The sequence below is a fragment of the Triticum aestivum genome, chromosome 4A (genome assembly GCF_018294505.1).
Source record: "Triticum aestivum cultivar Chinese Spring chromosome 4A, IWGSC CS RefSeq v2.1, whole genome shotgun sequence".
Lineage (NCBI taxonomy): Eukaryota > Viridiplantae > Streptophyta > Magnoliopsida > Poales > Poaceae > Triticum > Triticum aestivum.
In genome coordinates, this window is record NC_057803.1 from 45,830,116 (window position 1) to 45,902,204 (window position 72,089).

At 46.8% G+C, this 72,089-nt stretch overlaps 1 protein-coding gene and 1 pseudogene across 9 annotated transcripts; one reads left to right on the forward strand and one right to left on the reverse strand.

Annotated features, from left to right (window-relative positions):
* Window positions 1-14,361: 14,361 nt before the first annotated feature.
* LOC123083722 (probable cytokinin riboside 5'-monophosphate phosphoribohydrolase LOGL3) lies at window positions 14,362-31,984 on the forward strand (annotated as a pseudogene).
* Window positions 31,985-44,795: 12,811 nt separating this feature from the next.
* LOC123085049 (uncharacterized) lies at window positions 44,796-48,690 on the reverse strand. 9 transcript variants are annotated; one of them, XM_044506614.1, is made up of 8 exons: window positions 48,343-48,690; window positions 47,979-48,133; window positions 47,771-47,883; window positions 47,444-47,519; window positions 46,957-46,985; window positions 46,679-46,772; window positions 46,018-46,447; window positions 44,796-45,244 (listed from the first exon to the last, which is right to left on the reverse strand). In XM_044506614.1, exons 2-7 carry the CDS (start codon window positions 48,129-48,131, stop codon window positions 46,319-46,321), a joined length of 594 nt encoding a protein of 197 aa, XP_044362549.1. In that variant the 5' UTR covers window positions 48,132-48,133; window positions 48,343-48,690; the 3' UTR covers window positions 44,796-45,244; window positions 46,018-46,318. The 9 variants fall into 9 exon arrangements, with proteins under 9 accessions (XP_044362549.1, XP_044362553.1, XP_044362547.1 ...); XM_044506618.1 differs by having other exon boundaries at window positions 47,979-48,124; window positions 48,310-48,690; XM_044506612.1 differs by having other exon boundaries at window positions 48,310-48,690.
* Between the last annotated feature and the right edge of the window lie 23,399 nt (window positions 48,691-72,089).

Below are 72,089 nucleotides of genomic sequence, written 5' to 3' on the forward strand. Positions count from 1 at the left end.
CACATGTATATAAACATACCCAAGGGCTAATTCCTTCAGAAGGTTCTTTGCTTCCTCGTATGATTTTGGGAGTGTATTAGGTTCAGGGAATGCTTCAGCAAATATCTTCAATATATCAGTAAATGAACTATTTGTGATCCTATGGTATGACTTCAAATGAAGAAGCTTTACCACAAAGGAGAACCTCGAAAACTTGGTACAACCATGATAAAGTTGCTGCTTCGCCTCTTTCATCGCGTTCTTCAAAAACGACTCATGCTCAGAAGGATTTTCAGTTTCACTTTCAGCTTGTTCTACTGTTGTGCGTAGGTCTCCAAACATCTCCTCAAATCGATCAGCACCATTGTTACCATCGGCGGTGTCATGCACATGAACAGGTTCTTCAATCACATCAACATCAAAGTCTTCTCCATGATATATCCAGCGAGTGTATGTACTTTCCATGCCATACGTCAATATGTGTGTGTTCACAACGGTCTGATGCTGGTGTTTATGATTAAGGCAATTTCTACATGGGCGGAGTATTTTCTCATCCTAGCTAAAATTATCTTGAATGAAGTTCATAAATTCTTTGACACCTTCGATGTACTCACGGGAAAACAATGTACGATGAATCCAACGTCTATCCATCTGCATTGCAGAAAAAGAATCAAAGATATATCATCACTGAAGAGACATGACTAGAACAACTTACAAGTAATCCCAATATTACAAGGGGCATATGGAACAGAATTATCACTCTAGATAGGCAACATGTTTACTAGCAAAGACGGAAATAACATACAACCATAAGTGAAGACTTTTAATCGCCAGATAAATAAAATAGCAACAAGTTATAATAGAGGGAGCTGCCTGTAGCCAATCTCTTCTGCACAACAGAACAAACAAAATAACGATAACCAGGTAGTCACAAGTATTAAGGATTTAAAGCAGGATCAGATTTTGGGCATTTTGTACCAATAGAAGTAGCATGTCTTGTACTTAGGGCAGGATCAGATTCTGGGCAAATTCTGCCAACAAAACACCAAGCTTAAGCATGCATAAATCACTTGCAGATTACGCAAGGTAACTGGGATTTCGGATCACGTGGTATACAAGATCCGGATATTAAAACACAACATAACCCCAGCTTCTAATCTATGCGTACATTTAAATCATTTGGCCAAGCACTGTTATACTAGATCCCCTATCCAAAAAGAAAAAATCACCTCAATCCATACAACTATACTGGAATAGCAATATTAAGGATGGGAAATCCATCTTAAATTATCTCTGTATATGCATACTTGCTTCACCTCCGCTTGCAAATCACAATATTTAATCAACAAATTCAGTAGGAGAGAGATGATTTCTGTAGAAGACATACCACTCGCTCCTGGTTGACGTTGATGTGGGGAAGAACGGGGGAGTGTCCGGTGCAGCAATGGTGGGCGGCGGCTGCTCGTCAGTGCGGCAATGGCGGGCGGCGGCTAGATCGTGGCGCGATAATGCCTCGCGGAGGCTGGCTTGTCGGTGCAGCAAGGGCGGGCGACGGCGAGGCGAGAGGCCTACAGGATCCTGAAGATGACACCGAGACAGACCACCCCACCGGACCACACCTCACCTGAGCAGCCGTCGGTGGCACTGGCAGCGCCGCGGCGACGACCCTCGATCTAGACGGCGACACACTAAATTGATAACTTGTTTTTTTACTGTCATGTGGGGCATACAATGGCACCCACGCATCCTCACTTTTTTGTTTTTTGGAAAAAACACGTATGGTCCAACCGACATGTGGGCCAAAGAAGGGGCATCTACGCCACATCAGCATGGGCACAATCCATGACGGTCTGGATGGTGTATATGGAAAAAATGGTAGGCTCGACAAAGCCCACTTGTTCGATCCGTGAAAGTTTCCGTGACGGTAGCCCGACATCCGTCTTCAAGGGCCTGCTGTTTTCCAGCCCACACGCGGCTTACTAGTCGGTGACGGTATGGGTGACGGATGGGTGTAAACTGTCATAATCGGTGACGGATATAGGATCGTCAAAAAAATCCGTCATGGATTAACTAATTTCTTGTAGTGCAAGGAAGTAGAGAAAATAGGGAGGATGGAGCCGCGGGATCGGGGAAGGGTTTTGGGTGGGCCTGGGAGTAGGATTCGTACGTTTCGCGTGTCCGGACTCCCGCAAAGCTCCCCCGCTATTGTCTTCGTTTTGCGGGAGAAATCACGTTCGGACCGCCCCACGGACCGATACAAGACTGCGTTGAATTGCTTCTACGGTCCGGACAGCGCGGTTCAAATAATTGCGGGAGGTTTACCGATCCACCTTGGAGATGCCCTAACTAACTACATTAACATTTGGAGTGCGGTTTTTCTTAATATATTTGGAGATTCTCAAAAGATGCGAAACAACTCACAGTGTGATGAACTCTATAAAGTAACGACAAAATATGTTGTCTGCCAGTATGATCATCTTTTTCCATACATAAAACAGAAAATATAAATGTGTTCCCTTGTCTTTTTCTCCACGGATGACATAAAGAGTCATACAATATTTATGAAACTAGATTATACCCCGCACGCTGTTGTGGAGATCTCTTGCAAAAAATGATGAAATTTGAAATAGATATGATAACTTGTATTCGATTGTTATATATGTTGGAAATATGCCCTAGAGGCAATAATAAAATGGTTATTATTATATTTCTTTGTTCATGATAATTGTCTATTGTTCATGCTATAATTGTGTTATCCGGAAATCGTAATACATGTGTGAATACATAGACCACAACACGTCCCTAGTGAGCCTCTAGTTGACTAGCTCGTTGATCAAAAGATAGTCATGGTTTCCTGACTATGGACATTGGATGTCATTGATAACGGGATCACATCATTAGGAGAATGATGTGATGGACAAGACCCAACCCTAAGCATAGCTGAAAGATCGTGTAGTTCGTTCGCTATAGCTTTTCCGAATGTCAAGTATCATTTCCTTAGACCATGAGATTGTGCAACTCCCGGATACCGTAGGAGTGCTTTGGGTGTGCCAAACGTCACAACGTAACTGGGTGACTATAAAGGTACACTACAGGTATCTCCGAAAGTGTCTGTTGGGTTGGCACGAATCGAGACTGGGATTTGTCACTCCGTATGACGGAGAGGTATCTCTGGCCCACTCGGTAATGCATCATCATAATGAGCTCAATGTAACCAAGTGGTTGATCATAGGATCATGCATTATGGTACGAGTAAAGTGACTTGCCGGTAACGAGATTGAACGAGGTATTGGGATATCGACGATCGAGTCTCGGGCAAGTAACGTACCGATTGACAAAGGGAATTGTATACGGGATTGATTAAATCCTCGACATCGTGGTTCATACAATGAGATCATCGAGGAGCATGTGGGAGCCAACAGGGGTATCCAGATCCCGCTGTTGGTTATTGACCGGAGAGTCGTCTCGGTCATGTCTGTGTGTCTCTCGAACCCGTAGGGTCTACACACTTAAGGTTCGGTGACGCTAGGGTTGTTGAGATATTAGCGTACGGTAACCCAAAAGTTGTTCGGAGTCCCGGATGAGATCCCAGACGTCACGAGGAGTTTCGGAATGGTCCGGAGGTGAAGATTTATATATAGGAAGTCAAGTTTCGGCCATCGGGAAGGTTTCGGGGGTAATCGGTATTGTACCGGGACCACCGGAAGGGTCCCGGGGGTCCACCGGGTGGGGCCACCTATCCCGGAGGGCCCCATGGGCTGAAGTGGGAGGGGAACCAGCCCCTAGTAGGCTGGTGTGCCCCCCCCATGGGCCTCCCCTGCGCCTAGGGTTGGAAACCCTAGGGGTGGGGGCGCCCCACTTGGCTTGGGGGGCACTCCACCCCCCTTGGCCGCCCCCCCTTGGAGATTCAATCTCCTAGGGCCGGCGCCCCCTCGGGGTCCTATATATAGTGGGGGGAGGGAGGGCAGCCGCACCCTAGCCCCTGGCGCCTCCCTCTCCCTCCCGTGACACTCCTCCCTCTCCTTGAGCTTGGCGAAGCCCTGCCGAGATCACCGTTGCTTCCACCACCATGCTGTCGTGCTGCTGGATCTTCATCAACCTCTCCTTCCCCCTTGCTGGATCAAGCTCGAGGAGACGTCTTCCCAACCGTACGTGTGTTGAACGCGGAGGTGCCGTCCGTTCGGCGCTAGGTCATCGGTGATTTGGATTACGACGAGTACGACTCCATCAACCCCGTTCTCTTGAACGCTTTCGCGCACGATCTACAATGGTATGTAGATGCACTCCTCTCTCCCTCGTTGCTAGATGACTCCATAGATTGATCTTGGTGATGCGTAGAAAATTTAAAATTCTGCTACGTTCCCCAACAGTGGCATCATGAGCTAGGTCTATGCGTAGTTTCTATGCACGAGTAGAACACAAAGCAGTTGTGGGCGTCGATATTGTCAATTTACTTGCCATTACTAGTCTTATCTTGATTCGGCGGTATTGTGGGATGAAGCGGCCCAGACTGACCTTACACGTACGCTTACGTGAGACTGATTCCACCGACTGACATGCACTAGTTGCATAAGGTGGCTAGCGGGTATCTGTCTCTCCCACTTTAGTCGGATCGGATTCGATGAAAGGGGTCCTTATGAAGGGTAAATAGAAATTGGCATATCACGTTGTGGTTTTGGCGTAGGTAAGAAACGTTCTTGCTAGAAACCTATAGCAGCCACGTAAAAACTTGCAACAAACAATTAGAGGACGTCTAACTTGTTTTTGCAGCAAGTGTTTTGTGATGTGATATGGCCAAAGGTTGTGATGAATGATGAATGATATATGTGATGTATGAGATTGATCATGTTCTTGTAATAGGAATCACGACTTGCAGGTCGATGAGTATGACAACCGGCAGGAGCCATAAGAGTTGTCTTAATTTATTTATGACCTGCGTGTCAACATAAACGTCATGTAATTACTTTACTTTATTGCTAAAGCGTTAGCCATAGTAGTAGAAGTAATAGATGACGAGACAACTTCAAGAAGACACGATGATGGAGATCATGGTGTCATGCCGGTGACAACGATGATCATGAAGCCCCGAAGATGGAGATCAAAAGGAGCAAATGATATTGGCCATATCATGTCACTATTTGATTGCATGTGATGTTTATCATGTTTTACATCTTATTTGCTTAGAACGACGGTAGCTTAAATAAGATGATCCCTCGTAATAATTTCAAGAAAGTGTTCCCCCTAACTGTGCACCGTTGCGAAGGTTCATTGTTTCGAAGCACCACGTGATGATCGGATGTGATAGATTCTGACGTTCGAATACAACGGGTGTAAGCCAGATTTACACACGCAATACACTTAGGTTGACTTGACGAGCCTAGCATGTACAGACATGGCCTCGAAACACGGAAGACCGAAAGGTCAAGCATGAGTCGTATAGAAGATACGATCAACATGAAGATGTTCACCGATGTTGACTAGTCCGTCTCACGTGATGATCGGACATGGCCTAGTTGACTCGGATCATGTTTCACTTAGATGACTAGAGGGATGTCTATCTAAGTGGGAGTTCATTGAATAATTTGATTAGATGAACTTAATTATCATGAACTTAGTCTAAAATCTTTACACTATGTCTTGTAGATCAAATGGCCCATGCTAATGTTGCCCTCAACTTCAACGCGTTCCTAGAGAAAACCAAGCTGAAAGATGATGGTAGCAACTATATGGACTGGGTCCGGAACCTGAGGATCATCCTCATAGCTGCCAAGCAAGATTATGTCCTAGAAGCACCGCTAGGTGACGCACCCATCCCAGAGAACCAAGACGTTATGAACGCTTGGCAGTCACGTGCTGATGATTACTCCCTCGTTCAGTGTGGCATGCTTTACAGCTTAGAACCGGGGCTCCAAAAGCGTTTTGAGCGACATGGAGCATATGAGATGTTCGAAGAGCTGAAAATGGTTTTCCAAGCTCATGCCCGGGTCGAGAGATATGAAGTCTCCGACAAGTTCTTCAGTTGTTAGATGGAGGAAAATAGTTCTGTCAGTGAGCACATACTCAAAATGTCTGAGTTGCATAACCGCTTGACTCAGCTGGGAGTTAATCTCCCGGATGACGCGGTCATTGACAGAATCCTTCAGTCGCTTCCACCGAGCTACAAGAGCTTTGTGATGAACTTCAATATGCAGGGGATGGAAAAGACCATTCCTGAGGTATATTCAATGCTGAAATCAGCGGAGGTGGAAATCAAAAAGGAACATCAAGTGTTGATGGTGAATAAAACCACTAAGTTCAAGAAATGCAAGGGCAAAAAGAACTTCAAGAAGGACGGCAAGGGAGTTGCCGCGCCCGGTAAGCAAGCTGCCGGGAAGAAGTCAAAGAATGGACCCAAGCCTGAGACTGAGTGTTTTTATTGCAAGGGAAGTGGTCACTGGAAGCGGAACTGCCCCAAATACTTAGCGGACAAGAAGGCCGGCAACACTAAAGGTATATGTGATATACATGTAATTGATGTGTACCTTACCAGTACTCGTAGTAGCTCCTGGGTATTTGATACCGGTGCGGTTGCTCACATTTGTAACTCAAAGCAGGAGCTGGGGAATAAGCGGAGACTGGCGAAGGACGAGGTGACGATGCGCGTCGGGAATGGTTCCAAGGTCGATGTGATCGCTGTCGGCACGCTGCCTCTACATTTACCTACGGGATTAGTTTGAAACCTCAATAATTGTTATTTAGTGCCAGCTTTGAGCATGAACATTGTATTAGGATCTCGTTTAATTCGAGATGGCTACTCATTTAAATCCGAGAATAATGGTTGTTCTATTTATATGAGAGATATGTTTTATGGTCATGCTCCGCTGGTGAATGGTTTATTCTTAATGAATCTCGAGCGTAATGTTACACATATTTATGGTCATGCTCCGTCGGGAATGAACATATTCATAGTGTGAATATCAAAAGATGTAAGGTTGATAATGATAGTCCTACATACTTGTGGCACTGCCGCCTTGGTCACATAGGTGTCAAACGCATGAAGAAGCTCCATGCAGATGGGCTTTTAAAGTCTCTTGATTACGAATCATTTGACACGTGCGAACCATGCCTCATGGGTAAAATGACCAAGACTCCGTTCTCAGGAACAATGGAGCGAGCAACCAACTTATTGGAAATCATACATACTGATGTGTGCGGTCCAATGAGTGTTGAGGCTCGCAGTGGCTATCGTTATGTTCTCACCCTCACTGATGACTTGAGTAGATATGGGTATGTCTGAAGGAAATATGCCCTAGAGGCAATGATAAAGTTATTATTTATTTCCTTATATCATGATAAATGTTTATTATTCATGCTAGAATTGTATTAATCGGAAACATAATACTTGTGTGAATACATAGACAAACAAAGTGTCACTAGTATGCCTCTACTTGACTAGCTCGTTAATCGAAGATGGTTATGTTTCTTAAACCATAAACAAAAGAGTTGTTATTTGATTAACGGGATCACATCATTAGGAGAATGATGTGATTGACATGACCCGTTCCATTAGCTTAGCACCCGATCGTTTAGTATGTTGCTATTGCTTTCTTCATGACTTATACATGTTCCTATGACTATGAGATTATGCAACTCCCATTTGCCGGAGGAACTCTTTGTGTGCTACCAAACGTCACAACGTAACTGGGTGATTATACAGGAGCTCTACAGGTGTCTCCAAAGGTACATGTTGGGTTGGCGTATTTCGAGATTAGGATTTGTCACTCCGATTGTCGGAGAGGTATCTCTGGGCCCTCTCGGTAATGCACATCACATAAGCCTTGCAAGCATTGCAACTAATGAGTTAGTTGTGAGATGATGTATTACGGAACGAGTAAAGAGACTTGCCGGTAACGAGGTTGAACTAGGTATTAAGATACCGATGATCGAATCTCGGGCAAGTAACATACCGATGACAAAGGGAACAACGTATGTTGTTATGCGGTCTGACCGATAAAGATCTTCGTAGAATATGTAGGAGCCAATATGGGCATCCAGGTCCCGCTATTGGTTATTGACCGGAGACGTGTCTCGGTCATGTCTACATTGTTTTCGAACCGTAGGGTCCGCACGCTTAAGGTTTCGATGACAGTTATATTATGAGTTTATGAGTTTTGATGTACCGAAGGAGTTCGGAGTCCCGGATGAGATCAGGGACATGACGAGGAGTCTCGAAATGGTCGAGACGTAAAGATCGATATATTGGATGACTATATTCGGACATCGTAAAGGTTCCGAGTGATTCGGGTATTTTTTGGAATACCGGGTAGTTACGGGAGAAGCAATGGGCCTTGATGGGCTTTAGTGGGAAGAGGAAAAAGGGCCAAGGGGCTGCTGCGCCCCCCCCCCCCCCCCCCCTCTAGTCCGAATTGGACTAGGGAAAAGGGGGCCGGCCACCTTTCCTTCTCCTCTACTTCCTTCTCCCTTCCTCCCCTCTTGGTGGACTCCTACTAGGACTTGGATTCCTAGTAGAACTCCACATCCTGGCCGCACCAATTGCCTTGGCCGGCCTCCTCCTCCTCCATCCTTTATATACTGAGGCAAGGGGCACCCCATGAACACAAGTTGATCTTCGTGATCGTTCCTTAGCCGTGTGCGGTGCCCCCCTCCACCATATTCCACCTCGGTCATATTGTAGCGATGCTTGGGCGAAGCCTTGCGACGATAGAACATCAAGATCGTCACCACGCCGTTGTGCTGACGGAACTCCTCCTCGACGCTTTGCTGGATCGGAGCCTGGGGATCATCATCGAGCTGAACGTGTGCCAAGAACTCGGAGGTGCCGGAGTAACGGTGCTTGGATCGGTCGGATCGTGAAGACGTACGACTACATCAACCGCGTTGTCACAACGCTTCCGCTGTCGGTCTACAAGGGTACGTAGATCACACTCTCCCCCCTCGTTGCTATGCATCACCATGGTCTTGCGTGTGCGTAGGAATTTTTTTGAAATTACTACGTTCCCCAACAATGTCTACTTAATGAAACACAAGTCTGAGACCTTTGAAAAGTTCTAGGAATTTCAGAGTGAGGTTGAGAATCAACGTGACAGAAAAATCAAGTTCTTGCGATCAGATCGTGGGGGAGAATACTTGAGTCACGAATTTGGCACACACTTAAGGAAATGTGGAATAGTTTCACAACTCACGACGCCTGGAACACCTCAGCGTAATGGTGTGTCCGAACGTCGTAATCGCACTCTATTGGATATGGTGCGATCTATGATGTCTCTTACCGATTTACCGCTGTCATTTTGGGGCTATGCTTTAGAGACTGCCGCATTCACTTTAAATAGGGCTCCGTCAAAATCCGTTGAGACGACATCGTAAGAATTATGGTTTGGGAAGAAACCTAAGATGTCGTTTCTAAAAGTTTGGGGATGCGATGCTTATGTCAAGAAACTTCAACCTGAAAAGCTCGAACCCAAGTCGGAAAAATGTGTCTTCATAGGATACCCTAAAGAAACTATTGGGTATACCTTCTGCCTCAGATCCGAAGGCAAGATCTTTGTTGCCAAGAATGGATCCTTTCTAGAGAAAGAGTTTCTCTCGAAAGAAATAAGTGGGAGGAAAGTAGAACTCGGTGAAGTATTACCTCTTGAACCAGTAAGTGGCGCAGCTCAAGAAATTGTTCCTGAGGTGCCTGCACCGACTAGAGAGGAAGTTAATGATGATGATCATGAAACTTCAGATCAAGTTGCTACTGAACTTCGTAGGTCCACAAGGACACGTTTGCACCAGAGTGGTACGGCAACCCTGTCTTGGAAATCATATTGTTAGACAACAGTGAACCTTCGAACTATGAAGAAGCGATGACGGGCCCAGATTCCGACAAATGGCTGGAAGCCATGAAATCCGAGATAGGATCCATGTATGAAAACGAAGTATGGACTTTGACTGACTTGCCCGATGATCGGCGAGCCATAGAAAATAAATGGATCTTTAAGAAGAAGACAGACGCGGATGGTAATATAACCATCTATAAAGCTCGGCTTGTCGCTAAGGTTATCGACAAGTTCAAGGGATTAACTACGATGAGACTTTCTCACCCGTAGCAAAGCTGAAGTCCGTCCGAATCATGTTAGCAATTGCCACATTCTATGATTATGAGATATGGCAAATGGACGTCAAAACGGCATTCATTAATGGTTTCCTTAAGGAAGAATTGTATATGATGCAGCCGGAAGGTTTTGTCGATCCTAAGAATGTTGACAAGGTGTGCAAGCTCCAACGCTCGATTTATGGGCTGGTGCAAGCATCTCGGAGTTGGAACATTCATTTTGATGAGATGATCAAAGCGTTTGGGTTTACGCAAACTTATGGAGAAGTCTGCATTTACAAGAAAGTGAGTGGGAGCTCTGTAGCATTTCTCATATTGTATGTGGATGACATACTGTTGATGGGAAATGATATAGAATTCTTGGAAAGCATAAAGGCCTACTTGAACAAGTGTTTTTCAATGAAGGATCTTGGAGAAGCTGCTATATATTAGGCATCAAGATCTATAGAGATAGATCGAGACGCCTCATTGGTCTTTCACAGAGTACGTACCTTGACAAGATATTGAAGAAGTTCAAAATGGACCAGTCAAAGAAGGGGTTCTTGCCTGTATTGCAAGGTACGAGATTGAGCACGGCTCAATGCCCGACCACGGCAGAAGATAGAGAAAAGATGAGTGTCGTCCCCTATGCCTCGGCCATAGGGTCTATCATGTATGCTATGCTGTGTACCAGACCTGATGTAAACCTTGCCATAAGTTTGGTAGGACGGTACCAAAGTAATCCCGGCATGGAACACTGGACAGCGGTCAAGAATATCCTGAAGTACCTGAAGAGGACTAAGGATATGTTTCTCGTTTATGGAGGTGACGAAGAGCTCGTCGTAAAGGGTTACGTCGATGCTAGCTTCGACACAGATCTGGATGACTCTAAGTCACAAACCGGATACGTGTATATTTTGAATGGTGGGGCAGTAAGCTGGTGCAGTTGCAAGCAAAGCGTTGTGGCGGGATCTACATGTGAAGCGGAGTACATGGCAGCCTCGGAGGCAGCACAAGAGGCAATCTGGGTGAAGGAGTTCATTACCGACCTAGGAGTCATACCCAATGCGTCGGGCCCGATGAATCTCTTCTGTGACAACACTGGAGCTATTGCCCTTGCCAAGGAGCCCAGGTTTCATAGGAAGACCAGGCATATCAAGCGTCGCTTCAACTCCATTCGTGAAAGTGTTCAAAATGGAGACATAGATATTTGTAAAGTACATACGGACCTGAATGTGGCAGATCCGTTGACTAAACCTCTCCCTAGAGCAAAACATGATCAACACCAGAACTGCATGGGTGTTCGATTCATCACAATGTAACTAGACTATTAACTCTAGTGCAAGTGGGAGACTGTTGGAAATATGCCCTAGAGGCAATAATAAAATGGTTATTATTATATTTCTTTGTTCATGATAATTGTCTATTGTTCATGCTATAATTGTGTTATCCGGAAATCGTAATACATGTGTGAATACATAGACCACAACATGTCCCTAGTGAGCCTCTAGTTGACTAGCTTGTTGATCAAAAGATAGTCATGGTTTCCTGACTATGGACATTGGATGTCATTGATAACGGGATCACATCATTAGGAGAATGATGTGATGGACAAGACCCAATCCTAAGCATAGCTCAAAGATCGTGTAGTTCGTTCGCTATAGCTTTTCCGAATGTCAAGTATCATTTCCTTAGACCATGAGATTGTGCAACTCCCGGATACCGTAGGAGTGCTTTGGGTGTGCCAAACGTCACAACGTAACTGGGTGACTATAAAGGTACACTACAGGTATCTCCGAAAGTGTCTGTTGGGTTGGCACGAATCGAGACTGCGATTTGTCACTCCGTATGACGGAGAGGTATTTCTAGGCCCACTCGGTAATGCATCATCATAATGAGCTCAATGTGACCAAGTGGTTGATCACGGGATCATGCATTACGGTACGAGTAAAGTGACTTGCCGGTAACGAGATTTAACGAGGTATTGGGATACCGACGATCGAGTCTCGAGCAAGTAACGTACCGATTGACAAAGGGAATTGTATACGGGATTGATTGAATCCTCGACATCATGGTTCATCCGATGAGATCATCAAGGAGCATGTGGGAGCCAACATGGGTATCCAGATCCCGCTGTTGGTTATTGACCGGAGAGTCGTCTCGGTCATGTCTGCGTGTCTCTCGAACCCGTAGAGTCTACACACTTAAGGTTCGGTGACGCTAGGGTTGTTGAGATATTAGCGTACGGTAACACGAAAGTTGTTCGGAGTCCCGGATGAGATCCCGGACGTCACGAGGAGTTTCAGAATGGTCCGGAGGTGAAGATTTATATATAGGAAGTCAAGTTTCGGCCATCGGGAAGGTTTCGGGGGTAATCGGTATTGTACCGGGACCACCGGAAGGGTCCCGGGGGTCCACCGGGTGTGGCCACCTATCCTGGAGGGCCCCATGGGCTGAAGTGGGAGGGGAACCAGCCCCTAGTGGGCTGGTGTGCCCCCCCCATGGGCCTCCCCTGCGCCTAGGGTTGGAAACCCTAGGGGTGGGGGCGCCCCACTTGGCTTGGGGGGCACTCGACCCCCCTTGTCCGCTGCCCCCCTTGGAGATTCAATCTCCTCGGGCCGGCGCCCCCCTAGGGGTCCTATATATAGTGGGGGGAGGGAGGGCAGCCGCACCCTAGCCCCTGGCGCCTCCATCTCCCTCCCGTGACACTCCTCCCTCTCCCTGAGCTTGGCGAAGCCCTGCCGAGATCACCGTTGCTTCCACCACCACGCCGTCGTGCTGCTGGATCTTCATCAACCTCTCCTTCCCCCTTGCTGGATCAAGTTGGAGGAGACGTCTTCCCAACCGTACGTGTGTTGAACGCGGAGGTGCCGTCCGTTCGGCGCTAGGTCATCGGTGATTTGGATCACGACGAGTACGACTCCATCAACCCCGTTCTCTTGAACGCTTCCGCGCGCGATCTACAAGGGTATGTAGATGCACTCCTCTCTCCCTCGTTGCTAGATGACTCCATAGATTGATCTTGGTGATGCGTAGAAAATTTTAAAATTCTGCTACGTTCCCCAACAATATAGTTGTGGATATATATAGAATATAGGTAGTATTTTTCATGCATGTTGAGAGAAATATAATTAGTGTGCTTGATGAGGTGGCATGTGTGGTGAGTTGAGATATGTGCATATTGGGAGAGAATGTAAATAGCATTTCCCATGCATGTTAAGAGAAACAATTAGTGGGACGATGATGTGACATGTTTGGTGAGGTGGCATGTGTGCATGTTGAGAGAATTGAGATAATAGAGATTAATTATTTAGGTATATAGGATTTTACATGTACTCCCTCTTATTAGTGATCTAAAAGATCTTATATTTCTTTCCTCTTTTCAGAAAAATCGACAAAAAGAGTCATATTTTATATTCTCTCTCTCTTTTTCATTATCTAGTGCGCATAGATTGTGGCTCTTATACCAATGAATGTGCCGGTCGTTGTCCTTTCGACGAGATAGCCCTGCCTCCACCGCATGTGACCCACCCACCACGTGCATGCTGCTGCGAGGGATAACTCCTCCAGCGATTCCATTGGAGGTCAGCTTCGTCCAAATTTGCTTGGCCGGACAAATGTGCACTACAATCTGGAATTGTAGCAGAAAACTTATACGCACTATAAAGAGGAACGGAGGGAGTATGAGATTTGTGTGTTGTCAATTCATAGCACTATTTGCGTTCATTAATGGCTTCTAAGAAGTACAAAGGCCAGAAATCCAAAACAATTTTCTAGAACCGATCCAGAGTAGTCCCTGCTTGCCAAATGATATATATCACATGTATTATTATTTTTGCAAAGTCAAAGTCGGTAAACGCTGCTCAAGTGTATGAAAAATAATATAAACATTTACAACACCGAATGTGTACCATATCAAAATACATTTTTATGATGAATCTAATAGTACTGGTTTGGCATTGTCAACGCTGATACACTTTTCATAGACTTGATCAAAGGTTACATGCTTTGACTTTGAGAAGATGCACTATATAATATGTCAAGGTGAGAGTATATTTTAAATGATTTTAGAAAACAAGCTTTGACATTTTCTCCCGGGAAAAAGAACTTTGACCTTCTCTATTGTTTGCAAAAGACAGCGCAGTACAGCTATACCTAACACCCGTCGGCTCTCTCTCTCTCTCTCTAGCCCGGCTTTATATAAGTGATAGGTGCTCGTTGTGCACACACACAAGCAAAACACATATCAAAGAGAGGAGGAGAGGGAGAGAGAGCAGATCAAAGAGAGAGGGAGAGGGGGAGAGAGCAGGATGGGTCAGGCGAGCAGATTCAAGCGGATGTGCGTCTTCTGCGGCAGCAGCCAGGGCAACAAGAGCAGCTACCACGACGCCGCCATCGACCTCGCCAACCAGCTCGTACGTGCTACTACTCTCTATTCGTGCATGCATCTCATCTTGGTCAGCAGTACGTATCACGATTACGCCAGCCAGCTGCTCTTGATTCTCGTTTCGCAAAGGGGTTGTGGGGACGTTCCTTGTTCGTAATCACGCGGTCTAAAGCGATCGAGCAGGGAGACTTTTTAGCTAATAGCACTAATTGCTGAATGATTAAGCAGTCGGTCGTTGGTCCTTGATGAGATCCAGAATCTGAATACACTTACACTTATGGATGATTAAGGAGGAGGGAAAACACGCGCGCCTGCTGCACATGCATGACCTGGACGGTCTTCTCTCCTCTCGTACGTTGACATGCATTAATCTGCTTATTAGTTTGCACCACGGTTAATCACGAAAGCGGCTGTCAAGTTAGTAGAGCCAAGATTAATGTGTATGTCCGTAGATGCCTAGCTATGTCAAAGCACAAAACTACACACTTTTACAGTGAGATGATTTTACTTGCCAGCGGCACAGAGCACGGCTAACACTGGTAGGACAGGCCGGGCAGAGCTCGTCATCTAGGAGTACTCCGTATCTAGCTCCTCTGAAATAGTACTACGTACGAACACGACTTGAAGGGCATGCATGTGCATGCAAGCCATCAGCATGCGTACGTGCACTCGTCAGCTTCAGTGCTTCTCATGTACTCCCTCCGTTTTTAGTTTGCATATAAAATTTAGTCAAAGTTAAACTTTCTAAAATTTGACTAACTTTATAGAAAAAATATCGACATCTACAATACAAAAGTTATATGTTATGAAACTAATTTCATCATGCATCTAATACTATTGATTTCATAGTCTGAATGTTGATATATTTTTCTACAAAGCTAGTCAAATTTTATAACTTTATAAAATTTGACTTTGATTAAATCTTATATGCGAACTAAAAAGAGAAGGAAGAAGTACTATCGATCGGCTCATCCATCACTTGCTACCGTCCGTACGTAGTACTCCCACCGCATTCATCATGTGCAGTAGTACGGGTTATTTCACTCGCTGTGCAAGTGCAACAAGTATTGTCTACTCCTTCCTTGTCCAGATGCATAAAGTATCTTAGATTGTGCATCCCGACCAAGATAGAGGAAAAAACGAAAAAATTTAATATTTATTTACTAATTAATAGCATTGTATGCAATAAATTAATCATTGCATGTCGTGTTTGCTAGTCCTAAATCATTGAAAGTATGTATTTTTTATTGGTTGATATATCAAGAAATAAAAACAAGATGGGAGTTAATACACCATATCAAAGTGTTTTGAGATTATTTAGTTTTCGTAACGTAACTTATACATCTAGACGGAGGGGTACAAGGAATTCACTCGATCACGTACATACGGTCGGCCGCGTGACTTGAACGTTGCCAGTCAGATCTCAAACGTACTACTTACATGCGTACGTACGGTGGGAGGAGCTAGGTAATTAACGTTGAATGGTGGGTGACAGGTTGGTGGGGGCATCGACCTGGTGTATGGCGGCGGCAGCATCGGGCTGATGGGGCTCGTCTCCCGGGCCGTCTACCACGGCGGCAGGCACGTCATCGGGTAAGGGCATCTCCAGCCGCGCCTTTAAGAAGGTCTTCTTAGACTTTTTTTTGCGCCGGCGCCGAAAAATCGGCCCAGTCGTGTCCTAGGAGCCAGATTTTCATCGGCTTGGGCCGAAAACAGCGTCGACGGACCCAGGCTGAACCCGGCGCGCTGGGGGCGCCCGGGGGCGCCGGGGCGAACTATTTTGGCGCGAAACAGCCGCGGGCCCGCCGCGTCAGCGACTCTACCCTCTTCTCGCTCCTTCGTCGTCCTCATCGTCTCGTTTCCCGTGACGAATCAATGCCAAAGCTGCCGCACTGCCGCGCCGGTCAGTCTGCGCCATTGGTGCCTCACGGGCGGCGCAGTGAAGACCGGATGACGCGCGTCCCTCGCCCTCCCTCGCCCGCCACGCGTACTCACGGCAGCTCCCGCACGGGCGGCGCCTCGGCCTATATAAGACGAGACCCAGTGTGACGCCCGGATAATTAGGCTATAGTAATCACGTGTTAATGATGCCAAGCCATCAAAGTTACTGTCGTTAATCTCGCGTTAGTTCAGAACCGATCCAAATTCAAATTTGAAAGAAAGGCAAACAACAGAACTTTTGAAACATTAAAACCAAAATGTTCGGTTTGTGGCAAATAATCCTTACTAAATATTTGTGAAGGAACCACACTTTTATTATGTGTTTTAATGCACTAAAATGATTTAAATATTAGCAAACCTGATTATTTAAATGCCTTTACAGATTGATAAAATATCAAACCAAATTAATTGGGGTCTAGACTTTTGTGGCGGTGGACTAAATCGAAATGTTCAAATTAGATGCAAAGTATATGTTTTTACAGAACCTAAAATAATAGGAAACAAAAATAAAACAGAAAAGAAAAGAGGAAAATAAAGAAAATACAAAAGAGAAAACAGAAAACAAAAATAAGAGCAAACCCCTCCCCCCCCGGGCCGTGGCCCAACTGGGCCGACACCCCCAGGCCCGGCCGGCCGGCCCACCCCGCTACCCCCCTCCTTATCCACTCCCTCCCCCAAACCCTAACCGACAGCCACCCACTCGCCCCCCCTCCCACTCGCTTTCTCCCTCTCCCCCCGATCCAATCGGGATCGGGCCCGACGCCGACGCCGCCCCTCCCGCACTCCCCTGCGCCCCATGCCGCCTGGACCGCGTCGGCCACCTCAACCGCACGCCGTGCGCCTCGTACCCGCCGTCCCCAGCGCCCGTGGACGGCCCGCCGTCGCCGCTCGACGCCGTCCCGCCGCCAGGAACCTCCCCCGCCGGACCACACCTCGCCGCCTCGACCGCCTCCTCGCCGGAGTCACCACCTCGCGTCCTCGTCCTCCTCCCGGAGCTCCTCCGCCTCGACTCCGTCGACGTCGTCCCCAACCCTCCCCGAGCCCACTGCCTAGTCCCCACGATCGCCGGTGAGGCCCCCGGCCTCTTCTCTTCCTCTGTCCCCGTATGCACGCGCTCGCGACCACCGCCACTGTTGGCATCGCCGTCGGCCACCGCGAGCCCCCTGCCCCTCGCCCTGTGCTGCTCCCCACGGCGCCCGCAGCACCCGTCGGCGCTCCTCCTCGCTGGTCGTGTCCACCCCATCCCCGCGCGCCACTGTCCTCGCCGGCGCCACCCCCCCTCGCCTCCGCCCGCCGTGGCCCCGGCTGGCCGCGCCGGCGTGCCCCATCGTCGGTGCCCCGGCGGCCTCGTCCCACCCTGCGGGCGAGTGCCCGCTCGGGTGCGCCCGCGCCCAGCGCCCACGCCGTTCGGGCGAGCGCCCGCACCCATGCCCGCTAGCCCCTCTAGGCCACAGACACATGGGGCCCACGCCCCAGAACAAAAAAAAGAGGGATTAAAAAAAATTAAAAAAAATTAAAAAAATGTTAAATGAATAAATAGATAATAATTAAAATAATTAAAATGTTAATTAATTAATTAAGTAAGTAATTAATTAAGTTAATTAATCCTGATTAGATTAACCTAATCACTAATTAGATTAACTAATCTGTAATTAAACTAAACAGAGAATGACAGGTGGGTCCCACTGGACCCGCATGTCAGGTTGACCAAGTCAACCCTGTTGACTGCTGACATCAGCATGACATCATGCTGATGTCATAAATCCATTTTCGAATTAAATTAAATAATTAATTAAATTTCAGAAATTAATAAAATCTTTAGAAAATCATATCTTTTAATCCGTAACTCGAATTAAAATATTTTCAACATGAAAGTTGCTCAGAACAACGAGACGATTCCGGATACGCAACCCGTTCGTCCGCCACACCCTCCTAACCTATCAAACTCGCAACTTTCCCCCCTCCGGCTCCTTTGCCCGAAAACGCGAAACACCGGGGATACTTTCCCGGATGTTTCCCCCCTTCACCGGTATCACCTCCTACTGCGTTAGGTCACCTCTAGCACCGCGTATTGCCATGTTACGCTTTGTGATGCTTTGATTGCTCTGTTATTTATTGTGTTCCCCCTCCGTTACTTCTTTCCGGTAGACACCGAGACCGGCGCCGCTGCTGGGTGCCCCGATTGACTACGTTGTTGACGACCCCTCTCTCTTACCAAAGCAACCAGGCAAGCCCCCCCTTGATCACCAGATATCGCCTATTCTCCTCTATACTGCTTGCATTAGAGTAGTGTAGCATGTTACTGCTTTCGTTAATCCTATTCTGATGCATAGCCTGACATTGTCGCTACATCTGTTGATACCTTACCTGCAATCCTAAATGCTTAGTATAGGATGCTAGTTTATCATCATTGGCCCTACATTCTTGTCAGTCTGCCTTGCTATACTATCGGGCCGTGATCACTTGGGAGGTGATCACGGGTATATACTATACATACATACATACTATACAGATGGTGACTAAAGTCGGGTCAGCTCATTGAGTACCGGCAAGTGATTCTGACGAGGGGGCTGAAAGGACAGGTGGCTCCATCCCGGTAGAGGTGGGCCTGGGTTCCCGACGGCCCCCGACTGTTACTTTGTGGCGGAGCGGTAGGGCAGGTTGAGACCACCTAGCAGACAGGTGGGCCTGGCCCTGTTCGGCGTTCGCGGATACTTAACACGCTTAACGAGATCTTGGTATTTGATCTGAGTCTGGCTACGAGCCTATACGCACTAACCATCTACGTGGGAGTAGTTATGGGTATCCCGACGTTGTGGTATCAGCCGAAGCACTTCAGACGTCAGCGACGGAGCGGCGCGCGCCGAATTGGACTGGAACGCCACTAGGCTAGGTCTGCTTTCGGCCGCGTACGCAACGTGCAGGTGTGCTATGGGAGATGGGCCCAGACCCCTGTGCGCTTAGGTTTAGACCGGCGTGCTGGCCTCTCTGTTGAGCCTAGGTGGGGCTGCGACGTGTTGATCTTCCGAGGCCGGGCATGACCCAGGAAAGTGTGTCCGGCCAAATGGGATCGAGCGTGTTGGGTTATGTGGTGCACCCCTGCAGGGAAGTTAATCTATTCGAATAGCCGTGATCTTCGGTAACAGGACGACTTGGAGTTGTACCTTGACCTTATGACAACAAGAACCGGATTCTTAATAAAACACACCCTTCCAAGTGCCAGATACAACCGGTGGTCGCTCTCCCTCAGGGATACAAGGGGAGGATCGCCGGGTAGGATATGCTATGCGATGCTACTTGGAGGACTTCGACCTACCCTCTTCTGCCTGTTGCAAGACGAAGGTGACCAGAAGCGTAGTCTTCGATAAGACTAGCTATCCCCCCTTATTCTGGCATTCTGCAGTTCAGTCCACTGATATGGCCCTTTACACATATACCCATGCATATGTAGTGTAGTTCCTTGCTTGCGAGTACTTTGGATGAGTACTCACGGTTGCTTTCTCCCCCCTTTTTCCCCCTTTCCTTTCTTTCTGGTTGTTGCAACCAGATGCTGGAGTCCAGGAGCCAGACGCCACCGTCGACGACGACCCCTACTACACCGGAGGTGCCTACTACTACGTGCTGCCCGCTGACGACGACCTGGAGTAGTTTAGGAGGATCCCAGGCAGGAGGCCTGCGCCTCTTTCGATCTGTATCCCAGTTTGTGCTAGCCTTCTTAAGGCAAACTTGTTTAACTTATGTCTGTACTCAGATATTGCTGCTTCCGCTGACTCGTCTATGATCGAGCACTTGTATTCGAGCCCTCGAGGCCCCTGGCTTGTATTATGATGCTTGTATGACTTATTTTATTTGTAGAGTTGTGTTGTGATATCTTCCCGTGAGTCCCTGATCTTGATCGTACACATTTGCGTGCATGATTAGTGTACGATTGAATCGGGGGCGTCACAAGTTGGTATCAGAGCCGACTGCCTGTAGGAATCCCCCTTTCCAACTCCTTGGCCGAAGTCGAGTCTAGTCGTTGAAAAACTTTTACTAACATGGCTGTGTGGCCCATGGGCCCACGTCGCCATCGGGAGGTATTAGGATCTTTTACTCCTCGTCTATACTCTGGGACTCTGATCTCTCCTCTATTCGGGTTAAATGAAGTTTACTAAGTCTAACATTATGATCTCGTTATCACTTTCACCCGGAGAGCCCCTTATTACTAATGATCGTCTGCTGCACCAGAAGACCCTGAAGATACTCTCCACTGTTAACCCGAGAACTTGTGTTCATCGCGTTTGCAATTCACCTTCCACCGCAAACCCTTATGGATAACTACTTGCATTTGTTATTCTTACATTCATCCCCAGTGGTCTTGTTATTACAAGATACCCTGAAAAACTCGTCGTTGTTTCAATAATCCCTTGAGCTTACTGCCTTGCTGTTCTTTGTCACTTGAATACCCCTACGGTTAATTCTCGCACTTATCGAGTATCCGCTCATCCCCCAGTTGTTCATGCGTTACACAAAAGTCTTCGAAATACCACCCGATATTCCGAAAATCCTCAGCAACCTATTGCTCTGGAATTTCTTGTTTGCTTTCATTATGATTAATTCCATAAGTATAGAAATCTTATTGACATTCCTTGTCATTATCATTTTGAGTCTGTTGACTCAATATGCTGCGAATACACGCAATCATCATTGATCCTTATAAATTACCTTTCCGGCTGAGCTTCCATTCTTTTAACTGGAATTGGTTCTCGACCAATCCAATTGTCGTTGATTGTACCCTAAGGCTATTCAACTTATCCATCCCTAATCAGAGCATTGCTTCTGACCCCTTGATTTGGAAATCATAATTCCTTTGCATTTGACAATTGAGTTAGTCAATTGTTTCTATAATCTGATCTCCTTGCATTCTTCTTCCTCTAGTTGAGTACCGATACTCGTATCAGATCCTTTGTGGACCATCAAGTCCTTTGTTGGATTGTTATCCGACAGTGTCCTTCACATTTGATCACCTTGTGAGTTCTTCCCCTGATACATAATGCCTTTGTTAAGTTGTATCCTCTGCTTGGTCAACCATGCTCTGCTTTCGGGCTTGTGTTATTTACTCTTGAAACTCGTGGTATATGTTTCTAAGAAGCCCCTATGGGTTGAACATATGCCTTCTCTAAACCGTGTGAACCCGAAAGTTTTCACGAGTCATACTCTTCTGGTGCTTCACCAGATAAAATTTCAACACTGCAACATCATCGAACGTGAGAAGTGAATGAAAGGTTATGCATTGGAGAAGTGGGAGTCGACCTTGAACTTTGTGTTCATGCCCATGGACGCGATGTATATCCTATCATGGAAGCTTCTTGTAATAATAACTATTTCCTTGATAGCTAACATATGGTATCTGTGAATTGATCCCTTGCAACCGTGGTTCCGACCATGATTGTTCTTCTTTGATTCCATTTCTCGGACAAGTTAAAACAATTGTCTTCTATGGATCAATACACCAGTCCGACCTTTACTTTGATCTTGTGTTGAGTATTACCCCCCTGGTATCTCGAGATTATCATGGTACTGCATAACTTCTTATGAGTTCTTCATCAAGTGCTACCTTACCACTGATTCCAATTTTTCACGGGCTCTGAGTTATTAAACACTCAAAGACACCGATAACTGAACCGAGTCCGCTCTACGGTTCAACAACTCTTCAGTAAGCTTCTATAAGTATGAGTTTGTACCCGATCACGCCATTCCTAGCCTGTTTGGCTACATCATTGTCGTGATGATTCTAACTGTGGCTACCTGGTCCTTATTCTCGGAGCACCAATTTGCGACGATAGCTAAGCTTACGTCGATCTTCCTCGTCATATCATTTCGCCTTGAACAACAAGCTAGATTTCAAGTTTGTGTCGTACCTATGGTTCCAATAACCTCTAGCTTCATCATTCTTTTGACTTGATGTCATCACCGATCGATTACATCTTCATGAACTCTCGCGACAAATGTGTCGTGGATATCATCAACATTCTGAGCTCTTCCAAGAGATCTATTGAAATCATGATGAGAAATACCATCCTTGCCCTCGATGATTGGTGTTATCAGCGACAACATTATTGCTTTCCCTCCAACACAAAACTTGTTCCTGTATTGTGTTGTACCTTGAGTTCCTTGCTATCCAACTTATGTTATATTCTACCGCGGAGTATTACCATCTTTGATGTTAAGAATGTTGTGAGGATTGCTCCACCTCTTAAGAATTCTTGCTATAATGATACTTCTCACCATCACCATTCTTTCTTGGTCCTCGTGTTGATTCCAACCGGGGTACCCACAAGTGAACGGTGTTGTTTGGATTATGCACTTCTAGCAACCCTATTGCTTTGAAGTTAATGATCGATAGTTCATTCTAAGTCCTTCGCTAATTGAATCACCATTCTGACATTGGTCGTGCAACCCAATCCACATTTCGGGCGCACCTTTCAACCTATGTTTAATTGTGTATGTTTTCCTCGAGCATACTTCCTTATATCATTTGATCTGACAAATGTCATCTTCTTGTGCACATTATCGTGGAAATCCATCCGTTTGGAATTCTCGATGAATTGTCGCTGAGCCCATCAGCCACCTTCTCATTCCCTCCTTGGTTTAATGATGAACTATTGCTTCAGAAACCCGCTCCCATAGTTCATTTCTCGAAAATCTTGCAATGTCATTTTGTCAGTTTGTGTTGCACCTTTTCCTCTCGGACCCCCTGAGTTGAGGTATCATGACACCAATCGGATCTGAATCTCGGTCAGATATGATGGTTGGGACATTTTCCAAGAGTTATGATGTTGATCCTTTGATGACCCGGTGACATGATGTCATGCCTAGCACCCCCCCCCCCCTCGGCTGGAGGACCTATCACTATAGATTCCTTTTCAGCAAGGTTATCCGTTCATCCATGGGGAAATTGTAAGACTTATTCTACAAGTTATTCCTGATGGATCCTTCGTGTTTCCAAAGTTTGATCTTCACCTGAAGACCATGTCAATTCTATCTCGAAGCATGTCTATGGTACTCCGATGTTTCAACAAGAACATTTGAAGCCCAATGCTAAACGTTTCTTGCTCAATTATCCAAACACCGCTGTATGGATAATGTCATGAAAATTTCTCTCCCCTCACCTAGAGGCTTTTCTACTTAATATCATGTCATGGTTATCATGTTCTGCTTGTCCTTGGGAAGGATATACCCCTGAAATAGGTGTATAAACATATTTTCCATTCCATTGTTCTATTTGATCTGATGATCACCTTTTCCTTTCCATTGTTTTGTTTAACCTTTCTTGTGATTTATATGATCTAAGAAGTAAAGATTCGCTGCTTATATAAACACCTCGGTTGTACGACTCTGTCAATAAGACCCTGTTACTATTGTTGATGACATTCTGGTAGCCACCGATGGACGAGAACCTTGCCTATTGGTCCGCCTCGTTCGACGAGCAGGAAAATGGTTCTCTTCGTCCCTCGCCCTTGGTACCGTCGTTGTTGCCGACATAATCGACAGGCTAGCCTCTGACTTGCCTTGCTTGCATGATCACGCAAGACGTCTCCACCCTTCCAACTTTTAACCCACATGGTGGGCCCATAACCCACAGTTCCACAGGATCAAAACCTGACTCTCCTGTACACCCCCGGTTTCCAAAGTTATTCCCCACGCTTGACTTCGTATGTAATTCACGGGTCACCTTCCTAATGCTCTATTCTGGTATCAGACGCTATACTTACTCTCGTTGCTCTGAACCCCTTTCTCACTCTGGTTCAGACTTCGAGCAACTATCTATCCACTTGGAACCTCTTATTGTACCTTCGTACCTTACTCTTGATGTATTCGATATGTTCAGCTCGAGAGATAATCTTACGCTCATTCATGGGTTAACCCCAGATTGTTTCCCTCATAAACATTCTGTCGTAGCCGAGCTGCCCCTTACCTATTCGCAAGTACGTTGCAGTTCCCGAGAAAAGGACGATATCACCATGATGACCTGAAGCAGAGAAATGAAGACGTCAATCTAATGGATCGACCTCTTCAAGAAGAGCAACCAAGACTGAGAAGATTCGTTAGCATTTCATAACCAGACCTTTCCCCCTTAGTCCCCCTCTTCAATCTCGGGACGAGATTTCTTATAGTGGAGGAGAATTGTGACACCCGGATAATTAGGCTATAGTAATCACGTGTTAATGATGCCAAGCCATCAAAGTTACTGTCGTTAATCTCGCGTTAGTTCAGAACCGATCCAAATTCAAATTTGAAAGAAAGGCAAACAACAAAACTTTTGAAACATTAAAACCAAAATGTTCGGTTTGTGGCAAATAATCCTTACTAAATATTTGTGAAGGAACCACACTTTTATTATGTGTTTTAATGCACTAAAATGATTTAAATATTAGCAAACCTGATTATTTAAATGCCTTTACAGATTGATAAAATATCAAACCAAATTAATTGGGGTCTAGACTTTTGTGGCGGTGGACTAAATCGAAATGTTCAAATTAGATGCAAAGTATATATTTTTACAGAACCTAAAATAATAGGAAACAAAAATAAAACAGAAAAGAAAAGAGGAAAATAAAGAAATACAAAACAGAAAACAGAAAACAAAAATAAGAGCAAACCCCCCCGGGCCGTGGCCCAACTGGGCCGACACCCCCAGGCCCGGCCGGCCGGCCCACCCCGCTACCCCCTCCTTATCCACTCCCTCCCCCAAACCCTAACCGACAGCCACCCACTCGCCCCCCCCCTCCCACTCGCTTTCTCCCTCTCCCCCCGATCCAATCGGGATCGGGCCCGACGCCGACGCCGCCCCTCCCGCACTCCCCTGCGCCCCACACCGCCTGGACCGCGTCGGCCACCTCAACCGCACGCCCTGCGCCTCGTACCCGCCGTCCCCAGCGCCCGTGGACGGCCCGCCGTCGCCGCTCGACGCCGTCCCGCCGCCAGGAACCTCCCCCGCCGGACCACACCTCGCCGCCTCGACCGCCTCCTCGCCGGAGTCACCACCTCGCATCCTCGTCCTCCTCCCGGAGCTCCTCCGCCTCGACTCCGTCGACGTCGTCCCCAACCCTCCCCGAGCCCACTGCCTAGTCCCCACGATCGCCGGTGAGGCCCCCGGCCTCTTCTCTTCCTCTGTCCCCGTATGCACGCGCTCGCGACCACCGCCACTGTTGGCATCGCCGTCGGCCACCGCGAGCCCCCTGCCCCTCGCCCTGTGCTGCTCCCCACGGCGCCCGCAGCACCCGTCGGCGCTCCTCCTCGCTGGTCGTGTCCACCCCAGCCCCGCGCGCCACTGTCCGCGCCGGTGCCACCCCCCTCGCCTCCGCCCGCCGTGGCCCCGGCTGGCCGCGCCGGCGTGCCCCATCGTCGGTGCCCCGGCGGCCTCGTCCCACCCTGCGGGCGAGTGCCCGCTCGGGTGCGCCCACGCCGTTCGGGCGAGCGCCCGCACCCATGCCCGCTAGCCCCTCTGGGCCACAGACACATGGGGCCCACGCCCCAGAACAAAAAAAAAGAGGGATTAAAAAAAATAAAAAAAATTAAAAAAAATTAAAAAAAATTTAAATGAATAAATAGATAATAATTAAAATAATTAAAATGTTAATTAATTAATTAAGTGAGTAATTAATTAAGTTAATTAAAACTGATTAGATTAACCTAATCACTAATTAGATTAACTAATCTGTAATTAAACTAAACAGAGAATGACAGGTGGGTCCCACTGGACCCGCATGTCAGGTTGACCAAGTCAACCCTGTTGACTGCTGACGTCAGCATGACATCATGCTGATGTCATAAATCCATTTTCGAATTAAATTAAATAATTAATTAAATTTCAGAAATTAATAAAATCTTTAGAAAATCATATCTTTTAATCCGTAACTCGGATTAAAATATTTTCAACATGAAAGTTGCTCAGAACGACGAGACGATTCCGGATACGCAACCCGTTCGTCCGCCACACCCTCCTAACCTATCAAACTCGCAACTTTCCCTCCTCCGGCTCCTTTGCCCGAAAACGCGAAACACCGGGGATACTTTCCCGGATGTTTCCCCCCTTCACCGGTATCACCTCCTACTGCGTTAGGTCACCTCTAGCACCGCGTATTGCCATGTTATGCTTTGTGATGCTTTGATTGCTCTGTTATTTATTGTGTTCCCCCTCCGTTACTTCTTTCCGGTAGACACCGAGACCGGCGCCGCTGCTGGGTGCCCCGATCGACTACGTTGTTGACGACCCCTCTCTCTTACCAAAGCAACCAGGCAAGCCCCCCCTTGATCACCAGATATCGCCTATTCTCCTCTATACTGCTTGCATTAGAGTAGTGTAGCATGTTACTGCTTTCGTTAATCCTATTCTGATGCATAGCCTGACATTGTCGCTACATCTGTTGATACCTTACCTGCAATCCTAAATGCTTAGTATAGGATGCTAGTTTATCATCATTGGCCCTACATTCTTGTCAGTCTGCCTTGCTATACTATCGGGCCGTGATCACTTGGGAGGTGATCACGGGTATATACTATACATACATACATACTATACAGATGGTGACTAAAGTCGGGTCAGCTCATTGAGTGCCCGCAAGTGATTCTGACGAGGGGGCTGAAAGGACAGGTGGCTCCATCCCGGTAGAGGTGGGCCTGGGTTCCCGACGGCCCCCGACTGTTACTTTGTGGCGGAGCGGTAGGGCAGGTTGAGACCACCTAGGAGACAGGTGGGCCTGGCCCTGTTCGGCGTTCGCGGATACTTAACACGCTTAACGAGATCTTGGTATTTGATCTGAGTCTGGCTACGAGCCTATACGCACTAACCATCTACGTGGGAGTAGTTATGGGTATCCCGACGTTGTGGTATCAGCCGAAGCACTTCAGACGTCAGCGACGGAGCGGCGCGCGCCGAATTGGACTGGAACGCCACTAGGCTAGGTCTGCTTTCGGCCGCGTACGCAACGTGCAGGTGTGCTATGGGCGATGGGCCCAGACCCCTGTGCGCTTAGGTTTAGACCGGCGTGCTGGCCTCTTTGTTGAGCCTAGGTGGGGCTGCGACGTGTTGATCTTCCGAGGCCGGGCATGACCCAGGAAAGTGTGTCCGGCCAAATGGGATCGAGCGTGTTGGGTTATGTGGTGCACCCCTGCAGGGAAGTTAATCTATTCGAATAGCCGTGATCTTCGGTAACAGGACGACTTGGAGTTGTACCTTGACCTTATGACAACTAGAACCGGATTCTTAATAAAACACACCCTTCCAAGTGCCAGATACAATCGGTGGTCGCTCTCCCTCAGGGATACGAGGGGAGGATCGCCGGGTAGGATATGCTATGCGATGCTACTTGGAGGACTTCGACCTACCCTCTTCTGCCTGTTGCAAGACGAAGGTGACCAGAAGCGTAGTCTTCGATAAGACTAGCTATCCCCCCTTATTCTGGCATTCTGCAGTTCAGTCCACTGATATGGCCCTTTACACATATACCCATGCATATGTAGTGTAGTTCCTTGCTTGCGAGTACTTTGGATGAGTACTCACGGTTGCTTTCTCCCCCCCTTTTCCCCCTTTCCTTTCTTTCTGGTTGTCGCAACCAGATGCTGGAGTCCAGGAGCCAGACGCCACCGTCGACGACGACCCCTACTACACCGGAGGTGCCTACTACTACGTGCTGCCCGCTGACGACGACCTGGAGTAGTTTAGGAGGATCCCAGGCAGGAGGCCTGCGCCTCTTTCGATCTGTATCCCAGTTTGTGCTAGCCTTCTTAAGGCAAACTTGTTTAACTTATGTCTGTACTCAGATATTGCTGCTTCCGCTGACTCGTCTATGATCGAGCACTTGTATACGAGCCCTCGAGGCCCCTGGCTTGTATTATGATGCTTGTATGACTTATTTTATTTGTAGAGTTGTGTTGTGATATCTTCCCGTGAGTCCCTGATCTTGATCGTACACATTTGCGTGTATGATTAGTGTACGATTGAATCGGGGGCGTCACACCCAGCGCACTCGGCGACTCGTACTCTCTCGCCGGCGTTGTTCCTCCCTCTCCTCTCTCTCGCTGTCGTCGTTCCTCCCTCTCCTCTCTCTCGCCGTCTCCAGCACCCATGGCCGAGCGCTTCCCAGGCGACGGCGCGGCGGCGAACGGCTTCAGCCGTCGCCATCTTCACGAGAGCGAGGCTCGCCTCCTTTTCGAGGCCGAGTACCCAGTCCCGTCGGACATGCGGGTACCCGGGGCGTGGAGGATCAGCGTCGGCGGCGTGCCGGTGCCCCCGATACCCACCTGCGCGGTGCAGCGTGCGGAGATCGCACGCATCCGCTCGTCCCTGCCGCGTGCGGCGAGGGAGGGGCCACGTTACGTCCCCGACAGCCCGCTCTGGGAGCCCTACTTCCGCCGCCGTCACGCCGAGCAGCTCGAGGCCACCAACGGCATCGAGCCCTCCGGCAGGCTCAACGCCGTCGGCCGGCGTCGGTGGTGGGGCGTGCCCGGGCGCATGTTGGAGGCCGTCCTCGAGTACATCGAGGACGTCAACACGCCGCGCCTCGAGTACCCCGCCCCCCGTCCTTCACACGCCGTCGGGGAAGCTCATGGACCTCGAGGCGCATGGAGACCGGGGGGTCCTCCTCCTCGTCCGGTGGCTCCCCCTGCCTCCACCTCCGCCCCGTCAAGCCGGAGCCCCAGGGCGCGCCTGTCAGCACGCGCACCCGCAGCTCCGGCGTCCGCATCGGCGACAACGCCTCCCCCATCGGCCGCTTCGTCCTCGTCGAGCCCAAGCCGGAGCCCAAGCCGAAGCCCGGCCTTCCCGTGGAGTATGAGGAGATAGCCCGGCGCGGCTTTTCCGACGAGGATGCCCTGCGGTGGGCGCGGGACGACTACCTCCACGACGAGATGGTCTGGCAGCGCCGGGCCCTGGAGGAGATCGCCGCCCGCAAGCGTGGGCGCGAGGACGAGCACGGCGTCGTGGTCCTCAGCGACGACGACGACGACGCCCCCGGACCGTCCAACCGCTGCGCCAACCGGGGGAGGGATGCAACAGGGACGGCGGGGGCGTCGGCGGGGGCGACGACGACGACGACGGCGGTGACTACACGCGGTTCTACCGCCTCCTCGGCATGTAGAACCGCGTGGGCGGGCGGCGAGGCGGGCGGCGAGTGAGACGGCGGGGGTAGCCCGCGGTAGTTTTTCCTTTTTTGTAAAATATGTTTAAATTTGAACGAACTCGCCGATGTTTGCGTTAAATTTGAGTCGTGTTTGCGCCGTATTTGACTTTTTTTAAAACCCATGGGGGCCGCGACTGGGGGACATCACGCCCCCAGTGCGCGGTTTAGCGCCGGTGCGCTCCGAGGGGGCGATTTTTTGCCCCAAGTCCTGGGGGGCCAACGGCTGGAGATGCCCTAAGTTGTTCCATTATGGTAGCCTAAGTATAAGAAAGTCGTCTCATGTTGCTGTCTTGCGCGTGCAGGGTCATTCCCAAGACTCTCATGACACCCGAGGTACTCCCTCCATTTCAAAATATAGTGCGCCTGCGCTTCCCGAGGTCCAACTTTGATCATAAATTTAACCAACGAGACCAACTGCGACGGGAGAAAAAATTATATAATTAAAAACTTCTTTCCAATACAAATTCACTGATATAATTTTTGCCCCCGCCGCAATTGGTCTTGATAGTTAAATTTACGGTCAAAGTTGAAACACGGAAATAGAGGAAGCACTACATTGTGGAATGGAGGGAGTATGTACTACTACAGTACTGCTTGTCTCCTCCTCCTGCTGCAGCTTGCTCGGAGCAGAAATGGACATGGCATGCTCATCCATTTCGAGTTTCTATCATGACACTTCTACTTCACTGCATCTTGGAATGCCCACTTGCAGTAGCTCCTAGCTAGGACTAGCTAATTAGTCTGCTCTCAGGCTGGCAGTACATAGTGGCCTCTCTCCTCTCTTGGGAGTGTTCCCTTTTCCTAGCCCAAGGGAACAAAACACAACACAGCAGAAGTAGACGTTGTTGCCCACAAAATTGCAGAAAACAATCCACAGAATCACGAAACCCCACGTAGCAGTAAACCCGTGGCACAAATCCAAACATGCAGGCGTGAGCATAAACAAACGGGAGCACCCGCAGCTTTGCGTGATGATTCCATTCTATTCCCGGGCCGAAACAGACATACTCCTCGAGAGAAAGAACCTTCTTTAATTAGTAACCAGTAAGATTTCTTTGGGTCATGCTTAGCCCCGTATGTTACAGACAGACAGGCGTGCTAATTAATTAGTTTGATGGCTACCTGCATCTATCCGTGGTCAACAACTGATCCGGGCAGGTGTACTGACTTCACTGTCCACAGTAGCATTGACCTGCACGAATTAACCAGCTTGCATATGATAATAACTCGACGCCTGCCCTGCGGCACTGCCCTGCTTACACATGCATGTCGATCGGTAGCGTCTCAGCTCGTGGAAATTTATCAACAGTGCCGCCGAAGCTCTGCTTATTATCACATGGGATGGATACCATCATTAATCATCAGCAGCAGCGGCCTGGTCCTCCGACCTTCGTCTTCCCTCCTTTAGTGCCTGTGAGAACTGAGAGCATCGAATGTACTTGTCCCGCCCGGCCGGCAAGCGATTTTGTTTGTCTCGCGTGCCGACATTAGCTCTGCATCTGGACTTTCAGTGTGATTTCTGCTAGCTGCTGCTGCGTTGGTACTTGGTGCAAGTAAATGTAAGGATAAATGGATGTTGTTGCTGTGGCAGATCGTCGGGGAGATGGTGGGGGAGGTGAGGCCGGTGGCCGACATGCACCAGCGGAAGGCCGAGATGGCCAGGCTCTCGGACGCCTTCGTAGCCCTGCCTGGTACGTGCTGAATGCACCCCCTGCATCGGCTCGCATCATTGCCTTGTTGATTACTGCACTGCATTGCATCTTCTCAGCCTATCGGTCATGTCTGGCCGGCCAGGACCCCCCAAATTCATGGTTCCGTAATACTCCTCCATTAACGCCTCTCTGACATGTTGTCGTCGTAGAAAGAAGACATCATGCAATGCAATTGATCCTGCACGTGCGAAACTGTACTTTGTAAGTAACAATCTCACCCATTCAGGAGGGTACGGGACGCTGGAGGAGCTGCTGGAGGTGATCACGTGGGCGCAGCTAGATATCCATCACAAGCCGGTGCGTACCTGCGTACATATACACATATGTCAAATGATCCAGCAACCTAAACCTAAGCTACAAACATGCATGCACGTAATCTCACATGGCAGCATATGTCAATTCTTCGATCAGGTTGGTCTGCTGAACGTGGAGGGGTACTAGGACTCGCTGCTGACCTTCATCGACCAGGCCGTGGAGGAAGGCTTCATCAACCCCGCCGCCCGCCGCATCATCGTCTCCGCCCCCACCGCCCACCAGCTCATGGAGAAGCTCGAGGTGCATTGTGAGAAAAATTCAGTGAAACAGTACTCCATTAAGCTATGTGCCATGAGAACTTCCGATTACTTAATTAATTAACTCGTGTGCGTCTATTAATCCACAGAAGTACGTGCCTTACTACGACATGGCCGCGTTCGGGCTGGACTGGGAGACGCCGAGACGGGTCGCCTAGAGTTCTGATCATCGCGCAGACATCCGCCATTTCTCTCAGCGTGATGCATGCATGCATGCAGTTCGAAGGAATAGTTTGCTGAAGATTAGCATAAGATAATCAGTAGCTAGTTCAGTTCTAGTACTCGATCGGTCTCGTTGGCCTTCTTCTGTAAGGGCATGGTCAGTATGAACTTTCGGTAGGTACCTAGGTGTCAACCACTCAACCTTTATATATCTTGATTAAGTATCCCTAAAAAAAATTGATTATGTCATTACTAGTACTTCCAAAGATCGAGCAGCTAGCTGAGAACTTGAGATTGACTGAATCTGTATCGGTAGTTATTCGAGGGTAATTGTGAAAGACTTTAAATTGAAGTTTCAAGTTGTAAGTTTGCTGAAGCCGATGTAGCCCAAAACAGATCCGAGATGGCTTTACCGGGCCAGTTTTATCAGTGTCTTTTTTAGGGGTGTTTTATCAGTGTCAGGCCTCTCAATTATGCCACTGATAAACTGGCCACGACGTTGCCAAAAAAAAAAAAAACTCCCGTTGAACAATTATGAGCGTCGTCAAATAGGGGAGGCTCCGCCTGAAGCCAGGGAAAACGAGCCGGCGAACGGTTACTTTTTTTTCTTTTCGATTTTTCACCAAAAAATGGCTCTGGCTTTTTAGGAGCCAGGTATTAATAACTTACTAAAAGATAAACAAGTAAAATTAGCGAAAATTGTTAAGTATGTGTTTCAAAATTAAATTCACTGTATATTTAAAAAGGTTCACAATATAATTAAAATGTCATTGTGTATTAATTCTTTATTGCAAAATTACAAAATGTTAATGTATATTAAAAATGCTTTTCATATATTTTAAAAATAGTGTATTTAAAAATATAATAAAAACAGTGTTTATTTGAAAATTGTTCATCACATTTAAGAAAATATTCACAATATAATACAAAAATGCAAAAAGAAAAATCATGAAAAAAGTAGAAGAAAAAACCAACCTGGAAGGAGGAACATAAAAAATAAAAGTAAAAAAAGAATAAAAACCGAAAGAAAAACACAAAAGAAAAGAAAACTTCTAGTGAACAAACAAAAACAAAAAGGCAACAGAAAAAACAAGCGAGAAATAAAGAAGCAACAAATGACATGTTGCCGCGGACTGGGTCGGTCCTCCTACGGGGGATGTGGGTGAAGCGACCCCTTTTTGCCACCTGTGGGTGGCATATAGACACTATTAGGAAAAACCCTAGTAGTAGCGCGGGTTTAAATCCCACTAGTAGCGCGGGCAGTCGCGCTACCAATAAGGCGCTACAGCTATTACTTAGCAGTAGCGCATGCGATAGGCGCTATTGCTAAGATTGTCCTGTGTTGCTGCTAATCTAGCTAGTTGTAGCGTGTTTCTTATCCATCGCTACTAGTACTTTTTTTTAGTGTATTTATACGACGTTATACAAATTTTGGTACAATATCAATTATGAGGTTTATATCATTATGTGCATAACAGTGTGTCAAATAAAGATGGATTAGGTTTAAGTGGAGGCAATATGTGGTGCATGTCAAAAGTATACTACTAATCCAAACTTGATCTAGTTTGGACTAGTAGTACTTTTGATGTGCACCACATGTTGCCTCCACTTGAATCTAATCCGCCAGCACAAGCTATTTAATCATCATCATAGTCATTATCATCAATAATATTTATGTAATCACCATAGTCATAGTATAGCACATCATCATCTTCAAACTCATTCTAGCTAGCTAATCACCACCAACACTAGCTGCGATAGCTATCTAATCACCACCAACACTAGCTAATAATAATCATCATAGTCATTACCATGAACACTAGCTATTTAATCATCATAGTCATAGTGTAGCACATCATCATCTTCAAACTCATTTCTAGCTAGCTAATCACTCCTGCTGCTCTCTCTCAGGTAAAATAACATAAAACATGTATAGCACTCCTTCTTCATCAAGTTGGAGCATGCAGATGAACCTGTCTCCTAATTGTGGGCTACGCTTTTGATTGCTGCCCCCTAGTACTTCTCTGCGATCATTCACAATTTTGCTTCAGTCTTTCACTATTAAGCATTCCTCGCTATTAGAAATCCTGAATGCACTAAAGTGCATTGTAGGATATCTTGGCCGTAAACTAGCAATATTCATGGTACCTTTAGTCTCGATCCAATCAGGCACAACATTCATCGGGAGTCCCTGTTGAAGAACATCGTATAGTAACATACTTAGCAATGAAGTTTAGCTTAAAAAATAATGTATGCAAAAGATGAACTGAGGACGAATAGTAAAAATCTTACCATCTTTCCTAAATAGATGTGACCGTAGTTCAGTACAAACACTATTGGTCGCACGATTTCAGTACTAACATTTCTAAGTGCAGGAAGAAAATTTGTCTTGACAGTATCAAGATCCTGAAGCCATGAAACATAATGACTTAGCTCCTCGCAGTTTAGTTCAGCCCCGGGACAGTAGTAGGTCCTGTCTACCAAGCGCTGGTCATGTTTGCTTGAACGGAAATAAGCTGACAATAGAAATTAGTTGTCAACTATTTTTGAATAAACAATATCAAAGACATAAATATAGTTAAGAAACTCACATAATGGTATAACTGGAGGCGTCTGCACATCGACCCAGATGTCGGTATTACCTTCAATATCATCTTCCGGACGAATATCAAAGGTGATAACCATATCAGGCTCAAATGCATAAGTCTTGCATAGTGCTCGCCAAGTTTTGCATCCAAAATAGGTGTAGTCGTCTTCATTGTATAATTTTGTGTGGAAAATATAACCATGTCCGTTCTTCAAGTAAACTTTCTTTACCTCCATGGTACGACTGAAACCTATCTTATTCAAGACAAAAACTCTTGCATGGCAGGGGATACGCTAGTAGAATAGTAAAAAAATTAAATTATAAGTTGAAGCAAATGAAGGAGATGTCATGCTTAATTACGAAAAAAGACTTGCTGTTGTGACTTACTGTATCCACTTCTAAGTTCTCGTCCAGCTTGATGCTGAAGCGCCTATCATCATCTAGGAAGATTCCGTCGCACAGGCCGCGCTCGTCTTCGCAGTACATGCAAATACCGAAATCATTTTCGTCGTCAGACATTTCCTATGTTCATAGTTGAAACATTAATTGAAAATCGATCGAAGACAACTACCAGGATACTCAACACACAAATCCGGGACACTCGATATTTTCTACATATTCTGGCACAAGTCATGCCAAAATTTACGGAAAAATCCGGCATGACCTTTGCTAAAATAGGACATATCGAGCGCCTGAAATTTGCCGAAACGGAAATGAATCAATACTCCAGCAAAACATAGGCCACTCGGAGGTGTAACCTGCAAACATGACCGGCCACTTGGGCAAGCACATATCATATTTGAGCAACACAAGATATACACTTCAAAATATCTTATAGGACTCATATTGACATGAGCATTCAATAAGCAAAACCAAATTATAAAATAAGTAAGTATTCAAATTAGCATGCATTCAATAAGCAAAAGTAAATCATCTCATGGGTCCGTACATCATCGAATATTATCACTAATACATCCCGAATAGTATCATACATATAACATCACTAATACAACTAAAACCCTAGCGCACGACGGGTATCGGCGCGGGCGGTGGACACCCACAGAGAAGGAACCATCACATGATCATAGCTCCAGTGAGATCCCTGGAAAACCTGCCGGGTATTGGAGAACCTGTGCTCCAACTCAAACAAGTAGCAACGGACGTGCGCGTCCTCCTCACTGGCACGGTGACGCACCACCTCCGCGGGGTCCTCGAGCCTCTGGACCGTCACTGGCCCACGCGACCGCCACCAAAGAAGGTTCGGGTCAATGACGAGCTGACTCCTCACCAACCTGCGCCCCCCGGTAGGTAGCGCCTCCTAGTACCACCCCGGCGGAGCCCAGTCCCGGACATGACCCATCCGGTGACGCAGGTGTCCTCCGCCGACTCGACGACGAGGATGCGGGATAGGCATCGTCGACGCCGATGCGGGAATAATTGCTTTAACTAAAAAAGTAAACTAGTTCTATTAATTTTTGTACTAAAAATAAAATAGTTGTATTAATTCAACTAGTTCAATTAAGCACTTACTATGAATAAAAATAAACTAGTTTTTACTAAAAATAAACTAGTTCAACTAGTTATATTAATTTTCTTACTAATTCTATTAAACACTTACTAAAAATAGTAAAAAAAACTAGTTAGATGAACTCTAGAATTTAACCCTAACTGATGAACTCTAAAATTTAATGAACCCTAACTAATTTGATGAACTCTAAAATTTAACCCTAACTAATTTGATGAACTCTAAAATTTAACCCTAACTAATTCGATGAACTCTAAAACTAATTCTATTTAACAACTACTGTCATAATTAGCATCTAATTTGATGAACCCTAACTAATTAGATGAACTCTGAAATTTAACCCTAAGAACCCTAGCTAGGCAGAGGTAGCGGAGGAGGAGGAGGGTGTGCTCACCTCTGGCGCCGGCGGAGTTAGGGAGAGGGGCACGCGGCGTCGAGGTCGGGGACGGGGTCGGGGTCGGGGCGGCGGGCACACGGCGAAGGGCGGTGATGTAGGGGGGGGGGGCGTCGAGGTCGCGGTCAGGGGCGGGGGCGGCGTCGAGGGTGTGGGGAGAGCGACGGGTCGCGCGCGGCGGCCGACGGCGATGCAGGGCGGCTACAGCGGAGGAGTAGGATTTGGGGGAAGTGGCCGTGGGGGAAGAACGAACCGCGCGGTTAAGTTAAAAGTAGCAGTAGCGCGTTCCAGGAAGTGCGCTGCTGCTACGGTAGCGCGTTTCTTAACAAGCGCTACTACTATTCCTTCGCTTTTTTATTTGCTTTCCATTTAATTTTATTTTCGTTAGTAGTAGCGCCTTTGTTCGTAAACGCGCTGATACAAAACATGTAGCGGTAGCGCGGTTCTATGTAGATCGCTACTACTATGTGTAGCCTATCGGCTAAGCCGTGGGAATTTTAGTAGTAGCGCTTTTGTACTCGGGCGCGCTACTGCTATAACTGTATCTGTAGCGTTGTTTAAAACACCGCGCTGCTGCTAATTAGCACCAACGTGCGTTTTTAGCCCGCGCTACTGCTAATGTTCTGTGTATAAGGTTTTCCCTAGTAGTGAGAATCCACCCCCCAAAAACACACACGGGTCAGGAAGTGGAAAATAGAAGGCAACTTCATTGTTGATCAGGGTCTATTTCAAGCACTTCCCTCAAGCCGAAACCACAACAATTAACTAGTACTCCCTCTGTAAAAAAATATAAGAGTGTTTAGGTCACTACTTTCGGAGTATCTTTTTGCGAGGAACTAGTAAGGATGGAACCAATTTTGTTATGGCGCTGCTAGAAGGAGGGCGCGAGAGGACCGGCCGGGGGCCTTTCTGCCCACGGCCGGGCAAGAGGGAAGGGATTTTCTTCTTAATTCTTGCTTGATTAAATTGATACATCTCCTCTCTTTATATAGAGATGTTTACTTGACTCCCAAGCAAGGCTTACTTGACCCCTAAGAAAGCGACCCTTATCTATAATTAACCCTAAGACTAACGGGCTATACCGCCAGCCCAGGCCATTAGGCCCATTACGTACTCTAACACTACACCCCACCTGGACATGCAGCTTGTCCTCAAGCTGCAGCCTAACCAACTTATAACCATGACTCGAGGCAACACAAACCTAACACCTAAAAACAAGCCTTTTACATCTCGGCTTGTTTTATTACTCTCAACCTGAAATGGACTGGGATGATTTATTTTGGACCTCTTAACAAAAAGTGGATACCATCCGCACGTCGGACGTGCACGTGTACAGCCACCTGGATCCCATGGACACCATCTGGACAAAAGGAGTGCATGTGTATGGCTACCTGGAAGTGGTCGCAAGAGCGACCAGCAGAGGCACCCTCGCGGCGGCCGGCGGCGGAATGCAGTGGTGCTACGCGGTGCGCTCTTGTCGGTGACACCATGCCTTCTCCCCGCCGGACGGCTGTTGGTCGGCACCGCACATAGAAGAGTGGAGGGTTGTCGATGGACAATGGCGAGGAGGGGTGCGCCTCCCCAACCGCTGATGTCGCAGACTTTGAGGGCATTGTCCATGGGGAAAACAGCATGCCCAAGATCCCCGACGCAGTGGACGAGATCGAGGTCCTTTGCGCAGCGAAGCGCAACTGGGAGGAGCGGCAGTTGTAGACCACGCAACTCCCGCACACGCCGACACGCTAGGAGGCCGCGTGCAGCAGCCTGCAGCCTCACCGTCGCCGACACGTGGCGAGTAGTGATCCAAGCTGGAAGCGATGACGGCGATGGCGGAAGCTTGATCTGCTGGATGGGGACGCCCTGGGGAAGCGGTGATGGCGACGGCGGGAACTTGATCTGGTGGATCGGGACTCCCGTCGGCGCGGTCGATGCGGGGCAGGAGCTGACCGGTGATGGCTGCTGCAGTTGCAGCGGCTGCTGCGGCGGAGCGCCGGGCGCGACGGAGGTCGCCAGGAGCGGTGGCTGCCACTGCAGCCAGGGCGGGGCGGTGGATGGCAGCTGCTGCAGCGGCCCGATGAGCGCGGCGGAGGCCACCTGGTGCGGCGGCTGCCACGGCAGCCAGGACGGGGCGGTGGTGGCGGTGGATGGCAGTTGTAGCGGCTGCTGCAGCAGCCCGACGAGCGCGGCGGAGGCCGCCTGGTGCGGCGGCTGCCACGACAGCTAGGACAGGGCGATGGATGGCCGCTGCAGCGGCTGCTGCAGCAGCCCGGCGAGCGTGGCGGGGGCCGCTTGGTGCGGCGGCTGCCACGGCAGCCACGACGGCGCGGTGGCGGTGATGGGCGGCGTAGCCGGGTGCGTCCCGTAGGACCCGGCCAAGAACAGGTGGATCTCCTGGACCGCCCGTGTTAGGTCCCGCAGCGCCCCGGACACCTCCGGGGTGAGGACGACAGGGGCGGGCGCGACGGAGGATCCCGACGCGGGCAGGAGCGGGGTGACGGTCGTGACCGGCAGCGGAAGAGACGGGTTGGGCGGCGGTGAAGACATGATCGAACCGAAGCTAGCTGATACCAAATTGTTATGGCGCTGCTAGAAGGAGGGCGCGAGAGGACCGGCCGGGGGCCTTTCTGCCCACAGTCGGGCAAGAGGGAAGGGATTTTCTTCTTAATTCTTGCTTGATTAGATTGATACATCTCCTCTCTTTATATAGAAAGGTTTACTTGACTCCCAAGCAAGGCTTACTTGACCCCTAAGAAAGCGACCCTTATCTCTAATTAACCCTAAGACTAACGGGCTATACCGCCAGCCCAGACCAGTAGGCCCATTACGTACTCTAACAAATTTTCTATAAGAAATTCATGATGTACTAAAAAGACTCATGGTATCCACATTATATGGTTTGTGTGGCTTGCCTGCTCTGCAGTCATGCTTGCATACGTGTTTTCATGCAACTTATTTATCCCCCATGCTCCTTTTTCCTGCTCTAGTCATTTTTTCCTCGAAAAATCTAGCAACAAACATCCTTTCCACTATCCTCTCAGTGTGGACGACGGAGCTCAAGTTGCCCCTGGATGACCAACATGCATCGTGATCTACCAAGAGATCACCTCACTTGTGCTTCATGTACACTCAAAGCTCGGTGCTGAGCTGAGTTTGGCGTTGCTCTAGTTTCAGAGGTTCCATTGTGATGGCTCCATACGCATTTTCACAGCTCATATGTTGCACACTGTCTCCGTATATCAACTTATATCATGTCCCATTGAGCTAGTTACATGTCATGATTTTCAACTTTTATCCTTTTCACCGTGAGCACATAATCTTTATTCTTTGTTAGTGTTTTATTTCTCTTTGTGTGTTTTGTAGGCGATGAGGACTTCCAATGCACTTAGCAGGATGAAAGTAGTTCAAACAGTGGACATTCAGACCCCAAACTTAGCCGTTTCGGAGAGCAAAAAAATCATTTTTTCAAAGTGCTCAAAACAAATATCTATTAGCAAAAATGGTCAGCATCGTTCATACGAATCCAACGAACCCAAAAACGTCAAATTTCAAATTCGAATGAAGAAATGGCGGCCGATTTACCGAAGAGGGCCAGAGTAGAAGAAAACGTTTCATACGACTATAGTTGGTCGTATGGGCAGTCGTATGGAAGGAAATCGGGCCTCTCTAGTCCAGGGGCGGATGCAGATTGTGGTCTGCATCGACGACGTCTGGAAGACGAAACGTGTGCTGGGTTAGTGGTTCATGGATGGCATATATGATTTCTTTCTTCGGCGTCTTAGTCGTGGTGGGGTGCCAGATCTGGAGTTCGATGCCGTGCCCGGGGTGTTGCCCCGTGATACGTCTCCAACGTATCTATAATTTATGAAGTATTCATATCGTTATATTATCATTCTTGGATGTTTTACAATCATTTTATAGCAACTTTATATCATTTTTTTGGGACTAACCTATTGACCCAGTGCCCAGTGCCAGTTGATGTTTTTTGCTTGTTTTACATCGCAGAAAATCAATATTAAACGGAGTCCGAACACCGCGAAACTTTTTGTGAATTTTTTATGGGCCAGAAGACTCCCGATGGGCCAGAGCAGCACCTGGGGGTGCCCTCCTGGCGCGCCCAGGTGGGTTGTGCCCACCTCGGTGGCCTCCCGCACCCCTTCTTTGCACTATAAATTTCTAAATATTTTGAAACCCTTCGGGGTTAACCTAGATCAGAAGTTCCGCCGCCGCAAGGCTCCGTAGCCACCGAAAACCAATCTAGATCCATTTCGGCACCCTGCCGGAGGGGGGTATCATCTCTGGTGGCCATCTTCATCATCCCGGCGACCACCACAATGAGGAGGGAGTAGTCCACCCTCGGGGCTAAGGGTTTGTACCAGTAGCTATGTGTTTAATCTCTCTCTCTCTCTCTCTCTCTCTCTCTCTCGTGATCTATATCATGGGCTTTGTTAATATAGTCAGATCATATGATGTTTCTCCCCTCTATACTCTTGTTGTGATGAATTGAATCTTTACCCTTTGAAGTTTTGTCATGTAGGATGGAATGTTCAGATTTGAGAACACATGATATATGTTTTGCAGTATGAATACTTGAGGTGACACTTGGGGTATCTTATTGATTCACTTGATATATGTTATGGCATTCAACTCGCGGATTCCCGCGGTGATATTAGGATAATCTATGCATAGGGGTTGATGCACGTTTTTATTATCTTTTCTCCGACGGAAACTTTGGGGTCTCCTTGTAGTTCTTTGTGTGGATTGAGTATTATGAATATGAATTTGCTTTGGTGTTATTCTAATATGAACTCTAAGATAGATCGAACGGAAAAAATAGCTTTGTGTTATTTTAGTACGGACTCTTGAATAGATCAAACGGAAAGAATAGCTTTGAGGTGGTTTAGTATCCTACAAACAATTCCTATCTTTTGTTCTCCGCTAATAGGAACTCGAGAGTGATTCTTCGATACACTTTGAGGGATAATCATATGATCCAACTATGTTAGCACTGTTGAGAGATTGCACTAGTGAAAGTACGGACCCTAGGCCTTGTTTTTAAGCATTGCAATATCGCTTTTGTGCCCGTTTACTATTTGCTACCTTGTTGTTTTCATTTATTCAAATTATAAAAATATATTTCTACCATCCGTATTACACTTTTATCACCACCTCTTCGCCGAACTAGTGCACCTATACAATTTGCCATTGTATTGGGTGTGTTGGGGATACAAGAGATTTCTTGTATTTGATTGCAGGGTCGTTTGAGAGAGACCATCTTTATCCTACACCTCCCATGGATTGATAAACCTTAGGTCATCCACTTAAGGGAAAATTGCTACTGTCCTATAAAACTCTGCGCTTGGAGGCCCAACACGTGTCTACAAGAATAAAGTTGCGTAGTAGACATCACCCCGGTCTGATTCGTTCAACGGCAAGGGATTCACATTTGATGAGCCACCTTGAAGGTCCGCAAAGCTGCATATCAACGATGGAGCCCCGTTGAGCTTGGGTGAGGGGTGATCCGTCATTCTTTTCTTTGGTGGCTGTTGTGGTGGTGTCGGAGGCAGGTGACGGGCGTTGGTGTCAAACTCAGAGATGTTCTGCTATCTTTTCAGTTTGTCATGTCGATCTTTACGTGACTTGTACTTTGATATTTATGATACTAGGGTTTTCCCTAGTAGTGTGCCCTTATGCAAGTTTTCTGAATAAAGTTTTGGTGAGCCCTTCATGTCTTCCAATTAAATTCAAATGGTGATTTGAATTCAAATGTTGTCCTTATTTGCCTCAAAAACCAAATATGCAAGGAAATCATGGATGCATATGCTTCTAATTCCACAACCAAAACTTAAGAAAAATTGGGTTGTAACACGAGGCACAAGTTTTACCTAGGTTTAGACCATCACCAATCGTAACAACCTTACTCCTAGTTTACATATTTTTTCTAAAGTGAGATTATATGACAATGATTGTTGTTAAAGTATCTCTTGTAAAACTATCGGTTAGTAAATTTGCATAGATTAAACAAACAAGATGAAAATGCATGTAATATTTAACTGAAAAAGGCTTTCGCCCCGCTTTATTGATTGTGGTATTGTCTGGAATCTCACACCCTCTCTGCCCCGACACTTTGTCCTCTCCCACCCCGACTCCTTTCCAGGCAATGGCCCATCCTCATCGGCCTCATCTAGCCTCATCTGTGGCTCATGCTCTATCCCATTGCTGGTGGGTGAGACCGTTGAGTTCACCTCGCCTCTTCTTGGTGAGACATCGTCCCGTGTGAGCGCTCAAGGTGGGAACTCAGAGCTTCATGTCAGGATCCATTCCATGTGAGCACCAAGGTGCCGAAGCGTCACAAAGTCCATTGCGACACCAGAGCAAAGCCCCTTGTGGCCTTGCTTGCCAGCCCCTTCAGGCGAGTAACCTTGCTGCCGACTGCTGGCCACATGCTACACACACCTGCCCTGCTACTGCTACAATGTCCTCTCACACTCCGCATGGTGCGGGTGTGCCCAACTATTGCCACGCCTCAGCTCCACGGTTTTCAATTCACTTCCAAACGGCCAACTGGCCATAAAATTTGGAATTCGTGTCGACGTGAATAAAGAATAATTTCTGAAAGGGATTCAATTTAATTGAATGACTTGTAGTGAATAGATTATTTTAGAAGGCATTGTAATGAATGACTGGACTGCAAGCCAAAGGGTTGTATTTGATTTAAACTCCATGAACAAAACTCAGTGACATAATAAGCTTGAGACGCAAGACGAAATGGGAGAAAAAGGCCATGGCCGTGGTGAATCGACATTTCCATAAGCTTGAGATGCACGCAACCAAATCCGATGCTGAAACTGACTCGAAATGTAAACATTTCGATTTCTTCATCGATCACAGCAAACACGGCTTCGATTGCCATCAGGATCACAAAGCTTTAAAAGGCCATCTGGCACCTCCAATCTTTCCCATCATCTCCTCCACCGCATCCTCTCGCATCTTCCGGCGTCCGCTGTTCCCATGGAGATTGCCCGCCGGGAGCCCTTCAGCATCATGCCCGGCCGGAAGCGCCCGCTGGAGATCCTTCGCCAGCGGTTCCAGTCAGAGCTCGTCGCGGTCCGTCGCCTCCTCGCCGAGGCGCACGCCATGCTTCCCGCCTCGTCCCCGTCGTCCCTTCCAGCCGAGGAGCCGCCAGCCAAGAAGAGGAAGGCGTCCCCCCCTCCCGTTCCCGCGAAGAAGATGACGCCCAAGGAGCGGAGCCAGCTCTACGCGGACCTCACCAAGCTAGCCAATCTGTCTGAATCCCATGCACTCCCTGTTCATATCCTGGAGCTGCTGAAGAAGCACAGCCGCCGCGGCATCTGCGACGATTACGTCGAGATCGAGATGAACGCCGTCCAAGACGCGGCCCTCGTGGAGATGCAGAAGCAGCTGGACAAGTTCCTTGGAGAGAGGGCCCAAGACCAAGAGGAGGACCAAGACGTGGACATCGTCGGTGGCGTCTCCCTTTTGCCGGTCAGGCCGACATCAGTGCAGGTGCAGCTCGGCGACGCCTCACCGGTGAAGAATCTTGGCCAAGGTGCAACCATCAGCGGCAGCAGCGGCTCGGATTCTGGTTCATCTCACCAGAGCGTCGACAGTCGTCCAGCTCCGGCAGAGCGCGCCGCCAACAGTACTACGCCTCCAACACGCGACCTCATCGCCCGTGCCGGCGAGATTTTGGAAAGGCGACGAAAGAAGGAGACGTCCCGGGCGAGAGAGAAGGCCCGTCAGCAAGTGCTCGAGACGGAGAGGACGGCAATGTTCAACGAGACCCTGGACGAGGAGGCGAAGGCGCTCGGCATTGATCAACACGGCCAGGCCGGACAACTTGTTGCGACAGATGGGACTCTTCCTCAAGCTTGACGACCACGACCTGAAGCAGCAGCAGCAGCAGAAAAGCTTCCAAGAAGATTTAGAGGAAGGGGAGATTGAACGTGATTGAAAATGTATGAAATTACCTGATCGATTGGTTCGATTCTCAGCTCAATTAGTGATTTTCTTTTGTGTGTGCACATGTTTGTGGTGTTGCCATCTTGTGTAGCAACATGCTGGCACTTGATGCTGTTCTTGAGGCCTCAGAGGAGGCGTGTAAGCATGATTGAATGAGAAAGTTGTGGTTGTGTGGCCACCTCTTATCTAGACCATATGAAAGTAGATGATCGATTATACGCAGTGCATGATTGTGGTCAAATAATGACCCGTAGCGTAGCGCCTGAGACGTTTGCTTCTTGGCCTAAACCTCATCAATTATCTGGATATGTCACGTGGTGCTTGGTGAAAAAAGAACAATCTCTTGGTACTAAAACGAGATGCGGTAAGAATGCAACAAAGCATCGAGAACACATTGATCAGGCCGACCCGGTCATTCTTTCAGAGTTACAAAGCGGGATCTGCAGCGGTCTGTGGAATCGTGTCCACTCTTTGCTTCTTGGCAACTACGGATGATGATGTTTCAGGCGGTGTCACGGTGACTTTTGTTTTCCCCACCGCGATGAATGCCACTCTCTTCCTCGTATCAGGCTTGACATCTCTGCGTGGAGTCGGCGCAGCAGTGGGCGTGCCAAGAAGAGAACCCGGAGTGTTTTGATCATCTGGTAGTTGCCTCCCGCTGTGAGAATCTCCAGCATCGCCGCAATGGGTGGCTTTATCTGGTTGGTCAGCCAGAGAAGCATCATGTTGTTGCTTGGCTGGGGTGTTCGCTCCATCAAGGCTTTCCATCTCTGATATGTCACAAGTGCAGCATTAGAGGTTATAAGAATCCTTTTCAAAGTATGACACGATAAACACATAAATAAACAAGCATTCATGTTCTATTAGATACAAAACAAACAAGTGATGTTTAAAAAAAGTACAGCATTTTGTCAGCACATGCACTTCAATTTCCAGTTGTAGCACGCAACCCAAAATATGCATTAAAATTGCAATGGAAATAACAGCAAATAAGATCATAGTGGCAATTCACACAATCCCTGACATCATCCAGCTAGGCTAACTGACTGTTGTTTTCGTTGTTAAAACTGTCAGTCGTATAGAGATATATGGCTACTACACCAAAATATCATGCTAAACAACAGTAGTCCACCATAAGTTACAAATCCCAAACGCATACTCTTGAGAGTTTTGTCAAATGTCATCTAACATAAGAGACATGGAGATGGTATCAGAAAACATACTTAAGTGTCATCATTACTTCCATATAGTCAACTGAACGTGAATGTAATAGTGCCACCAAGGCCCTTCATCTCCATTCATACTCATTCCATATCACTTCCTACTACTTTCTACTACATATATTTGTTATTAATACATACTGTATTTTCAGTTTAGATTACTTAACAGAAAACTATTTTTCATTTGCATGCCTTTTAGATACAATTGCATGGGATTCTTTTAGTATCAGCAGGAACTCATGTATAAGTATTGCAGAAAATGCAACCATTATGAACTCCAAAGGTTCATATATCATGAATCAGAGAAGGTAAGGTGTTCCAACCTTCACTAACAAATCCAAGGGTCTCATACTGGATTGATGAATCTGGAGTGCATGACTTCAGATCCTCACCTTGGGTTTTCTGACTGCTAGCTTTTGTCTTTTCATGCAAAACAAATTTATCTTTTACCCATACACACTCCAGTATAGTACTGGGATTGTTACTCGAGGGGTAGTACTCTCTGAAAGCCTGTGAAATGAAGAGGCGAAACCAAGGAGTTATGTGGAGAGGTAACTGCAAGGTCCAGCCACTGCACTTTTGTGTGAAAGCATGATCTTATGCTTTACCTTTTTTTTTCCATGATCAAGGATTACAGAGTAATAGTGTGGAAGCAAAACATGCCTGCACTTTACCAATACTGATCTTAACAGACTGCTTTTTATCCGTAAGATCAGTAACCTTGTTGTATACTGATACAACATCAAGTAACATCTGTAAACACAATATCAGAGGGTCAGCATTGTAAGCAAAATTTCTGCACAAAGAGACAAAGAAGATAACTAGCACACATATGATTCCAAGTTGACATTTCTTAGAATCCTAATTTAATACACATAACAGTTTGACTACCAAGTTAGTTGCTGCATATATATATGGGCGGTTATTTACTGAATTCAATCGATACAATCATTCATAGCCATGACTGTAGACTATGTGGCTCACCTGTTGAGTCAGGACCCTCACTCGTGCAAGCAAAGCAAGCACTGCAGTGCAAAGTTCTACGAAAAAAGATCTAGCAAGTAAAAAGCTGATCTGGCTGTAGTATGTATTAAGGAACTTTGGTAGGTAGCAATCAACTCAGAATGAAAGTTAATATGAGATTTATTTCGTTTTTGGTACACAAAGAGTAAAATGATACATGCTTCACCTAAGGCAAGCCAAGTGTGGGTGTACACCTTGTTTTATTTGCTAAGAAAACAACAAAACACAAAAAAGGATACACTGCTCCCTTCATAACAGGTTCAGCCAACTGCACAAAATACAGAAAGCATTAGCGTTCAAACCAAGTTAGCTATCTCCTGTCTCGAAGTTGATCAAGAATGATCTGTAAACTACAACGGCTCATCCAGAAGTATGTATCAGGCAGTTACAAAATATAGAATTTCTAGGGTAATGAGCTTCATGTACCATATAAGGGTTTATGCTAAATTACATCGGAAATCTTGCAAACGTGCAGGGATAATCACAACCCTTTTCTGCTCTCCATAGTTAGCTAAACAAAAGTAAAACAACCAGGCGATATAGGCAGACTTTCACAGATTCAAATTTCAATATTGTGTAACTCGTTACTTGAAAACAACCACAAGGAACAAAAGTTGTGCTCTATCAACGGTGGCATTGCATTTATGGTTCCATCAAAATATTTGACTCAGCTGCAATAGGATATTTTGCAAAACACGACCAGTGTCGACAGACAACAAAACGCACCTGGGACAGCAAACGGGCAACCCCCAAAAGCCTCTTATATTGGCAATGGTTTGCACCAGGCTTCCTCTTACCCTGCCTATAAAAGAAAACATTAATCAATAACCTGAATAGCAGACTAATATGATTATAGCATCATTGTACCAAGAATAAAAACAAACAAAATAATCCGAACTGCGAAGAAATTAAGCACTGCCCATACAAGTAGAAACTTCTAGTTATAAGTCATTAGTGAATACATTTTTATTTGTTATCTCCTAGGATCAATATATGACAAAGATTGTTTTACAGGGGAGTGCAACCGCACCAGGGATGCAAAACCTGACGAACCTGTTCGGAACAAGAATAGTGTTGGCTGGCTTACGACAGGTGATGACCGGGAACACCGCGCTGATGACCTCCATGAGATTGGCGCCGAGCAGCAGCTTCTCGTCCCTCCGCACCTACGCGCCCAACCCAAACACATACAAATCACACTCATCAGTGCAGAGCCACTCGCCGGAAAAAATGGGCGAGCAGGTCGTGGTAGTAGGAGTACCTTGAGGAGGTACTGGAAGTAGGCGGCACCGCGGTGCTGGTTCCTGTGCTTGTAGACCAGGCGCTCGAGCACTCCGGCCTCCGCCTGCAGGTGGCGCAGCGCCGCCCGCATCCGATGCTCCTCCGCCGAACCCTCCGGACGCGTAGCTGCCATGTCTAGGTCGTGGATGGATGTAGAATTTGAACTCAATGCTCAACTATCCAACAAAGTACGTACATAAAACATGACAAATACTAGAAATAATAGCGGGTGAATTCGTAGCAAAATCCATCAACTTAACTTGACAAATCGATAACAAAAATACACTGCTCGAGAGGTAATTAGAAATTACCCAGCGGAAACGGGAGCGAGCAGCGATCCCTACCCGGCGTTCCTCGGCGTCGGGCGTCAGCGCCTGGTCGGCGGGAGCAGGGCGGCAGTCCTTGTACCAGGCGCAGGCCGCACAGCGGCAGGAGCCCGGCGGACGGGGCCAAAAATGACCGGCGCGAAGGCGGGCTGCCGAGGGGCCGGGGAACGGCGGCAGGGCACGGTTGTGCGAAGCGGCGGGGGCAGACCGGGCAGGACGGCGTGGGGGGCACAGCGCTCCGGTGAAGGGCGGCGGCCGGCGGAGGACAGGACAGCGAACAGGCGGCGCCTGTGTGCGTTTGGGCATTCGGCGCAGCGAGGAGGCCTCCTTCGGGCCTTCTTCTTCGTATTTTGGGCCTTGGTGGGTTGCTACTGTCCGGGCTGAACACCTAGGCAGCTGCTGTTGTTTATCACTCCTAGCCAGGGACAAATCTTCTATTATTATTTTTAATAAGGGTGCCCACAGTAGTCAGGGATGCAGTTAAGGGCTGTTTGCATGCTCCTAATGAATCTTTAAGTGACAGATACCTAGAAATGCCTACTGACGTGGGTCACTCAAAAATGAGCACATTCAAGTATCTCAACCATCGAGTCTAGGACAAGATAAAAGGATGGATGAGTAAATGTTTATCGGCCGGAGGTAAAGATGTATTGATAAAATCTGTAGCACAGGCGATCCCAGTTTATTCTATGTTCTGTTTTAAGCTCCCGAGAGGACTATGTAATCATTTGAACTCCATCATAAGAAAATTCTAGTGGGGATGCAAGCAGGGCCATAGAAAACCAGCTTGGGTGTCTTGGGAGGTGATGACAAGACCCAAATATTTGGGAGGATTGAGATTCAGAGACTTTGAACTCTTCAACCTTGCACTTTTGGCAAGGCAAGCCTGGAGGATCTTACAAGAGTCTGAATCTCTTAGTGCCAGAATTTTGAAAGCCTCATATTATCCAGACACCAACTTCCTCAATGGAGAGCTAGGATCAAAGCCCTCACAGATTTGGAGAGCTATTCTAGAAGGGAAAGACATTCTAAAACAGGGTTTAATTCACAGGATTGGCAACGGACAAACGACGAATATTTGGGATGACAATTGGATACCCAAAGAAGTGTCGCTGCGTCCAATTATATCAAGGGTGACGAACGCTCCTCGGTTGGTCTCTGAATTGCTGTTACCAGCGATGGCAGCATGGAACGAACAACTTGTAAGGACCATCTTCTTGCCCATTGATGCAGAGGCAGTACTGAAACTACCCGTCTGTACGAGGAACATTGAAGATTTCTGGGCTTGGCATCCAGATAGAAAGGGAAAGTTTTTTGTAAGCTCGGCATATAAATTCTTGATCAAAACAAAAACCGAGAGGGAAGGATGGCTACACGAAGAGGCGGGGTTTCTAGTAATGAGAGAGAAGAGAAGGACTGGTCGAAGCTTTGGGGCATCAACGTTCCATCAAAGATTAAGGTATTTCTGTGGAGTTTGGCACGACATTCTCTGCCAACGACGGATGTACTGCACATGAGAAACATGGAGACCGAAGATGCATGCCCTCTCTGCGGGGCTCTTGATTCATGGCGTCATCCGCTACTGTCTTGCACCTCGGCGAGGTGCACTTGGGCACTAGCCGAACCAGGACTGGTGACGATGATGGCGGAGAACGGGGAGACGAGGGCGAAGAACTGGCTGTTCGCAATGAGGGACACTATGGATCATTCTAGCTTTGTATCAATGGTAGTCTCTCTCTAGGCTATTTGGTACGCGAGGAGGAAGGCAGTTTATGAGGGAATTTTTCAGTCTCCATAGCAAACTTCGTCATTCATAAAAAAAATTCAAGACCTAGCCCAACTACCCAAACCTGGGGAGAGGAAAAACAGCGGGGTTCCACATCAAGTCTTGCCAAACACATGGATGGCCTCTCCCGAGGGGGTCATGAAGATGAATGTTGATGCAGCAGTGGCCCGTCATCGACATGGGGGAGCGGTGTCAGCAGTGTGCAGGGATCATATAGGGCTATACATGGGATCATCAGCACTAGTGATCCGGGGCATTTCCGACCCAACGATGTTGGAGATGTTTGCGTGCAGGGAAGCACTGGCCCTGGCGGAGGATCTCGGCGTTTCAAGCTTAGTGGTGGCATGCTACCTCTTGAGCACTGCGTTGGTTTTCCCTTGAAGAGGAAAGGGTGATGCAGCAAAGTAGCGCAAGTATTTCCCTCAGTTTTTGAGAACCAAGGTATCAATCTAGTAGGAGGCCACACGCAAGTCCCTCGTACCTACACAAACAAATAAGAACCTCGCAACCAATGCGATAAAGGGGTTGTCAATCCCTTCACGATCACTTACGAGAGTGAGATCTGATAGAGATAATAATGATAAGATAAATATTTTTGGTATGTTTATGATATAGATTGAAAGTAAAGATTGCAAAGTAAAAATAGATTGGAAACTTATATGATGGAAGATAGACCCGGGGGCCATAGGTTTCACTAGTGGTTTCTCTCAAGATAGCATAAGTATTACGGTGGGTGAACGAATTACTGTCAAGCAATTGATAGAAAAGCAAATAATTATGAGAATATCTAGGCATGATCATGTATATAGGCATCACGTCCGTGACAAGTAGACCGACTCCTGCTTGCATCTACTACTATTACTCCACACATCGACCGCTATCCAGCATGCATCTAGAGTATTAAGTTCGTAAGAACAGAGTAACGCCTTAGGTAAGATGACATGATGTAGAGGGATAAACTCAAGCAATATGATATAAACCCCATCTTTTTATCCTCGATGGCAACAATACAATACATGGCATTTCCCTTTCTGTCACTGGGATCGAGCACACAAGATTGAACCCAAAGCTAAGACTTCTCCCATTGCAAGAAAGATCAATCTAGTAGGCCAAACCAAACTAATAATTCGAAGACACTTGCAAAGATAACCAATCATGCATAAAAGATTTCAGAGGAGAATAAAATATTGTTCGTAGATAGACTTGATCATAAACCCACAATTCATCGGATCTCGACAAACACACCGCAAAAAGAGTTACATCGAATAGATCTCCAAGAAGATCGAGGAGAACTTTGTATTGAGATTCAAAGAGAGATAAGAAGCCATCTAGCTAATAACTACGGACCCGAAGGTCTGAAGTAAACTACTCACACATCACCGGAGGGGCCATGGAGTTGATGTAGAGGCCCTCCGTGATCAATGCCCCCTCAGGCGGAGCTCCAGAAAAGGCCCCAAGATGGGATCTCTTGGGTACAGAAGGTTGCGGCGGTGGAAATAGGGTTTCGTGGTGCTCCTGGATGTTTTCGGGGTATGTGAACATATATAGGAGGAAGAATTAGGTCGATTGAGCCACGAGGGGGAGGGTGCGCCCCCTGCCTCCTGGACACCTCGTTCGTTTCTTGGCGTCCACTCCAAGTCCTCTGGATCACGTTTGTTCCAAAAATCACGCTCCCGAAGGTTTCATTCCGTTTGGACTCTGTTTGATATTCCTTTTCTGCGAAACACTGAAATAGGCACAAAAAAACCCAGCAATTTGCACTGGGCCTTGGGTTAATAGGTTAGTCCCAAAAATAATATAAAAGTGTAAAATAAAGCCCATTAACATCCAAAACAGATAATATAATAGCATGGAACAATCAAAAATTATAGATACGTTGGAGACGTATCAAGCATCCCCAAGCTTAATTCCTGCTCGTCCTTGAGTAGGTAAATGATAAAAAACCGAATTTTTGATGTGGCATGCTTTCTAGCATATTCTTCAATGTATTTTTCTCTATTGTGGCATGAATGTTCAGATCCGAAAGATTCAAGATAAAAGTTTATTGTTGACATAAAAATAGTAATACTCCAAGTATGCTAATCAAGCAATTATGTCTTATCAAAAATACCATAGCCAAAGAAAATGTATCCCTACAAAGTCATATAGTTTGGCCATTGAGGGAGTCCTGGATTAGGGGGTGTCGGGACAGCTGGACTATGTCCTTTGGCCGGACTGTTGGACTATGAAGATACAAGATTGAAGGCTCCGTCCCGTGTCTGGAAGGGACTTTCCTTGGCGTGGAAGGCAAGCTTGGCGATACGGATATGCAGATCTCCTACCATTGTAACCGACTCTATGTAACCCTAACCCTATCCGGTATCTATATAAACCGGAGGGTTTTAATCCGTAGGACAACAACAATCATACCATAGGCTAGCTTCTAGGATTTAGCCTCTCCGATCTCGTGGTAGATCTACTCTTGTACTGCCCATATCATCAATATTAATCAAGCAAGACGTAGGGTTTTACCTCCATCGAGAGGGCCCGAACCTGGGTAAAACTTTGTGTCCCTTGCCTCCTGTTACCATCTAGCCTAGACGCACAGTTCAGGACCCCCTACCCGAGATCTGCCGGTTTTGACACCGACATTGGTGCTTTCATTGAGAGTTCCTCTGTGTCGTCGCCATTAGGAAGGATGCCTCGCCCCGTCTTTAAAGACGGCACCGTTGCTAAGGGAGTTTTGGCTGTCGGCCAAACCCTCCGGCTAGGTGGTTTTCTTATGACCGCCTGTTCGGCTTCGGCACCGACGATGACCTCTCGAGCCATCGAAAACAATCTTCATGTCAACTCGGAACTCGCCGAGCAGTTAGATCCAATGGAGCTTTCCTCCATAAACGAGCTCTTGGATCGCTTCGCCGCCCTAGGAGTCGCTACGGATTACGACCAGATTGGGCCTAAAACCGATCTGAGGGAGATTAACTCTCCCCAAGTCACCCATCACGTTGCCGTGGTAGAGGGACAGTGCGGCGACCCTTCATCTATCTTAAGGACTCGCTACGTCCGGATTCCCGATCCCTCCAAGCTGGATACCCGCGGAGGGGAGGATATCACTCAAGACCTGAACTTAGAGTCAGGCGACGGGCTGGATTCATTGGACAACATCTAGGAATCCAAATTTTCGAGTTTGGAAATTACTCGGCCTCTGAGCCTTAGATGGGGTGAGGCTTCAGATTTAATTCCACCCACCCACCCCAACATAAGCGATCTACCCAAAATCAGGCAAGAACCCGATGAAACAGTACATCATTACTGGGCCAGATTCCTCCTGGTTAAGAACAGGCTAAGGGACTGCCACGAGGAAGACGCAATCTCAATCTTCTGCAATAATTGCACAGACAAGGGAATACTCAACGCCATAAGTCGCCGTGATATTACACGCTTCGCTGACTTGGCATCCATTGTACGAAAGTACTGTGCGATGGAAAGCGCCTAGAAAATCGAAATAAAATTTTGGGACAATCCGGCCCTGAATACAAACCCAGTCCGAAATAAAAGGGTGCATCATCACCAGTCACCCGGGTCAAGCACTAAAAAGCAAAAACCCTTTACAGGCATGGAACCGTACTGGAAAGATGGCTTAATGGACCCTGTAAAATTCACAGTACAGAGGACGCCACACCAACTCACAGCCTCAGAGCATGTTGGATACTCCGGCAGGTGGCCAAAATTGGCGAAAATCTCCTAATTCCGGAGGCCACAGAAAGCCACCCCAGAGACACCAATACGGTATTAACAGTCTTCGAGACTTTCGCATCAAATAATATGCGAAAAAGGACACTTCGCAGCCTTGCCGAAGTCTACCAAGTAGCAACAATAAACCCATGGAGTGACATGGCTATTACCTTTAACGCTAGTGATGAACCTAAATTCCGAATAGCCCGAGCACCAGCCGCATTGGTCCTCAGTCCAATAGTGGACAACTTTCGTCTTACCAAGGTACTCATGGACGGCAGCAGCGGATTGAACCTCATTTATGAGGAGACCCTTCACAAAATGGAAATAGACTGGAACCGCATTGAGCGAAGCAGCACAACCTTTAGAGGAATAATCCCCAGTCGGGAAGCACGTTGTACAGGAAAAATCACATTATATGTGGTGTTCGGCACGCCGGATAATTACAGGTCCGAAGAGGTCACGTTCCAGGTGGCTCCGTTCAGCAGCGGTTATCACGCTCTGCTAGGGCGGGAAGCATTTACAATCTTCCAAGCAATACCCCATTACGGGTACATGAAGCTCAAGATGCCCGGGCCTAACGGGATCATCACTCTCGCTAGTGATCCGGACATAGCACTCCGCGCCGAAAACAAGACAGCCGCACTGGCCCTCAAGGCACTATCCGAAGCCCTAGCGGCTGAGGAGCTGATTGTGCTACTCTCTACGGTGAATAGGGATGATGTGGTACTCGACAAAAGATCCAAGTCCACCTCCTTTAAACCGGCAGACGAAATAGTCAAATTCCAAGTCCATCCAACAGACCCCAATAAAACAGCTTCCATCGGGGCACAGTTAAACCCTGATGTCGACGCCGCATTGCGAGAGTTCCTACGAGAGAACTGGGACATTTTCACCTGGCACCCTTCAGACATGCCAGGAATCCCACGCAGGCTGGCCGAGCACAGCTTAAATATCCAAACAGGATTCAAACCTGTCAAACAGGCTCTTCGGCGTTTTTCCGAACCTAAGAGACAGGCCATGGGAGAGGAGCTAGCAAAGCTATTGGAGGCCGGATTCATCAAAGATATAAAACATCCGGACTGGCTAGCAAACCTGGTGATGGTACCAAAGAAGGAAAAATCCTGGCGCCTGTGTCTTGATTATAAAGACCTTAACAAGGCTTGCCCAAAGGATCCCTTCCCCCTCCCTCGCATCGATCAAATTATCGACGCTACCGCAGGACACGATTCGTTGTGTTTCCTTGAAGCATATTCTGGCTACCATCAAATCAAGATGGCAGAACCAGACCAAGCCGCAACGGCATTTATCACACCATACGGGCCATTCTGCTTCAACACGATGCCCTTCGGGCTCAAAAACGCCGGCGCAACATATCAGTGCATGATTCAGACATGTCTAGCAAGCCAGATCGGCAAAACAGTGGAGGCATATGTAGATGATGTGGTCGTCAAAACAAGACATGTTGAATCTCTAGTAGACGACTTGAGGCTCACATTTGATAACCTCCAAACATACGACATCAAGCTCAACCCGGAAAAATGCGTTTTCAGCGTTCCAGCCGGAAAGCTCTTGGGCTTCATTGTATCCGGTAGAGGAAATGAAGCAAATCCAGCCAAGATCCAAGCTCTGTCGCAACTGGATATCCCAAAGAACCTCAAACAAATACAAAAGTTAACCGGATGCGTGGCGGCTCTAAGCCGCTTTATCTCCCGCTTAGGAGAAAAGGCCCTACCCCTTTACCGCCTCCTTCGGTGCACCGAACACTTCAAATGGATGGATGCAGCCACGGCCAGACTCGACGAAATAAAAGCCATACTGGCAACAAACCCAGTCCTGGCCGCGTCAAACGTTGGCGAACCAATGCTATTATACATTGCAGCAACACATCAGGTTGTAAGCGCAGTGCTCGTCGTCGAACAAGAAGCGGACGGACACAAATTCCCCCTTCAAAAGCCGGTCTACTATGTGTCCACTGTCCTCACTCCCTGCAAGTCACGGTACCCGCATTATCAAAAGATTGCGTACGCGGTATTCATGGCATCCCGGAAGCTACGACACTACTTTCAAGAGTGTTCAATAACAGTAGCCTCGGAAGTACCACTTAACGATATTATAAACAACCGTGACGCAACGGGCCGGATTGCAAAATGGGCCACTGAGCTTCTCCCATTCGACATAACTTATAAGCCACGACGAGCCATCAAGTCGCAAGTCTTGGCCGACTTCGTCGCAGAATGGACGGAGGCCGAACTCCCTAAAGAGTACGGCACATATTCAAATTGGATCATGCATTTCGACGGCTCCAAGATGTTGGCCGGACTGGGGGCTGGCATTGTTTTGACGTCCCCCACAGGAGACACAGTTCAATACGTACTATAGATTATGCACACGGACTCCAACAATGCAGCCGAATATGAGGCCCTTTTACATGGTCTCTGGATGGCAGTATCCATGGGCATCCAACGCCTAGAGGTGCGCGGGGACTCGAACCTCGCAATATCCCAAATAAATGGAGACTTCGATGCCAAGGATCCAAAAATGGCAGCTTACCGCAACGCCATCCTAAAAATGTCAGCTCGGTTCGAGGGGCTTGAATTTCACCATATAGCCCAGGAAAACAATCAGGCGGCAGATGTCCTGGCACGCATCGGCGCAAAACGCGATGTAGTCCCCCCAACATCTTCTTGGAAAGGCTGTTCAAGCCATTCGTAGTATGGGAAGGGGAGCCGAACAATAACAGCCCGGACCCAACCGCACTGCCCGACACCGAACATTCTAACACAATTGGAGGCTCTGCCAATGAAATAACACCTTCAGCCCACGTAATAATGGCCGTCATCGCCCCGTGGACAGAACCATTCCTGGCCTACCTTACTAGGCAGGAACTTCCCGAGGACCAAAATGAGGCACGCTGCATAGTGCGGCGATCCAAAGCCTACATAGTCCACGAGGGAGAGCTTTATAAGAAAAGCACTACCGGAGTCCTTCAAAGGTGTATCTCCGAAGAGGAGGGGCGGAACCTCCTGGCTGAAATTCATGTCGGACTCGGCGGTCATCACGCTGCAGCCCAGTCCCTTGTAAGCAACGCCTTCCATACAGGCTTTTATTGGCCGACGGCCCGGGCAGACGCTCAGGACTTAGTCCAACGATGCACTGGTTGCCAGCTCTTTGCAAACCAAAGCCATATGCCACCCACCTCTGTCACACCCTGATTTTCATGCCACAACACTTAAGCTAACAATCATGATAAAATGTGGTTTGACAAAAACTTTTGAGTGTTTTGGACCTTGCCTTGATTGGATTTTTGTCTGTTGTTTGCAAGTGCTCTAAAAATCAAATAAATCCTCCAACTCCTATACTTCATCTCCTTGCTCCAAACTCTTGAACCAATGATCATGCCATGTGTATAGAGCAATATAGTATTTTCTTACAAAAATAATTTTGCCAAAAAGTATTTTCAAAAATTAGTTTTCCAAAAACCCCTGAATTAAGATTTGTACTGCAAGTACTTAATTCAGGGCAGTAAAAATATTTCCAAAAATATATTTGAATCCTATTAGATATAGGACTCCCATAAACCACAAAAATATAATTTTAGAAGTTATTTTACTATTTTATTTAAAAGCTTTTTCTTAAGGCCAGAAATGGTCTTTAATAGGGAAAAATTATTTTATTGTTTCAAAAATATTTGACAAAAATCAGGGAAATTCAATGGACATATATTGTCCATATATAAGAGTTTCAACACATGGTCATGTTCAAAATATTGGTCAAATCCCTCAAAAACCATTTCTGCCCATTTCAAGGATTTGAAATATTTATACAGGAAATATTCCCCAGCAATTCCAAGAAAATTCTAGAATGTCACATATGACATGTTTGATGATCTTGCCAAGTATCATGTCATGGAGAATAGTATAACCCCATGAAATCTCCTCAAAACCATTTCTGTCCATTTTGAAGTTTGAGCAACTTTACATTGCCAAACATGTCCAAATGTTCTCAAACCTTGTGAACATGCTCAAATGGTCTAATTATTCATCTAGACCAAATGGCACAACTTGGAGAGAATGTTATCTTGCTCAAAGTGCCCCAAAACCCTTCCTGTTCAGAACCAAATTTGAACAACTCTACATTGGCAACTTTCTCCTTTTGATCTCAACTTTTGTGGACATGTTCATAACCTCAAATGATGACACTACACCAAGTGGTGCATCAAGGAGAATAGATTTGCATGACTAAATCTTGGTAAAGCTATTTCTGTTGATTTCTAGGGTTTACCAAAGTTACATTGGCTACTTTGCCCAAATGAGCTCAAACTTGGTGGAACATCCTACTTCTATGTGCCATTCCGTCCTGTTAATTCTCATGGCAAGTGGAATTAATTTTCTTGCCCAAACCTACAACAAACACCTTCTGCAAAATTTCCAAAACCACCTTTTTGACCACTTCCACTAATCTCCATGACCCTATCTTTTTACCACAGCCCCTCCTAGTCTTCTCCTACCTCCAGTAACTCTCCCCTGGCCATTGCTCAATGATTGAGGGGTAAAATACCCCCATTTACCTCCCTGGACAGCCCCTCTCTCCCTCTTCTTCTACCTCTCTCCTCTCCTAGTGGTTCACCAGGGCATCCAAGGCCACCTACCCTTTGTTTACTCACCCCACAAAGCCCCAGACACTAGTGGACACGCCCCTGGCACATAGACAATGCCATGGCGTGCAGAGCTTGCGCTCTGGAGCATGCTACAGTGCTCTCCGGCACTGTAGCACGCCCATTCCAAGGCCTCCCGTCGACCTTGGGCGCTGGAATCGTGTCCCCTGAGGCCGCCTCAGCGTCCACGACACGCAACACTGTCAGGCCCCTCCTCCCTCTCCCTCCTTATCCCTCCACGAGCTCACCCGAGCACGTCCATGGACGCTGCCCATGGTGCACCGCGGCCTCGCCCATTTTAAGCTACCCCCGAGCTCTCTCTCGCCTTGGTTGGGCCCCCCTCTCTCCCGTGCACCTCCCAGACATCCTCCTTCTCCCCCCTCGTGCCCTCCAGCACCTTCCATGGCCGGAGTGCCGTCGTCGGCCTCCACTCCGATTCGGGCAAGGGCGGGCTTCTCCCCTCCTCCTCTCCTCACCAGGAAAGCATCCAGGGTCCGGCGACCCTTTTCCCCCATCTCCCTGACCGCCGGGGCACTGTGCCCCTGCCCATCATCGCATGGGTGTCCGCACTCCTTGGCCAGTGCCCGCCGCGCCTTGGCCACCCTCCCTGCCATCCCCGGGGAGCCCCTGATGCGCCGCTCCTTGGCGACCCCTCCGGTGGCCGCGGCTTGGCCAGGGGTGGCCTGTGTCGCCCGGGGAAGGCGCCGACCGGTGCGCAGACGGGGCTCGATCCCCTCCTGTCGCGAGCACGGGAGGAGGAAGAAGACCCTGCGGGTGGGTACCGCAGGTCAGTGACCCCGCCGGCCGGCCACGTCATTTAAGTGGAGACGGGCCAGCCGTTCTACGCTTCCCTTCGGTGAAAGCGTCACCGGGGAATACGCCTTCGGCGTGGCCTCCCATCGGGTGTCCGCGAGGAGCTGGGCCAGGCCCAGTGCGCTGCCCGGCTAAATTACGCTCAGCGCGTGAGATTAGGTATAAAACCCTTTTTCTCATTTTCTTTATCCAGTGAACTTCAAAAATCTCTAAACAAGTCAAACAGTGTCCAAATTTGATGATTCAAATTTCTAGTAGTTTCTAAATTCATTCCCTATCGCATGGTGCTACTTGCACATTTTTACAGAAATATTTCTTTCACAAATAATTAGCAAATCCTATTTTTCCATTTCTGTGATAAACTTCAGAAAATCACAAAGAGCCCATTTTTGATCCAAATTCCATGATTCAAAATCCTAGATGTCTATAAGTTCAAAACTTAGTTTTTGAACATTTTTACTAATACTTTCTGTATCACCTCAAATAGTGGTCTATTCCTTCATATATAGCCAACTTTGCAATTCATAGAGAAATCATTTGAACTCCAAATCCAGTGAAACCAACTCCTAGATGCTTCTAAAATCATGCCTTGTTGAATGGGTATCCTTGCTCATTTTTCAAAATAATATTTATGTACACCTCTTGCAAATCCATAAACCCCTTGATTCCATCATATCCAAATGTTTAGAAATATCCACTGACCCAATTCCAATGGAACCACTCTAGTTAATTTTCATATAACCAGAGATGTCCTAGAAAAGTCAAATCAATATTTTTAGAGCACTTTCATTTCCTGCCTTGTTGTGTTGCTTATTATGGTTGCTTTCGATGATAGTTGACGAAGTAGACGAAATGCTTGGAGTTGGACCAGAGATATTTGAAGACCTCAAAGACTTTGTTAAAATTGGCAAGCAGCCCATTGACCATATTTATGAAACCCTTTTTATGCATTTCATATAGCACTTTATTATTGTTGCATCGGAATCATGATGAGATGGTAACCACTTTGATGGGTTGCCTCTATTACTTCCTCGTTGATACTTGCATTATGCATGACCCTACCTCCTTATGAGGGTTATGCCGGTGGGAGTAGATAGGATGCTAAGTAGTGCTACGCAAAAGGGACGGGTATATGCATGGTGATGGAGACAAAGTATTTTCAAAAGACTTTTCGAAAACCCCCACCGGGTGCCACTTATGCCCGGGGGAGATGATGAGTTGGGTAACCACTTGATGACGAAGTGGTGTACCAAGGCAAGTGTGTGTGTTGTTTTTCAAAACGGATTGGTTTAAGTTGTGACCGTTATTCCAACCTTACATGCGCAACCACTCTACCCTTGTATGGGAAAGGGCATTATTGATTATCTAGGCCGATACTAGCTTGGAGCCCGCATTACTAGTGACGGGAGAGTTGTTGGTGCGCTCTCTCAGGATGGGGTCGTGCCAGGTAGGGCGGCCAAGAATATTTTTATGGGGCACCGGACACACCGTTGGTACCCCGTGCCAGTGGTATGTGATGAATATGGGAGCAAGGCTCCACAATTTTTAAGTTGTGAAATGTTGGGCATGGGGGTTACTACCAATCGAGTGGACTCCATGTTAGTGTCGTCTAGGGAAAGATAGTGATCGGGTGCTTACCCCGGGTACTTGAGGTACCGCGGGTCGTGGATGACATGGAAGTTCCCCGGATCTTGTGGGTAAAGTGTGCAACCTCTGCAGAGTGTAAAACTATTCGAATAGCCGTGTCCATGGTCAAGGACAGTTGGGTAACCGCTCTTGGGCTATGTCCACTTGTTTACAAACCAGTGTGTGTGGGAAGAACTACTTGGGTCAAGTCAAAGGACTTGACATGGATGAGTTGGGTTGGAGCCCACTCCCTTTGTGTTGATATCTGTAACCTGTCCTCTTGGTTACTTGAATTCTCCTGATGCATGTCTTACGAGTTGTTGAACATGTCATTGCACTCAAAAACTAGCTTTCCGCAAAAAAAAATTACCTATATCATGCATTGTTGTATCTTGAACCAAAACATGGGTTGCTTGCGAGTACAGTCAAAGTACTCATTGGCTTGCCGCTGGTTATTTTATTGGCCAGGCATGAAAGAACATGATATGAAGAAGAGTACCTCGGTGATGAACATGCGAGCTAGGATGCTTCCCAGTCAGAATGCCTGTAGGGTTAAGGCAGATGGCATGGGTCCAAGTTATCAACGAAGATTTCCGCTGCGATGTTATACTCAAGACTTGACCATAATAGTCCTACTTGTGTAATACGGTATGTATGGATGTAAGACTCTTGTTATTCAGCTTATGTGTGTTCAGTGAGCATTGATCTCTGGGATCACTGTACACGTGCATTTGGTGATCACGACTTATGTGTCGGGGTCCCCACAACCGCCCTCCAAACTATCCCCATTACTTGGCCCTTCGCGGTCTGGGGGCTTGACATGGTTGGACCCCTTAAAGGCGGAACCCAGATGCAAAAATACTTACTGGTCATGGTGGATAAGTTCACCAAATGGATAGAAGCCAAGCCTGTTAAGACGGCCGAATCCGGACCGGTGATAGACTTTATATCCGGGGTTGTACACCGTTACGGCGTCTCCCACAGCATCATCACTGATAACGACACGAACTTCACGGCCGACGAGGTAAAAACTCTAGTGCAAAAACATGGGTATCAAGCTCGATTATGCTTCCGTCTATCACCCACAAACTAACAGCCAGGTCGAACATGCAAATGGTCTTATCATGAGCGGCATCAAACCCAGATTAGTGCGGTCCCTCAAGGAATCTAACACGCACTGGGTAGAGGAGCTCGACTCCGTACTCTGGGGGTTGCGGACCACGCCGAATCGCACCACCGAATACACACCATTCTTTATGGTGTACGGCGCAGAGGCAGTTTTGCCTTGCGACATAATTCATGACTCACCTCCAGTGCGCATGTACAAAGAAAGAGAAGCCGAGCTCGATCAGCAGGACAGCTTGGACGCATTGGAGGAGGAGCGTGACGTGGCAAAAGCCTGTTCCGCATTCTATCAACAGCAGGCTCGAAGATACCAAACCAGAGAAGTACGGGCCAAAAATTACAACGTTGGTGAATTAGTTCTACGACTACCGGACAAGAAAAAGGACAAACTCAAGCCCAAGTGGAAAGGTCCCTTCATAATTGACCAAGTCCTGACTGGTGGAGCTACCGCCTGCGGGATGCATCGGATAACCGACTCGAGCCAAACCCATGGAACACAGCCCGTCTCCGAAGATTCTATGCCTAGCGCCGGACTCTGTGTTCGTCTCCTTCCTCTGTCCATTTTTTATATGTTTTCTGTCTTACATTTCTCTTCTTCTTCTCTCTCTCTCTTATAGCCTCTAAAGGCTCATAAAGTGACGCGCTATCCACGCTCATTAAACCTGGGGGCTTCTTTAAACAGAAGCTTATTCATACGGGCTTCATGCCCAAGACATGTGTCACACTTCCGCATGTACCTTTTATTCACCATTATATGCATCGATATGACTTAAGTTTTTGCCAAGCTGGGTTGCCTGGCTCCTGTGCTTACCCCTACGTTCCCGATTGTTCGGCTAGGTGGTAAAGGGAGCACCTCTGTGATTGTTACTGCCGGGTCAGCTGGACGTGTACCTCAGACTGGGTGAAGCCGAAAGCTAGCGTTCTTAAGGGAATATTCAGTCGGTGAACTAAAGATGATCTTCTTTTTTTATCTATACGCCCCCAGATGTTTTTCCTGCATTTGTTTTCGCAGCATGGACATGCACGTTAGGGCATGCCTCCCAGGGAAAGGAACCCCTAATGGAACTATTCTTCCTGGAAGATGTTTCTTACTAACCATGTAATATAACATAACTAGTCGGGCACTTGTCTGTTCAAGCCCTAATGACCCATACGCCTGGTCTCCATGCATTCCCATGTTCCTATATAACCGCATGGGAATTCGGACACACTCCGGACCGTCAGGTCCCGAGGCTGAAGCGAAAAGGTCGGCCATGACAAATGATCTACAATCCAGCTAGAAGGCATTATAAATGTCGATTAAATTACATAGTCATTTTGACTGATTGTATTCCTCTTCAATACCATCTAACAGGTTGTCTAATTTACAGTCCTGCTGGGAATACTTTGCGGCCAACTCTACTTGGCTGTATACTAAGCTTACATGGATCTCCTTCCCATCGGGCCCTACAGGACTGACCTCGGCCATGTGGTTGGGGTCAGCCTTTGCGTACCGCGTCTTCACCATGGCCCAGGCCTCCCTAGCGCCTTGACGGCAGGCTGATATCTTCCACAATCGGAAGCGCTGCCGTGCTCCCTTTAGCTTCTCCACAAGCTCTCCAAGACCTTCCGGCATGGAGACGGATGGCCACAGGGCCTGGGCGACGCCTTGCATCGCCTGCCGAACTCGATCGAGCAGTTGCGAGAGCTCAGGAAGAAGGTCACCCATAGAACCGGGCATCTCCTCTGCAGGACGACCTGTTAGCACACCTACAGACATTGCTCTGTTAGTCGACTTCCCCGCCGAACTTTCTTTCAGAAGTTCGTTCAAGCACTTACTAAATATGCCGCGCCGAAGCCGCTGATTCTCCTTCACGGAGTCTGACAGCTGGGCACGAACATCTTTCAGCTCGACGCCCAGCTTGGTGTTGGCATCTTGGAGATCGTTCTTCTCCCGCCTCACCTTTGTCAGCACCTTCTCACCAGCCTTTAGCTGGCGTAGGAGGTGTTGCCTTTCCGGATTCAATCCGGTGCCATCTGCAATTTCATTTATCAGATTCGCACCCATGCCGTGCTTCACAAAATACTTATCTTTCAAAGTGTATATTACCAAAGGGGGTCTCCTTGGGCTCCCCTGCCGCGGCTAGTGCGGCCTCTAGTTGGGCTTTGCACTCTTCCAGCTCCTTGGACAGTAGGGAATTCTTTTCTCTAAGAACCTGCATAACAAATGATCCTTAAATCAGTTATTCTAACTGTTTCAAGTCTCGGGGGCTACTGGTATATATATATAATTACCAGAATTTTCTTACCTGTATGTCTTTTACATACTGCTCCGTGGCTCTGGCTAGACCATTTTGAGCGGCACGAAGGTACGCATCTCCCAAGTTGAAGGCATATAACGCCCCTTGGGAGAAACAAGCGTCGCGAAGAATTGTCTGGCAACGCCTGTGGTTCATGGCACTCTCTACCTCAGAGTTGGTGGCAGACAACCCGTCCACATCCTCCGTCGGAGGAGCGTCTGGCGCGCGCCTTGCGTTCGCCTCCGCCTCCGGACCAGGCTTCGGAGCCTGGCTGGTGGAGGCACGATTGGCAGCCTCTCCGGATATAGTCTGGCGAGGTCTCTTTGTCCTGAAGAGAGCGCGAGTGTCAATGTGCCTCAAAGGTATAACACTTGGGATAAGGGGGCGCGCCATACCTTTGCGCTGACGCCTCGGTCCGGACCGCACTTTTTTTCTGCCCGCGGGGCCCTACCGCCCCTCGTTGGCTTGTCGCTGCAGGTTCGGCCTTCCGCCTTAAAAACCTCCTGTGCAAAGTTCGGTTGTAATTAGGAAACTGAAAACACGAGTGGGCGGACACCTATTCGGGGTACTGGGACTTCGATCTCAGTTACCTGGGGGTCAGGATTAGCCCTGGGTAATCGGTCGTAATGGCCACCAAGGCATTGTCCTTGCTCAATTGATGGAACACTCCATCAATCAGCTCCACAGATATGTCCGGATCCTCTTGAGAGGCCGGGTCGAGGGACCGTCCTGGGCCCTCGGGTTGTGGAGGAGGGCTGCTTATTTCCTTAACAGCCCGGCGCAGTTCCTGCGTTGAAGTCGTCAGACTGAATATTTAACAATGGGAATACAAAACGGATGGGAAAGTAAATGCGACCGCTTACCCAGCTTGGGGGATTGTGCATAGAGAATCCTCCTGTGGGTTGACGTGGAGAAATTCCTCCTCTTCTCCCTTATACAAAGTGGACAAGATCTTTAGTAGAGCGGTAGCTGAATCCGGCCCCTTACGGCCGTAGCGGGTGGCGTCGTCCTCCCCGTTGAAGTCCCACATGGGGTGGCTTCTATACTGAAGCGGCTGCACCCCCCGCATAATGCATTCGGCCATAACCCCGATCATGGTTAGTCCGGAATGGGCTAACAATCTTATTCGGCCCATCAGGTAAATGATGTCCCTGTCACTTTCCCTCTGAGGGCTCCGTGGGCACCAGCTTAGGCGCTTCTTTAAGGGAGCACTGTTGAATTCAGGGAGCCCGATCCAGACAGGATCCGGCAGCGGGACGTCTTCTATATGAAACCATTCCGAGGGCCAGTCTTCGGACGCCTTCTTTGGGGTTCCGAACAGATATTCGGTCCCGGCGATGCGCCACACTTCGGCTCCGCCCACTTGATACATTGACCCCTTCTTGGAACAGGGCACGAGGCAGAATAGCTCCTTCCACAGTCCGAAATGAGCCTCAACACCCAAGAACAGCTCGCAGAGGGCTATAAAGCCCGCGATATGCAATATGGAGGCAGGTGTGAGATTATGTAGCTGGAGGCCGTAGAACTCCAGCAGCCCCCGGAGAAATGGATGGATTGGAAATCCGATCCCCCTTATTAAATAAGGGACGAGGCACACCCGCTCTCCTTTGGAGGGATTAGGGGCACTCTCTGCTTGCTCTCCGCTGTTGTAGACGGCAAGACCGGCTCGAACCAGGACCATATAGGCCGGGGGGAGAAATCCCTTAGTCTAGACCGTCACTAGCTCTCTATGTGGGATGGAGCATCTCTCCCAATATCCAGGCTTAGGGCTGGAAGGGTGAGGGGAGGAGTTGCGACGGCTGGCCATGGTGGAATGGACCTTTGTCGGATGCGCTCTGTTGAACACTCGCGAAGGGGAGAAGGTGTGGTTTGGATCTAAATCCTCGTCCCCTTAAATAGGGCAGCTCATTTACGCGGCTAGGGGTGTGAATATAAAAACACTCAGGCTTTTCATATTCGTTTGACACATGGGAAGCGGCCATTATTGGGTGTAGAAGCCAAGGAGCGCAACATCTACAAGAAACCGGACTTTATTCAACAGGTACACGGAATTTGGAGGAGAAACCGCCTTGCAATGCCGAAGACAATCTGCGCACCGGACTCATCGTCATTGAAGCCTGGTTCGGGGGCTACTGAGGGAGTCCTGGATTAGGGCGTGTCCGGACAGTTGGACTATGTCCTTTGGCCGGACTGTTGAACTATGAAGATACAAGATTGAAGGCTCCGTCCCGTGTCCGGAAGGGACTTTCCTTGGCGTGGAAGGCAAGCTTGGCGATACAGATATGCAGATCTCCTACCATTGTAACCGACTCTATGTAACCCTAACCCTATCCGGTGTCTATATTAACCGGAGGGTTTTAGTCCATAGGACAACAACAATCATACCATAGGCTAGCTTCTAGGGTTTAGCCTCTCCGATCTCGTGGTAGATCTACTCTTGTACTACCCATATCATCAATATTAATCAAGCAGGACATAGGGTTTTACCTCCATCGAGAGGGCCCGAACCTGGGTAAAACTTCGTGTCCCTTGCCTCCTGTTACCATCCGTCCTAGACGCACAGTTTGGGACCCCCTACCCGAGATCCGCCGGTTTTGACACCGACAACCATGCTTCATTTTCGTCACACAAAATGCTCCCATCATGCACAACCCCGATGACAAGCCAAGCAATTGTTTCATACTTAGCCTTTTCAAACTCTTTCAACTTTTATGCAATATATGAGCGTGAGCCATGGGCATAGCACTATGGGTGGAATAGAATATGATGATTGAGGTTGTGTGAGAAGACAAAAAGGGAGAAAGTCTCACATTGACGTGGCTAATCAATGGGCTATGGAGATGCCCACCGATTGATGTCAATGCAAAGGAGTAGGGATTGCCATGCAACGGATGCACTAGAGCTATAAATATATGAAAGCTCATCAAAGATACTAAGTGGGTGTGCATCCAACTCGCTTGCTCACGAAGACCTAGGGCATTTGAGGAAGCCCATCATTGGAATATACAAGCCAAGTTCTATAATGAAAAATTCCCACTAGTATATGAAAGTGACAAAGTAAGAGACTCTCTATCATGAATATCATGGTGCTACTTTGAAGCACAAGTGTGGAAAAAGGATAGTAACACTGTCCCTTCAATCTTTTCTCTCTTTTTTAATTTTTTCATTTGGGACTTTTTTATGGCCTCCTTTTTTTCGTCTGGGGTCTCATCCCGACTTGTGGGGGAATCATAGTCTCCATCATCCTTTCCTCACATGGGACAATGCTCTAATGATGATCATCACACTTTTATTTACTTACAACTCAAGAATTACAACTCGATACTTAGAACAAAATATGACTCTATGTGAATGCCTCCGGCGGTGCACTAGGATTGCGATGAATCAAGAATGACATGTATGAAAAATTAAGCATGTTGGCTTTGCCACAAATACGATGTCAACTACATGATCATGCAAAGCAATATGACAATGATGATGCGTGTCATAGTAAATGGAATGGTGGAAAGTTGCATGGCAATATATCTCAAAATGGCTATGGAAATGCCACAATAGGTAGGTATGGTGGCTGTTTTGAGAAAGATATAAGGAGTCTTATGTGTGATAGAGCGTATCATATCACGGGGTTTGGATGCACCGGCAAAGTTTGCATCAACTCTCAAGGTGAGAAAGGGCAATGCACGGTATCAAAGAGGCTAGCAATGATGGAAGGGTGAGAGTGCATATAATCCATGGACTCAACATTAGTCATAAAGAACTCACATACTTATTGCAAAAATCTACAAGTCATCAAAACCAAGCACTACGCGCATGCTCCTAGGGGGATAGATTGGTAGGAAAAGACCATCGCTCGTCCCCGACCGCCACTCATAAGGAAAGCAATCAAAGAACACCCCATGCTTCGAATTTGTCACACAACGTTTACCATACGTGCATGCTACGCGACTTGCCAACTTCAACACTAGTATTCATCAATTTCACAATTACTCAACTAGCACACCTCTAATATTACCACCTTTGTATCTCAAAACAACTATCAAGCATCCAACTTCTCTTAGCATTTAAAATTTATAACCAAAGTGAATTACCATGCTGTTCTAAAGGACTCTCAAAATGATATAAGTGAAGCATGAGAGATCAATTATTTCTATAAAATATAACCACCGTCGTTCTCTAAAAGATATAAGCGAAGCACTAGAGCAAAAATTATCCAACTCAAAAGATATAATTGAAGCACGTAGAGTATTCTAATTAATTCCAATTCATGTGTGTCTCTCCCAAAAGGTGTGTACAGAAAGGATGATTGTGGTAAACTAAAAAGAAAAGACTCAAATCATACAAGACGCTCCAAGCAAAACACATATCATGTGGCGAAAAAAAATATAGCTCCAAGTAAAGTTACCGATGGACGAAGACGAAAGAGGGGATGCCTTCCGGGGCATCCCCAAGCTTAGGCTTTTGGTTGTACTTGTATTTTACCTTAGGGTGTCTTGGGCATCCCCAAACATAGGCTCTTGCCACTCCTTGTTCCATAATCCATCAAATCTTTACCCAAAACTTGAAAACTTCACAACACGAAACTTAAAAGAAAATCTCGTGAGCTCCGTTAGTAAAAGAAAACAAACCACCACTTCAAGGTACTGCAATGAACTCCTTATTTATTTATATTGGTGTTAAACCTACTGTATTCCAACTTTTCTATGGTTCATAAACTCTATTACTAGCCATAGATTCATCAAAATAAGCAAACAACACACGAAAAACAGAATCTGTCAAAAACAGAATAGTCTATAGTAATCTATAGGTTTGAAATACTTATGGAACCCCAAAAATTCTAAAATAAATTGCTGAACGTGAGAAATTTATCTATTAATCATCTTAAAAAATAATTAACTAAATATCACTCTCCAATAAAAAAATGGCAGCAAATCTCGTGAGTGCTAAAGTTTCTGTTTTTTACAACAAGATCGCAAAGACTTTCCCCAAGTCTTCCCAAAGGTTCTACTTGGCACAAACACTAATTAAAAACATAAACCACATCTAAACAGAGACTAGATGAATTATTTATTACTAAACAGAATAAAAAAGCAAGAAAAAAAAATAAAATTGAGTTGCCTCCCAACAAGCGCTATCGTTTAACGCCTCTAGCTAGGCATAAAAGCAAGGATAGATCTAGGTATTATCATCTTTGGTATGCAATCCATAAGTGGCTCTCATAATAGATTAGTAAGGTAATTTAATTTTCTTTCTAGGAAAGTTTTCAATGCCCTTCCTTAACGGAAATTGGAATCTAATATTCCCTTCCTTCATATCAATAATTGCACCAATCATTCTAAGGAAAGAACTACCAAGAATAATAGGACATGTAAGATTGCAATCTATATCAAGGACAATGAAATATACGGGCACATAATTCCTATTTGCAACAATAAGAACATCATTAATTCTTCCCATAGATTTCTCAATGGTGGAATCCGCAAGATGCAAGTTTAAGGAACAATCATCAAATTCACGGAAACCTAGCAAATCACACAAAGTTTTAGGAATCGTGGAAACACTAGCACCCAAATATCATAAAGCAAAGAATTCATGATCTTTAATCTTAATTTTAATAGTAAGTTCCCACTCATCATGAAGTTCTCTAGGATAGAAACTTCCAATTCAAGCTTTTTTCATAAGATTGCATTAAAGCATCAACGATATGTTTAGTAAAAGCTTTATTTTGACTATAAGCATGCGGAGAATTTAGCACGGATTGCAACAAGGAAATAAAATCTATCAAAGAGCAATTATCATAATTAAATTCCTTGAAATCCAAGATAGTGGGTTCATTGCTATTTAAAGTTTTGACCTCTCCCATCCCACTTTTATCAATTTTTGCATCAAGATCTAAAAATTCCGAATCATTTGGACGCCTTCTAACTAAAGTTGACTCATCTCCAGTCCCATAATTATCAAGATTCATATTGTAAAACAAATATTTAATAGGGGACACATCAATAACTTTTAGATCTTCATCATTATTATCATGGAAACTAGAAGAACACGTTTTCACAAAGCAATCTTTTTAGCACGCATCCTAGCGGTTCTTTCTTTGCACTCATCAATGGAAATTCTCATAGATTTGAGAGACTCATTGATATCATGCTTAGGTGGAATAGATCTAAGTTTCAAAAAATCAACATCAAGAGAAATTCTATCCACGTTCCTAGCCAACTCATCAATCTTAGACAATTTTTCTTCAATCAAAGCATTGAAACTCTTTTGCAAACTAATAAATTATTTAATATTATATTAAAAATCAGAGGGCATCTTATTAAAATTTCCATAAGAATTGTTGTAGGAATTACCATAATTCTTAGAGGAATTACTAGCAAACAGCCTAGGATTAACATTACCTCTATACGTGTTATTACCAAAATTGATCCTACCAACAAAATTCACATCCATAGATTCATTATTATTCTCAATCAAAGTAGACAAAGGCATATCATTGGGATCAGAAGAAACACTCTTATTAGCAAACAGTTTCATAAGTTCATCCATCTTTCCACTCAAAACACTGATTTCTTCTATAGCATGCACCTTTTTATTAGTAGATCTTTCAGTATGCCATTGAGAATAATTAACCATAATATTATATAGGAGCTTAGTAGCTTCTACTAAAATGATTTCCATAAAAGTGCCTCCCGCGGCCGAATCTAAAAGATTTCTAGAAGCAAAGTTCAATCTGGCATAAAAATTTGTATAATCATCCAAAGATTCAAACCATGTGTAGGGCAATTACGTATCATTAATTTCATCCTCTCCCAAGTTTGTGCAACATGTTCATGATCAAGTTGCTTAAAATTCATAATATCATTTCTAAGAGTGACGATCTTAGCGGGAGGAAAATACTTAGAGATAAAAGCATCTCTGCACTTATTCCATGAATCAATACTGTTTTTAGGCAAAGACGAAAACCAAGTTTTAGCATGATCTCTAAGGGAAAACGGGAATAGCTTTAGTTTAACAGTGTCATTATCAACATCTTTCTTCTTTTGCATATCACACAAATCAACAAAGTTGTTTAGATGGGTAGCGGCATCTTCACTAGGAAGGCCGAAAAACGGATCTTTCATGACAGGATTCAGCAAGGCAGCATTAATTTCACAAGATTCAGCATCGGTAAGAGGAGCAATTGGAGTGCTAATAAAATCATTATTGTTGGTATTGGAAAAATCACACAATTTAGTATTATCTTGAGCCATCTTGACGAGCAAGCAATCCAACACACAAGCAAACAAGAGACAAGCAAAAAGAGACGAACTAGAAAAGAGAAGAGGAACAGAAAAAGAGGGCGAATAAAACGGCAAGGGTGTAGTGGGGGAAAGAAAAATGAGAGGCAAATGGCAAATAATGTAATGCGAGGGATAAGAGTTTGTGATGGTACTTGGTATGTCTTGACTTCTGCGTAGACTCCCCGGCAATGGCGCCAGAAATCCTTCTTGCTACCTCTTGAGCACTGCGTTGGTTTTCCCTTGAAGAGGAAAGGGTGATGCAACAAAGTAGCGTAATTATTTCCCTCAGTTTTTGAGAACCAAGGTATCAATCCAGTATGAGTCCACACGCAAGTCCCTAGTACCTACACAAAAAATAAGAACCTCGCAACCAACGCAATAAAGGGGTTGTCAATCCCTTCACGGTCACTTACGAGAGTGAGATCTGATAGAGATAATAATGATAAGATAAATATTTTTGGTATTTTTATGATATAGATTGAAAG

Excerpts from the sequence above, each read along its gene's own strand:
- LOC123085049 (XM_044506614.1), bottom strand. The coding sequence starts at position 48,131 with ATGGCAGCTACGCGTCCGGAGGGTTCGGCGGAGGAGCATCGGATGCGG. Across the intron at positions 47,884-47,978 it reads ACTTCCAGTACCTCCTCAAG|GTGCGGAGGGACGAGAAGCT; the intron begins GTACTCCTACTA and ends TTGGGCGCGTAG. Across the intron at positions 46,773-46,956 it reads CCTGTTATGAAGGGAGCAGT|CCAGATCAGCTTTTTACTTG; the intron begins GTATCCTTTTTT and ends TACATACTACAG.